The sequence below is a fragment of the Bos indicus x Bos taurus genome, chromosome 17 (assembly GCF_003369695.1).
Source record: "Bos indicus x Bos taurus breed Angus x Brahman F1 hybrid chromosome 17, Bos_hybrid_MaternalHap_v2.0, whole genome shotgun sequence".
In the NCBI taxonomy this organism is placed as follows: domain Eukaryota; kingdom Metazoa; phylum Chordata; class Mammalia; order Artiodactyla; family Bovidae; genus Bos; species Bos indicus x Bos taurus.
The window spans coordinates 21,912,369-21,969,566 of record NC_040092.1 but is presented as its reverse complement, the minus strand read 5'-3'; the positions used below and the strand labels follow the sequence as shown (position 1 = coordinate 21,969,566).

General features: G+C 49.6%; 2 protein-coding genes, 1 long non-coding RNA gene and 6 other non-coding genes across 10 annotated transcripts; 7 read left to right on the top strand and 2 right to left on the bottom strand.

The window, feature by feature from the left end:
- The first annotated feature begins 1,743 nt into the window (after positions 1–1,743).
- Positions 1,744–32,518, top strand: DHX37 (DEAH-box helicase 37). Of its 2 annotated transcripts, none has more exons than XR_003515242.1 (27): positions 1,744–1,960; positions 4,980–5,149; positions 8,112–8,224; positions 9,512–9,854; positions 12,763–12,911; positions 13,753–13,845; positions 15,027–15,123; positions 16,007–16,120; positions 18,922–19,023; positions 19,209–19,323; positions 19,928–20,023; positions 20,228–20,310; positions 21,139–21,286; positions 21,720–21,796; positions 22,122–22,354; positions 24,161–24,272; positions 25,733–25,839; positions 25,930–26,118; positions 26,579–26,703; positions 26,798–26,914; positions 28,172–28,344; positions 29,286–29,400; positions 29,524–29,661; positions 29,845–29,953; positions 30,047–30,120; positions 31,749–31,846; positions 32,002–32,518. XR_003515242.1 is itself a non-coding variant. In XM_027567038.1 (27 exons), the coding sequence occupies exons 1-27, from the start codon at positions 1,855–1,857 to the stop codon at positions 32,085–32,087; spliced, it is 3,468 nt and encodes a 1,155-aa protein (XP_027422839.1). In that variant the 5' UTR covers positions 1,744–1,854; the 3' UTR covers positions 32,088–32,518. The 2 variants fall into 2 exon arrangements, 1 of the variants encoding a protein (XP_027422839.1); XM_027567038.1 differs by having other exon boundaries at positions 29,859–29,953.
- On the bottom strand, positions 18,560–18,632 carry TRNAR-UCU. The gene has a single exon. It is a non-coding gene; the product is annotated as a tRNA-Arg (tRNA).
- A 6,107-nt stretch (positions 32,519–38,625) lies between the features above and the next one.
- Positions 38,626–38,697, bottom strand: TRNAA-UGC. The gene has a single exon. It is a non-coding gene; the product is annotated as a tRNA-Ala (tRNA).
- Positions 38,698–38,956: 259 nt separating this feature from the next.
- On the top strand, positions 38,957–39,028 carry TRNAD-GUC. Its single transcript has one exon. It is a non-coding gene; the product is annotated as a tRNA-Asp (tRNA).
- Positions 39,029–40,593: 1,565 nt separating this feature from the next.
- Positions 40,594–41,665, top strand: LOC113875115. Its single transcript, XR_003506168.1, has 2 exons — positions 40,594–40,957; positions 41,536–41,665. It is a non-coding gene; the product is annotated as an uncharacterized LOC113875115 (long non-coding RNA).
- On the top strand, positions 41,348–41,420 carry TRNAF-GAA. Its single transcript has one exon. It is a non-coding gene; the product is annotated as a tRNA-Phe (tRNA).
- A 260-nt stretch (positions 41,666–41,925) lies between the features above and the next one.
- TRNAD-GUC lies at positions 41,926–41,997 on the top strand. Its single transcript has one exon. It is a non-coding gene; the product is annotated as a tRNA-Asp (tRNA).
- Positions 41,998–45,433: 3,436 nt separating this feature from the next.
- Positions 45,434–45,505, top strand: TRNAA-UGC. The gene has a single exon. It is a non-coding gene; the product is annotated as a tRNA-Ala (tRNA).
- Positions 45,506–51,981: 6,476 nt separating this feature from the next.
- UBC (ubiquitin C) lies at positions 51,982–56,940 on the top strand. The gene is made up of 2 exons (XM_027567036.1): positions 51,982–52,291; positions 53,215–56,940. Exon 2 carries the CDS (start codon positions 53,218–53,220, stop codon positions 56,884–56,886), a length of 3,669 nt encoding a protein of 1,222 aa, XP_027422837.1. The 5' UTR covers positions 51,982–52,291; positions 53,215–53,217; the 3' UTR covers positions 56,887–56,940.
- Positions 56,941–57,198: the final 258 nt, after the last annotated feature.

Sequence of the window (57,198 nt, the reverse complement as noted above, 5' to 3'; positions counted from 1 at the left end):
CCGTTGTGTATTTTCCTTTTACTTTATAGAATGTTCTTTATATCTTCTGGAGGTAATCCTTTGGTATATAATATTTTAGAAGAAAATATAAGAGAATGTACTATTACCTACCTAATAATAACTTTATTTACTTAAATAAGTACATTTAAAGAAACTGTAGACTGCTATTATCCTAAGCAATAAAATCCATGAAAATACAAGTTTGATTTGCTCATTTTAACTCCCCCCCCAAATCCTTTTTAATTAATTAAAAGAATGTTCATATGTATGCTATCAAAATCCTTTCATGCTCCACCTGTGTGTTTGTGGGATTTGTTTTTGCTTTTCTGAAGAAGAAGGGAGCTTGTTCAGATTAATCACAGTTATCATTCATTCTTACCTTCGACAACTGTTACTTACCTACTTGGCAGCCAGCTGCTGTCCTGGGTTATTCAAATGCTTTTCCTGGGGCAATGACTTTAATTCTTGAAAATAACTTTATCCTCTCTAAAATTCTAAAATAACTTCTAGCGCCTTCACTTTTTTTTGATGATATAATTTATTTAGCCTTAACCATTTATGCTTTTAATAGAAAAAAATGGAGACACAAGTTCAGTTCACTAGGTCATGTCTGACTCTTCATGACCCCATGGACTGCATCACGCCAGTCCTCTCTGTCCATCACAAATTCCCGAAGCTTGCTCAAACTCATGTCCATTGAGTCGGTGATTCCATCCAACCATCTCATCCTCTGGCATCCCCTTCTCCTCCTGTCTTCAGTCTTTCTCAGCATCAGGGTCTTTTTCAATGTGTCAATTCTTCGCATCAGGTGGCCAAAGTATTGGAGCTTGAGCTTCAGTATCAGTCCTTCCAATGAATATTCAGGACTGATTTCCTTTAGGATTGACTGGTTTGATCTCCTTGCAGTCCAAGGGATTCTCAAGAGTCTTCTCCTTTCGGCACTCAGCTTTCTTTATGGTCCAACTCTCACATCCATACATGACTACTGGAAAAACCATAGCTTTGACTATATGGACCTCTGTCGGCAAAGTAATGTCTCTGCTTTTTAATATGCTGCCTAGGCTGGTCATAACTTTTCTTCTAAGAAGCAAGCATCTTTTAATTTCGTGACTGCAGTCATCATCTGCAGTGATTTTGGAGCCCAAGAAAATAAAGTCTGTCATTGTTTCCACTGTTTCCCCATCTATTTGCCATGAAGTGATGGGATTGGATGCCATAATCTTAGTTTTTTGAATGTTGAGTTAGTGAAGACACAGTATAGCTGTTCTGTTCACAAAATAATTACAGAATTCAGAAAATACAATATTTCCGAGTGCAATGCAGAAAATTTGATGTGGTCATGAAAATGCAAAGTTGTCTAATTGATGCCTTCTTTTACTTTTTCTGTCTTTGTAATGAAAATATTTAACGCCTTTTTTACTACACAAATAATGTTGCTTGTAAGAATATCAGAAAGTACAGATAAGCCAAAAAAAGAGGGAAGAAGACTGTATTAGGAGTAGGTTATATTTTTAAAGCCGACAAAACACTCTCATTCCCAAATTAATATTAGTAGATAATTCAGTTTAGTGGATACATTCCTGCAAACAGCCCGGGGCTGAAACAGAAGACTCTTGGGCACCTCAGGCCCCGCCGCTCCCTAACTTGGCCCCGCCTCGCTCCGCCCCCAGCGGCCTTAGTTTTTAAGGTGACCCCGCCTCTAGCCCCGCCCGCAGGAGATCTGTTAGTACCAGCTCTCGCGAGAGCGTAGCCCGGAAGTTTTCCGTCCTGAACCTTGGTGGGGGCCCACGTGAGTTGGGCTTAGAAGTGCTCGGGTATTGCTACCCTACCTTCAGGAGCAGGAGTTCGGGCGCCATGGGGAAGCTGCGCCGGAGGTACAACATCAAGGGGCGCCAGCAGACGGCCCCCGGCACCTCTAAAGGCCCTCCCGAGCCGCCCCCCGTGCGGCTGGAACTGGAGGGTAAGAAGGCCCTGGACAGGGGCTGGGTTTCGGGTGAGAGACCAACCAGGGCCTTGAGGCCAGGGCTGGCTAGTGGGGCTGAAGGACGCCCGGACTATGTCCTGCGTCTGCGACTTCGGAACGATCCCGGAGAGAGGCCTCCCATCTCAGATGATCCAAAGAAAGGGGGAATGGTGACAGTTTTCTTTTTAACTGAGTTTGGAACAATACCTGGAGTTTCTTTCCAGTGTGGTCGTAGTATAGCAACGTGGGGAATTTGGACAAGAAAATAAGGTAATTCCATTCATTTTGATGGCATCAATTATATCCTCCCTACCAGCGACTTTTAAGTTTGTATTTTTCAGCCCAGATCTGTCTGTTTAGCTCTAGGCTGCTTGACATTTCTGCTAAGACCCCTCCGTTTTGTTAGGGAAGACTGGTGTGCCAGTCTAGGAGAGTAACAGAAGATGAGATTAAGGCGGAAAAAAATCCCTGTCCTGCACAGTTTATGTGCTTTTGGGAAGAGACAAGTAAAGAAAAACACAGAATATATAGAATATTTTGCATACATTCATACTAAACAGATAAAGTACAAGAGGTGTTTGGTGAGTTGCAGAGTTTCGTGCGATAGAGAGGGAAGACCCCATTGAGAAAGCATTGGATCCTTAAGACCTGAGGGCCATCAGAATGGCTGAGTGGAGATGAAATATTAAGTGGGGCCAGGATGGGTAGGACCTGGTGGGTCATGGTGAGGACAGTGAACCTGCAGGGTTTAGAGCAGAGGAGGAACAAGGCATGGGCTTAGGTTTTAACAGCATAACTCTGGTGCTGTGTTGAGGAAGAGCAGTAGAGGGCAAAGAATCAGGGCGATTGGATAGGAGGCTGCCGAGTACAGTCAGTAGGGCAGAAGTTGATGCTTGGTCCGGGGCGGCAGCAGCCGAGGGTGTGAGAGGTGGTTGAATTCAAGATGTATTTGGAAGATGGAGCTAATAGGATTTGCTGGCTGACTGTGCACAAGAACAAAGGAGATGTCAAGAATGAATCCCAGGTGTGGGGTCCAGTGGCTGGCAGCTGGAGAAGGCGGGGAGGGGCCAGCTTGGGAAGAGGCCAGGAGCTTGGTTTTGGATATGTGTGTTTTGGGGGCCCTGTTATATATCCAAGTAGAGGGATAGTCAGGCAGCTGTTGACTCATGCTTAGAAGAGGCAAGTCCAGGGGAGATAGCAGTTTGGAATCATCACTGTGTATAGATGATATTTATTTAAGTCTGAAGACTGGACCAGCTCTCACTGAGCAGTGAGTTTAGCCCAGTGAGGTGGGAGGAGCCCCTTGGGAGTGTGGTTGTCCAGGGACCATGAAGAAGACCCACCATTTGTGTCATGTTGCTGTGGGGTCAGGGAGGGAGAGAAGGACCCCTGGATGTAACACCAGGGAGGCCATCAGTGGCCTTGATGGGTCCGGTTTCGCAGGAGAGTTGAGGATGAAGTTATTGAGTGAGTTCAGTTGTCTTGCTGGCCCTTGAAATTGAACACACTCCAAAGTTAAACTCATCCGGCTGCTTGTATAGGATCCCCGAAGCTCAAGCTGATTTAGGCATGAGGGAAGAGTGAGCCTAGATTCTGGAGGTGGAGGGAGAGAGAACCAGGCCCGATGGGGAAGCCTACTTCACTTCACCCACTAACCAGCCTCCTCTTCCACACTCTCCTCTTGGACCCTGAAGGAAGTGAAGTTATGGGAAAGATTGTCAAGGTGGGAATCTGGAATCTGAATTCCCTCCTCAGAAGTTGCAGGGATTGGCTGGGAGTTGAAGTAACTCACCTGACATCTCCGTGCCTTAATTTTCTCAGCTGTCACATGGATCCAGCAGTTACATACTTGTTCATGGGGGTGGTAGTTGGGGAGAATATATTTGTAACTGAGAATGCTTTGAAAAGTAAAGACAGGCTGTGTCTTTACTGACTTGTCCTGTGATGGGCACTGTTCATTCTAACAGCAGTGACAGCTCAGGAGGTGAGATAGACTGACAGTGAAGTGAATGCAGAGGAGCCTGAGGTCTTTTAGACCCAAAGATTTGGGAAAAGTTTCTCACCCTAGAACAAGACATCTCCATTTATCCTTGAGACTTTAGGGGCCAGAGGGACCTTATAAGATTATAAAGCAGCTTGCCTTCTGCAAAGAGCCTTCTCTGATCACTGATCCAATGTTGTTACCCTCTTTCTTATTTTTATTTTTAGCATGTCCCCCCTTTTTCCTTCCTATGGCACATTGGTTCTCAAATGTTTTCCTCTAAGGACATTTTTTTAACATTCTTAAACGTTGAAGACCCCAAAGTGCTTTTGTTAGTGTGAGTTCTATCGAAATTTATCATAGTAGAAATTAAAACAGAGATGTAGGGGTTTGGGGTTTTTTTTGTTTTTGACTGATTTTTGGCTTCAGTGGATCTTTACTGTAGCACAGGGGCTCTCTTGTTGCGGCACATGGGCTCAGCAGCTGTAGCACGCGAGCTTAGTTGTGAGGGGGGTTTTAGTTCCTCAACCAGGAATGGATTTGCACCCCTTGTGGTGAAAGCATGGTGTCTTAACCACTGGGCCACCAGGGAATTCCCAAAAACGCCGACATTTAAAAATAAATATAACACAAGCTCAGTACTTAGTTCACTGTACACCCAGAAGAGAGTATCTTTTAGAGTTATTGTAAAAGTGGTTTTGATCTCACAGACTCTCTGAAAGCAGGACCCTACGGGAGGAACGCACTGGTGTAGTTTATTCCCTCCTTGCTCTACCTCCTTCTGTCTTCCCAAAACACAAGGGTGGAGGTACCCGACTCATGGCGGAGGCTGGCCTGTGGCAGGTGCTGGATGGACAGTGTGGTGAAGGTGCGGCGGCCCTACATCCCCATTCCTGTGCAGGTGCTTGGATGGCTCACACAGAGGGCAGAAGGGCCCCCCCAGAGGAAAACAGCATTAAGATAGCATCTTGAGACCCTAGGCATCCTCGCTCTCTAGCCTCCAGGGCTGTGGGTCAGGCGAGCATATCTTTTCAGATAAGGACACGTTGAAAGGAGTCGATGCAAGCAACGCTCTTGTCCTTCCCGGGAAGAAGAAGAAAAAGACCAAAGCCCCTCCCCTGTCCAAGAAGGAGAAGAAGCCGCTGACCAAGAAAGAACGGAAAATGCTGCAGAGAATCTTAGACCAGAAGAAGAAGAAGAGCCAGGTATGCGTTCTGCGTCTGTACTCAGCCCTTCAGACTGGCAAGGGATGGGGATGGAAGGGCTCTGTGTCCCCTGACATGATCTCTTCAATAGGACCATCAGATAGAACTTTCTGGAATGAAGGACAAGTTCTTTGTCTGCAGCATCCAATATGGTGGTCACCAGCCATGTGTGGCTGTTGAGTACTTGAGATGTGGCCAGTCAGACTGAGAGATTGATTTTTTTTTTTTTTTTAATGTATTTATTTGGCTGCACCCAGTCTTAGTTGCAGAATGCGGGATCTTTAGTTGCAGCATGTGGGATCTAGTTCCCTGACCAGGGATCGAACCCAGGCCCCCTGCATTGGGAGCATGTCCAGCCACTGGACCACCAGGGAAGTTGCAGAGGAATTGAATTTTTAATGTGATTTGGTTTTAATTAATTTAAATGCAAATAGCCACATATAACTAATGCCCCTTGTGGGACACGCAGAATCAGAACCTTCCAGCCCTCGAAGGAGGACATGCTTCTGGGGTGTCTGTCGGTCTGGAATGGGTTCAGGTTTGTAGAGACCGTGTTTGTTGAACCAGGAGTCAGTCGATCAACGTGCTCACTGTTTATTCTCCACCCCACATTCATTTTGTTTATTTTTTAAACTTTATCCTAGAGAGTTTTGACCTTTTTTACTTAATATTTTTTAAGGAGAATATTTTATATTGAGAAATTCTAGCATATATAAAAGTAGAGACATTAGGGTCACGAGCTCCCATGTACCTACCAGTCACCAACTTCAACAGTTGTCGAGCCCATGGTCAACCTCAATCATCTCCACGGCCAGTCAGTTTCCTACCCCATAGATCAGAGCCCAGGCAGCCTCAGTCTGTACTGTTTCTTTGGCTATCCTGACAAATGACCACCAGCTGGGTATCTTAAACAACAGAAATGGGTTCTCTTGCTGATCTAGAAGCCAGAAGTCTGAAATCAAAGGGTGGGCAGGGCTGTGCTCCTTCTGAAGGTTCCAGGGGAGAGCAGTACCTGGCTTCTTCCAAACCCTGGTGGCTCCAGGTTTCCTTGGCTTGTGGCCACATCACTGCATTCTCTGCCTGCATCTTCACATGGGCTGCTCCCCTGTGTGTCTCTCCTCTGTGTATCTCTGATAAGGACACTTGTCTTTGAATTTAGGACTCACCTGGTTAATCCAGTGTCTCATCTTGAGATCCTTAATTACCCTTAACTTGAATAAGATCCCATCCTGGGACACGGGCTTCCCAGGTGGCGCTAGTGGTAAAGAACACGCCTGCCAGTGCAGGAAACATAAGAGACTTGCGTGTGATCTCTGAGTTCAGAAGATCCCCTGGAGCAGTGCATGGCAACCCACTCCAGTATTCTTGCCTGGAGAATCTCCACGGACAGAAGAGCCTAGCAGGCTTCAGTCCATGGGATCGCAAAGAGTAGGACATGAATGAAGCAACTTAGCATGCACTGGGACATGGATGTATGTTTTTGAAGGGCCACCATTCAACCCATTATGTAGCATTGTATCCCTGAATATTTCAGTTTGCATCTCGAAAATAAAAGACCATTTCCAATAACTGCAGTGCCTTTAACACGTCCAGATTTTTTTAAAACACCATCAAATAGCCAGTAAATAGTCAAACTTTGCACCATTTCATTGCGCTGTCCACCCCATCTCTTGTCTTTCCCCCTTATCATTTGTTGCAGAGATTGGTTTGTTTGTCTCAAAGACTTTCCCATGGTCTGGATTAAATTTTTTTATCTCTGTAATTTAAAAAGTATTCTTCCACTGTCCAGTTTCCTATAAATTGGTATTCGGGTCCGGGGCAGTGACTCAACAGAGACAGTTTTGCCCCCACTGAGACCATTTGGCCAAGTCTGGAGACTTTTGGAGTTGTAACGATTTGGAGGATGCTACTAGCATTTTGCAGGGTAGAGGCCTGGGATGCTATTAAATAGCCTGCAGTGCCCAGAACATCAAAAAATTATCTGACTCTAAATGCTAGTGTGTGGAGACCAAGAAACTTGATCTAAAGGCTTCAGGAGACTGCCTCCTAACAGTCTTTTGAAATTGGAGTATAATTGCTTTCTAATGCTGTGTTAGTTTCTGCTGTATAACAGCGTGAATCAGTTATACGTATACATATATCCCCTCCCTCCTGAGCCTCTCTCCCATCCCTCCTTAGTCTTTCTGACAGGGTGACCACACAGGGTGCCGTGACCACCAGGGGACACACAGGCCTGCCATTAGCAGCTCTGCCATTAGCAGCTCTGACATCAGTCCCTGGAGCTCTTCATCCAGGGGAGGACTCACTGTCCGTGAGTGTGTGCTGTTTTTAATCCTGCGAGCATCTTTGCTTGCTGTTTTGTATGTTGTTTTTTCTTTTCTCAATTAGGAAATTTGTGCACGCGTGTATATATGTGTGTGCATGTGTGTATATATGTGTGTGTACATATATACACAAATATGAGCACATATTAAAGTATCTGTATAATTTCAAGAATAGTGAAACAAATACTTGTGACTCGTTCACCCAGAGGAAGGAAGCCAACTGGGCCCACGTTTCACTGCTTTATTCCAGATAGCGTGGGGACTACTTGCCATCACACAAAGAGCTATTCCTCCCTTGTAGTAACTGCCGGGGAGTCTTACATTATACAGATGGGCCCTATTTTATTTATTCCATCTCCCTTTGATGGGCATCTGGCTAGTCGATAATCTCTCATGACACACCATGGGGCAAAGAGAACCTTGTTTATCCAACCACAGACTCTGTAAGGGGACGAGAAGCCCAAGCTCACATGTCTGTCAATGTTAAGAACACTGTGATGCCAGGCAATTGAAGTTCAGCCTTTGGTTTAAAAAAGACTGTGGGTGTTAGAGATGCTGTAAATTTATTTAGAGTCTCAACTTCCCTTCTAAAGAGGCTCATGATGCCAAATGTATAACACACTCGTTTCCTTCCCCAGCGAGCTGAGATGCTACAGAAATTGAGTGAAGTCCAGGTTTCAGAAGCTGAGATGAGACTCTTCTACACCACGTCCAAGCTGGGCACTGGAGAACGCATGTACCACACCAAAGAGTAAGTCACCAGGTTCCTCTCGGAAGCCCGTTCCTCCCTCCAGGGCTCCCAGGGCGGGGGAATGTCTTGGGAGTCATGGGGTCTTCTGGGGTTATGAGAAAATACATTTGTAATGACCCATGTGCTAAAATACGTCCAACGGGTAGAGACCTCACATGCCGCTTAATATGCTGGTATCTTTTGCCCACATGTGGGTCTTCTAGAGCTTCAGTAACCAGGCACCACAAACCAGGTACCTTAACACAAGAGGAATTTATTCTCGTGGCTCTGACGGCCAGAAGTCCAAAGTCAAAGTGTCAGTGGGGTTGTTTCCTGCCAGAGGCCGGAGAATCTGTTCCATTCTGTCCCCCAGCTCCTGGTGGTGCCAGCAGTCCTGGGTGCTCCGCAGCCCATGTCACCCCAGTCTGTGTGCCACTGCGGTGTCCTCCGTGTGTCTCTCTGAGTCTTCCATGGCTTTCTTCTGTCTGGGTCTGGGTCCCTGTTTTCTCCTCTTATAAGGACACCAGGCACTGGATTTAGGGCCCACCCTAACTCAGTTTGACCTCATCTTCATGACATCTGCAAACACCCCGTTTGCACATAAGATCACATTTTGAGTATCTGGGTGGCCACGAATTTGGGGAAGACAGATACTTCCACAGTCAATATTTAAGAATTAGGAGATTTCATGTTAAAATCCTTGGTTCCCCTTCCTGCCCTAGTCTTGACCCGTTGAAGGATGTGGCCACACCAGCTGGCATTCCCACAGGGCAGCTTGCCTTAGGTGGGGCCCATGTGTTCCCTCAGCTCAGGCCCCTGCTCCCTGCTCTCTCACACTTGGCCCACTGTGTTCATTTCCAGTACCGTCCCATAAGACTTGTGGCACATTTAATGACTGTTGAATGCAAACTGCATCTCAGGCTCTCCTCTGGGCCCTAGAAATAGAGCAGTACACAAAAATAAAGTTTCTTCCCATAAGGAGCTTACGTTCTGATAGTGGGGAGATGGGCAGTAGTTAGATAAATAGTAGAAAGAGCTTTTTGCTCAGTAGAAAAGAACAGGGCGAAGAGGATGGAGGCAGTGGGAGAGGTGATTGAGGCTGCAGTCAGGCGAAGTCTTCCTGAGAGGCGACCTTTGAGTCAAGTGAGGGAGAAGCTGCCTGCAGGGACCATGGACAGCGGGTACAAAGGCCTTGAGGCAGGAAGGGGCGTGGCTCCTGAGTCCTGCCTCTGATGAGCCTTCAGCAACCCAGAGCTGCCTCAGGTTGGCTGGCCCATCCTAGAGCCTGATTTTGTGCCTTCCCTGCAGGAAACCGGATGATGTGGCAGCCCAGGGTTCAGAGAAGATCAGCAGCCTCAGTGGAGCCCACCGGAAGCGCCGCCGCCAGGAGGCAGAAGAGGAGTCTGAATCCTCAGTGGACTCTGAACCCGAGGAGGCCCCAACAGACAATCGGTCAGAGGCCAGTGCAGGGTCGGCCCCAGCACATGTGCCTCCAGCTCCATCTGGGGCCAGGGGCCAGAACCCAGTGCCCAGCGGCCCAGCTGAGACTCCTGCCCCTCCAGCAGCTACTCCCACGGCAGCCTCTGCCCTGGTCAGGCCCCCATCGAAGCCCGCAGTCTTCATCCCCGTGAACCGCTCCCCCGAAATGCAGGTTGGTCGCTCCAGTGTTTGATGGAGAGCTTAGGGGATCAGGTCAGTACAGTGAGGGGCTGTGGGTGCAGCGAGAAGGCATCTCGGGATCTGAGCAGGTTGCCTCGCCTTCTGTGTCTAGGTTTCATCATCTGGAAAAGGGGGATAGCTGTACCTGCCTTGTCAGGCTGATGAATGAGTACCTGGCATGTGGTGGGGCTCTTGAGATGGGTGTCAGCTGCCTTTCTCATCTTCTGGTCACTGTCCCCTGCAGCCTCTGACCACGGGTCCTGGCCCAAGTGTCCACTCTTCGGGACAAGAGCTTAGGCTATGGAGTCAGTTGGCCTGGAACGGAGTGCTGATCCCTCCACTGCCCAGCTCGTTCCTGGGCCCCGTTTTCTTGATCTGTGGAATGGGAGTACCTGTCTACTCACAAGGGTTCCACCTCTCTGCACTTGGTTTCCTTGTCTGGTAAAGTGACTGTCTTACTGGGTTGTCACAACAACAAGATTAAGGGACAGGAAGCTCAAGGCCCATGGAAGAATAGAATAGAAAATATTAGTACATTGTTCCAATTAAGAATAAGTCATTTAATGAGACTGCTTTGAGGTTGGTGATGCCTCAGGGTTTGGCCCATTGTAGATGGTGGTTACTCCGTCCACCCGCCAGCCCAGGAAGTAGAGCAGTCTACAGCCTCTGGAGCTTTCAGTCCAGCAGACGAGACCAAGATGGACAACACAGTGTCACACAAGGGGAGGGACAAGAGCCACGGAGGGGAAGATCGGGTACCATGAAGGGGCAGTGCAGGAGTACATAGGCTCAATAGGGAAAGTATCTTCTGGGATAAGAGCTCGGTGACCAGCTGAGAACAGGGGGGCCATCCCATACTGAGAACTGCGTGAGCAAAGGCCCTGAGGCAAGAGGGCGCATGGGTCTCAGAGCAGCAGTTTCAAACCACAGATTAGATTGTGGAAACGTGGGCTGTGACCAGCTTTTTTTTTTAATGGAAAAGAATAGAAAATATTAGTCACTGTTCCATACGAAAAGTAGTAGTTTACTGAGAGGGCTTCCCAGGTGGTGCTAGTGGTAAAGAACCCACCTGCCAGTGCAGGAAACGTAAAAGACGCAGGTTTGATCCCTGGATCGGAGAGATCCCCTGGAGGAAGGCACAGCAACCCACTCCAGTATTCTTGCCTGGAGAATCCCTGGACAGAGGAGCCTGGTGGGCTACAATCCATAGGGTCGCAAAGAATTGGACACAACTGAAGCAACTTAACATACACAGTTTAATGAGATTGCAATTCCAGTCACAGGTACATTTGTGTGCTTATATACATTAAGTAGTTAGAATAGGAAAAAGGAGTCCAGAATGGCGGTAGCAAAAAGACAAGGAAGGGAAAAGCCCATGAAAATAGAACAAAGGAAGGTCCGAGGACCAGAGTGAAGACCTCAGGTAAAACAAACGGCACTTCTGGCTAGCCCAGTTTACATAGGGCAGGCCCAGGGGGAGAAGGAAAAAACATATAAAAAGAAGAGCCAAAATTGGGCCGGGGGCCTCTCTTCTCTCCTTGTCTTTTGGGTTGCATGCCCTCACGCCTTGAAGATGTATTTTTCTTTACTTTCTGAATAAAACTGAGCTGTAACACTGGTCCATCCAAGGGCTTTTGACCCTGGTCCATCCAAGGGCTTCAAATTTTTGCTGGAATAAGACAGAATTGAGGAAATTACAAATTCCCTGGACACATATAAAGAATTAGGGTGGGCTCACTGCTATAACAGACCTTGAAGTGCCACTGGCTTCACGCCACAAAGGTTTCCTTGTAGGTGATGTCAGAGCCTGATGCTACCCACTGGCAAGTGGGGGGTATGGGATTCTGGTCCACACACTGATTCAGCGACCCAGGCTCCACCGTCCAGCGTCCCTGGTGCCCCCCGGGGTTCCTCCCTTGGCCTTTCACTGTGGTTTTTCCACAAGTGTATTACTGAGGCTAGGTTTGTAAGTGGCCTTGTATCATATATGTTTTCCTGCACTTTGTTTTTTTGTTAATCAGCATTATGTTCCTGGGATTTACTTACTTGTGAAGATGTATGTCACTGAGGTCCGTTTGGTTTGGTTTCGGTTTTGAAACTGCTATAGAGTATTCCTCTGCTTGAATAGAGCTCGGTTTAAGTAGTCATCTCCGGCTGGACATTTGAAATATTCTTGCTTTTTACTCCCATCTTCTCTGCTGCTTTACATTTTCTTGTCCTTTTCTCGTCATCACAGATACAAAACTTTGGGGGACAGGGTTTGCAAACTGGAGGTCACAGCCATCATGGGGTCATGAGATGGCCAGTGCTGCTTTTTTTAACCAATAGAATAGAAGTAGAGAACAGAATTTTTAAAATTAGGCATGCTTCACACATAATCAGAGCAAGCAGGGGTTCACAAAACCCCTCCCTCACTATGGAATACTTGTGTGTGCATGTATGTGTGTGCATGTGCATACACTCATGTGTGAGTACCTAGCAGAATCACACCTAGGATGTGATGCTGTGTCTCACATCCTGAATTTTGGTAAAATTAGCAGCCAGTTGTTTGCTGAATTGACTCTTCCATAAGTGTGAACTACCCCCAGCAGCAGCGGAGGGTTCTTGTGCCGCACAGGGGCTTCTCTGCACCAGGCTGACCCTTTGGATGCCGGGTGTGACATTCCAAAGGACCCAACCCATGTCTCTGGGCCCCCTCCCCAGCCGTCAAGGCTTCCATCCTCCAGAGTGGCCCTCCTGTTCCCCCTTGACTGGGTGCCAGCTGCTGCCTTTGTAGGAACCACATCACCTGTATAGTCTTGCTTTGAGCAAAGACCCCTCATCCCGTCTGCCCTTCTGCAGCAGCTGCAACCCCCCTCTACCCCTCATTCCCTGAGTTCTGACTTCCTCTCTCTCACCAGGAAGAGCGGCTGAAGCTCCCGATTCTCTCTGAAGAACAAGTGATCATGGAGGCAGTGGCTGAGCACCCTATCGTCATCATATGTGGTGAGACCGGCAGCGGGAAGACCACCCAGGTGCCGCAGTTTCTCTACGAAGCAGGCTACAGCAGGTGAGGGCTGGCTACAGGGTCCCCCGCAGGTCTCTCAGCTGACAGTGGACGTGGTTCCCCAAAGTTGTTAGGAGCACGGGCTCCTGGAGATCTGATTCCAGTTCTGTGGTTGACATGCTGTATGACTTGGGGCAAGCTCCTTAACCTCTCTGGGCCTCAGTTGCCTCAGCTGTGAGATGGGGGCTCATCATTGCCAGCTACTTCATAGGGTTGTTATGTAGATGAAATGACTGGATTTGTGTAAAACACTTAGATCAGTTCCTAGTGGGAGCGGCGGTGTGTCGTCTCCTGTTAGCCCTTTTGACCCGTGTATGTTGAGGTCCCCAAGACCGCCCCCAAGTCAGCAATTTTCTTGGAAGACTCCAGGTCCTACAGTGAAGGACACAATGTTCCATCAGCAAAGGAGGAAGGCACGTGGGGTGAAGTCTGGGGGAACCAGGCGCAGCCTCCCAGAGCCCTCTCCTGGGCGGTCACACAGGACGTGCTTCATTCCCCCAGCAACGAGTTGTGATAACACGTATGAGTGTCCTTTACCAGGATGCCTGTAGACACTCAGCGCCCAGGGTTCTTCGTTGGGGGTTGGTCACGTGGGTACTCTCTGCCTGGTACCTGCCAAATTCTAGACTCCCTGAAGGAAAGCAGTTGTCAGCATGAACCATGTAGTTTGTACAGACAGTCCAGGCCCAGGGAGCCCCTCTTATCCATCAGGGAGAGGTGGGAGCCCCCCTGAAATCCAGGATCCCAGACACCAGCCAGGGACATTTGTAGGGACAGCAGCCTCGGGCCTGCTGGGTCAGCTCCTTCCTGCCTGAAATTCAGCCCTGTGTTCTCCCCCTCACAGCGACAACAGCGTCATTGGCGTCACGGAGCCCCGCCGAGTGGCTGCCGTGGCCATGTCCCAGCGGGTAGCCAAGGAGATGAATCTGTCGCCACGGTGAGTGCTCTGCTTCTTGGAGGAGGGTTGAAGGTGGCCCTCCAGACCCACCGAGCTGAGCCGTGACACACGCCCTCGTTCACCCTGGAGGCTGTTCACAGATGTCCGTATCTTTCCTATGCCATTTCACTGCATATCTTTAAATTTATAGTATACACAAAGCTGCCCCCACTTTCTTTCATCCTCTTTATTTAACTCGTTAGTGTTAAGTTTCCAACCACATGCCACAGTGGAAAGACTAGTATAACGAGCCCCCAGGTACCCGAGACCCGGTTTCAGGAATTGTCACCTCGTGACCAGCTCTGTTTCATCTGTGCCCCATGCTCTCCCTCAGTTCTTGGGGAGCAAGTTTCAGATGTCTTATCATCTCAGCCTCAGTATTTCATCGTGTAGGTCTGAAAGATCAAGACTCTGTTTTGGGGATTTTTGTTTGTTTTTGGCTGCCCCTCGTAGCTTGGGGATCTTAGTTTCCCAACTGAGGACTGAACCTGGGCCCCTGCAGTGGAAGCTCGGAGTCCTAAACACTGGACCACCAGGGTGCCTAGTTGCTCAGTCTTGTCTGACTCTTTGCGACCCCATGGACTATAGCCCACCAGTCTCCTCTGTCCATGGGGATTCTCCAGGCAAGAATACTGGAATGGGTTGCCATGCACTCCTCCAGGGGATCTTCCCAACCCAGGGACTGAACCCGGGTCTCCTGCATTGCAGGTGGACTCTTTACCGTCTGAGCCACCAGGGAAGCCCTAGGACCACCAGGAAATTCCCTGTAACTTTTTTTTTTAAAGACAACTATAAACATAATTGTAGTACTGTAACCATCACTAAAAAGTATGTCCTAACTCCTGAGTGTGTTCCTTCTGTGTTCCCATTTCCTGGATTGCCTCCTAAAAAGTGTTTAGAGTTGATTGTTTACATCAGGCTCCAGCCAAGATCTGTGTGCATGTGTGATTAATATGCTCTGGACTTGTCTGTGAGTTCCCCTCACCCCTCACACTGGAGGCCAGGGTCCTAGAGAGGGAGGCAGAGTGGCCCAGTGTCTGGGCCTTAGTAGGTGAGCTGGTGGGCCCTACCCTTAGCCGCCTGCCTAGAGGGACCAGGCCTGCTCTGCTGGTCGCCTTGGAGTAGCCACCACCCCAAGCAGCCGCAGCTCTAGGGGACTGATCCGTAGCTTGTGCCTGCAGGGTCGTCTCCTACCAGATCCGATATGAAGGAAACGTGACCGAAGAGACCAGAATCAAGTTCATGACTGATGGTGTCTTGCTCAAGGAAATCCAGAAGGTTGGTTGCTTTTCTCATGTCACAGAGCAAGGCTGCTAAGCGTAAGGGTGGGAAGATAGGATGTCACCCAGGGTGTGAGCAGCCAGCGTGACAAATTTTGGCAAAGCACTGCATTTACTGTTGTGTTGCTGTGTCACCTTGAATAAGTTACTTAACCTCTCTGAGCCTTGGTTTCTTGATCTGCAAGCTGGTACTTTCCTCCTAATTGCTTTAAATCATGTGAAGCATGAAGGCACTTTAGCAGAACACCTAATAGGTGTTCATTACATGTGAGCTTGTATGTTTGTTGCAGTTTGGTTCACAGACTTTATGCATTAGCCAAAAGCACACTACTACCCACTGGCTGGCTGAGGTTCCCCTGGGCAGGGGTCTCTGGGGAGGGCAGAGGTGACTCCTGCCTCCTCTGCCTCGAGGCCAGCCAAGATCACTGTGAAGGCGGCTGTGAGTGTGTTTTGGGGTCTGATGGCCCCTGTCTGTGTGGCGTGTGCTGCCCTGGTCCCCGCCCAACATCCCCTGGTCCCTGTTTTCCTGCCTGCCTCCCCACCACCCGCATTGGTAGCTCGGCTCTAATAGATCACAGCTGCCTTTTCTCTAGCAGTTTCTCTGCCAGGCCCCAGGCTCTGTGTTGTCTGCTTTACAAACAGTAATTGTCATCGAAACTTCTCCATGACCTCTTGAGATGGGTCCTCTTGTCCCATTTTACAGATGAAGAAGTAGGCCTGGGGTCATAGGCGACGACCTCCTGCAGGCCAAGTGCTCTTGAATCCGTGCCAGCTACCAAAGGGGTTCATTGAGTGGGTGCTTTGGGAGGCACACTCATCCTGGGGTGCTCCAGCCCAGGTGGCCGTCCTCATCCCTGGACCTCCTCCCCACTCCTCCCTAGGACTTCCTGCTGCTGAAGTACAAGGTGGTGATCATCGACGAGGCCCACGAGAGGAGCGTGTACACTGACATCCTCATCGGCCTCCTGTCCCGCATTGTGTGTCTCCGGGAGAAGGTAGGCGGGAGGTGCCGGGGGACCCCGAGGCCCACTCAGCCCACCCCCATCCACACCCGGACTGCTGCTGTGAGAGGGTCTCCTAGAACAGCCTCCTCCAGGCCAGGAGCCGGGGCTCTGGGTCTTGGTGTAAACAGATTCCAACCCTAGGTTCAGCCTCCTCGTCATCTGTTACTTTTCCCTCTGTCAGAGCAAGAGGCTCAAGCAAAGAGTTCACGGTGGGCCAGGCGACACTGTGGGCTTCCCGGCTGGCTGAGTGGTAAAGAACCCACTTGCCAATGCAGGAGATGCAGGTTTGATCCCTGGGTCAGGATGATCCTTTGGAGAAGGAAATGGCAACCCACTCCAGTATTCAATGGACAGAGGAGCCTGGCGGGCTATAGTCCATGGGGCTACAAAGAGTTGGACATGATTGAGCATGCATGCACTTAGCCAGACCCCACTGCATCTGGCTTTAAGACACCAGCCAGGTCTTTGAAATCCACAGAACTGGTGGGGCCAGCCACCAAGCCCATATACTCCATGTGCTGTGAGACACCCTGCGCCCGGCTTGGGGTCAACTTTTCCCTCCACCTGCCCCCTCCCTCGATTGGGCAGGGATGGTCGTCAAAGGGATGCTGTGCTAGGATGGGGTGCCATGGAACAGTTCCCGCCAGTCCCACTGAGAAGTTGATGCTTTTTCATACCCCCTTCTTAGAAGTGCAGAACCTTTGTCATCAGACATCAGTTCTGTGTGTGCTGTGTGCAGGGCTGTCAGTGAACAAGACAGAAGTTCCTGCCCTCATGGGGTTTCCATTTTAGTGAAGGCAATTGGCAGTAAGCCACTCAGAAGCCTGTGAATTCCCGGTGGACAAAACCAGGAAGAGAGAGCAAAATCAGGCAGAAGGTAGAGGGTTGGTAGTGTGATGAGACTCTCAGAGAGTGTGGCCTTTGAGTGGGGGGGTTGGAGGAAGGGAAGGAATGAGAAGCAGCTGCTGAGAGGAGGAGATTCTAAATGTCAAGAAAAGCAGGCACAAAGGCCCTGGGGCAGGTGTAGGGCTTGTGTCGGGTTTTCATTTTGGGGTTTTTTTTGTTAACTTTATGTAATTGATGCATTTAATGTGTACAATTCAGTGGGTTTTAGCATATTCAGAGTTATATGCCATCACTGCAGTCAACTTTAAAATATTTTCATCACCCTGAAAAGAAACCTGTTAGCTATCTCCATGGTCCTCCCCCACTCTCCCATCTCAAGGTATCCATAGTCTATTTCCCATCTCTGTGGATTTATCTATTCCATATGTTTCACATAAATGAAATCACACAATATGCGTGTTTTTTTAAAAACTTTATTTATTTGGCTCACCAGGTCACAGTTGTGGCATGCAAGATCTCTGCTCTTGGTTGCAGTGTGCAGCGTCCAGTTCCCTGATCAGGGTCCAAACCCAGACCCCTGCATTGGGAGCACAGAGCCTTGGCCACTGGACCACCAGGGCGGTCCCAGCGCGTGGCCTTCTGTGGTTGGCTTCTTTCACTTGGCACATTTTCAGAGTTTATCCCCATTGTCGCGTATGTCAGTGCTTCATTCCTTTTTATGGCCGAATCATCATCCATTGTGTGGCTGGACCACATTTCACATACCCATTCATCTACTGTTGGAGACTTGGGCTCTTCCCACTTTCCATCTCTCGTGAATGTCTGTCCAAGGGCCGTTTTCTTTCTCTTGGGCCTGTCCCAGGAGCAGGGTTGCCAGGTCCCACAGGGGCTCCTCATGTAATCATCTGAGCCGCTCCAGACTGGCTTCTGCAGTGGTCACGCCTCCCGTGTTCTCGCCTACGATGTACAGGCTGCCTTCCACATCCTCACCCACACTTGACATTTTGCATGTTTTTAGTCCTCAGCCATTCTAGCAGCATCTCACTGTGGTCTTGATTTGTGCATTGAGGATGGTCAGGCAGCTGAGGGTGGCAGAGCAGAGCGAGTGAGGTGGGAAGAACAGGAGACGCATGGGGTCATAGAGGTGCATGTGCTGGGGCCACACAGAAGAGGTTGTGTTGGGGAGGAGGCAGAACCTTTGGTCTACACTGTGCCTCTCACCTTGGCTTTTGTTTACCAAAGACACTGAACTTCCAGGGTTTGCAGTTTACAAGCTTCAGAAGACAGCTTCCACAGGCTTGAGAGCAGAGCCCACCACGGGGGGCACAGCAGGTGCTGCTGAGGAGGCTGAAAACCAGGCACACCCACTGCACCCATCCCTGAGTCAGGCTGCACCTCCTTGTCCATTTTGGGGACAGACAGACAGTCATGATGTCGGGCGGGGGCTGACAGCAGCCATACCCACTGTTCCCGTGTGTGGGGTGGACCCCAAGCTAAGCCCTCCTGTCTCGCCTAACGTCATCAGAGCTTACTCGGGAATCTTTTTTTTTAAGCCTTTGTTTTTTCCCATGACACACTGCTTAGTTCCCCGACCAGGGATTGAACCCCGGTCCTCAGCAGTAGAAGTGCTGAGTCCTAACCACTGGACCACCAGGGAAGTCCCTCAGGAGGGATCTTAAGGGCTCCTTTAACAGGCCACTACCATCCACTTCAACTTTTTCTTGGATCTTTGGCATCCAGAAGAGGGGCTGAGGAGCAGGTTTGTGGGGCTGGAGATGAGACCAGGAGGGCAGAAGTCTCCCCCGACCCTGCCGTCAGTTTTCCTGGCCCCAGGTGGCCGTGGGTCCCCAGTCTCTTGTTCCCCAGAGGGCAGAAGTCTCCCCTGACCCTGCCATCAGTGTTCCTGGCCCCGGGTGGCCATGGGTCCCCGGTCTCTCGTTCCCCAGAGGCACCTGCCGCTGAAGCTGCTCATCATGTCGGCCACGCTGCGAGTGGAGGACTTCACCCAGAACCAGCGGCTCTTCACCCAGCCACCCCCGGTCATCAAGGTACCATCCAGGCCAGGGTCTCAGGGCTGCCGGGGGGAGGAGGGCCCCTCTGTCAGCCACAGCAGAGCTTGGGATTGCCTGAGGGTTGGGATGGTAGCAGCCTTCATGGTCAGAGTTCAGGGAAGGGGGAGGGCTCAGGCCTGGCTCAGGTCATCCCCCACCCCTGACCCCGTGCCTCCCGGTAGGTCGAGTCCCGGCAGTTCCCGGTGACAGTGCACTTCAACAAGCGGACGCCACTGGAAGACTACAGCGGGGAGTGCTTCCGGAAGGTCTGCAAGATCCATCGCATGCTGCCCGCAGGTGAGACCCTGGTGGGCTGGGGCGGGGGGTCCTCCCCTTCCAGACCCAGGGGTGCAGGCAGTGGGGGCTCGGGGTAGCACTTGGCCTCTCTGTACCACAGTGTCTGCAATGGTCCCAGGGCACTCACCGCACCTGCCCTGCCTTGTTCTGCCCCAAGGATTGCAAGGCTTCAGGGACTAACCAGACAGTGGGGCTGTGAGTGCCTTTTGTCCCCACAGACACAGAGCAAGTGGACAGGTGTGTTTCACCTGAGTGTCCCTCCTGACCCCCACCCTCACAGTTCTCGCCACATCCCCATGACACATACTCTGATAGTTCCATTTATCCATTTACCAGGTGATGGATACTTGGGTTGCGCCCACTTCCTGGGAGTAGACCTGCTTTCCCAGTGCTCATGTCCAGGAATTCAATGCCTGTTTCCATGGTATAGGTTTAGCTCCTTGTCCCAGCTCATCCTGTTGCTCGTGTGGGCCTCTGCAGCCTTGATTTGACCAGCACTTCCTTGCGCCCCAGCTCTCAGATGAGGGCCTGGCACATGGTCATCACCAAGGCCACGTCTGCCACGTGAACAAGCGGGTCACGGCGGGTCTGGTTCTCCCTGCAGGCGGCATCCTGGTGTTCCTCACGGGGCAGGCGGAGGTGCACGCGCTGTGCCGCAGGCTGAGAAGAGCCTTCCCCCTCACCAGACACAGGCCCCCAGGTAACCCCAAGTGCAAGCCCATCACCCAAGAGGCTGGGGGCAGGCGGCCTGGCCTTCGGAGCCTCCCTAAAGGAGCCAGTCCCTTGCTTGCCCTCCCTTCCCCGTGAATGGTGATCAGTGACCCTGGACAGTGAATGATGGATCCTGCTTACCTGGCATGAGCCTGGAGATATCTTTCTTCCTAATTGGTTCATCTTTTCCCAGAAAAGGACGATCAAAGAGATTCAGTAGAAGAAACAAGGAGGTTTAAGAAGTCACGGGCACGGGCGAAGAAGGCCCAGGCCATGGTACGTAGAGGCCAGAAAAGGCAGCCCAGACTCTGAAGCTGCCTTGTCCGCGTGGTAGGCACCAGCCCTGTGCACCTGCACAGATGTAAAGTTAATTAAAACCACATAAGGGCGTTCCCTGGTGATTCAGTGGTTTGGATTCAGTATTTTAACTACTGAGAGCCTGGGTTCAGTCCCTGGTCAGGAAGCTAAGATCCTGCAAGCCACACAGCATAGCCAGAAGAAAACCCAAATAAAATTAAGATTCAATTCCTTGGTCATTTTAGATACTTTTCAGGTGTCCAGTGGGCCCCCAGGGCTGCTGGTGACCTTGTTGGGCAGCAGGGATCTAGAACCTTCTTGCTGAAGAGAGAGTGGTTGGCTGGTGCCGCTTCAGGGCCTGGAGGGTGGGCTGGGATTTCACATTCCAGGCTCCCTATGCTGGGGGCTGGGAGGAAGCTTCTGGAAGGCCCAGCCCTGGGGCCTTGAGCAGGGCCTGCAGAAATGCCCAGGGTGGGTGGGACAGAGAAAGCGGCCCTTGGGGTTTGCTGGAGAGCTGGGGGTGGGCGAGCCGGGCACTGGGGACTTTCACCCCAGGGCATTTGCAAGACTTCACTATTGCTTCTACACCGTGCTAGGCAGCGGTCTCAGGGCTTCACGTGTGTTAGCTCTGCGTCCTCAGGGCAGCCCTGCAAGCAGTCCTGTGACCACCCCTGACTCCCAGATGACACTGAGGCAGGGGTAGCACGTGACCAGCCTGGGGTCATGTGGCCTCGGACTCTGCTCGTGACACCAGTGTCCACGTAGGGCCACCTGCAGCCCTCCATGCCGACGTCTTGTTTACCATAGACCCTGCCGCAGATCAGCTTGGACAGTTACTCGGTGCTGCCAGCGGGCGAAGGCGATGAGGATAGGGAGGCAGAAATGGACGACGAGGAGGAGGAGGCCCTGGGCTCCGACCTGGACCTGGACTTAGGGGACCACGGAGCGGATGGAGGTGGGACCTGGCAGGGACTCGGCTGGTTCCTGCTGCACGGGCTGGGGTCGAGCAAGGAATCCTCCCTGGGCACGACCCGCAGGGGAGCTGGGGTTTCTGCCTGCTCCACCCTTTGCTGTCTCCTGAGCTCCTGAAACCACGGAGCACAGAGGAGGCCTTCAAATATCTCTTGTGCTGGTTGTCATGGGGGCGACGCTCCCAGGCTCGGCTTTGCAGGCAGTGGGGGGTTAGAGAGGCTGAGATCAAGCCCTTGGGGATCCCCATGCAGGACTAGGGGCTTTCCCGAGGAGAGACTGCAGTGTGCCCACCCTCTCTGCCAGTGCCCGGGGTTGAGCCCTGGCAGTGGAGCTGCAGGGGAGCCTCTCTGGCAGAGCAGGCAGGGGTGCCAGGAGCTAGGGGCACAAGATACAGCCGACCTCTGCTGCCCCTGCAGGTGAGCAGCCCGATGCCTCTCTCCCCCTTCACGTGCTCCCTCTGTACTCGCTGCTGGCCCCGGAGAAGCAGGCGCAGGTAACCGGGTGGGCCCTGGAATGGATGCCCAGCAGGGGTTCCTAGGATGTTGAGATGGGGGCGGGTCAGGCCCTGGGTCACCTCCCCATCAGCTGTTAGATCAACACTCCAGGCTTTTGAAAGGGTCTTGGGGTCTCCTACTTGGAGAGCATGCCCACGTTCAGTTTGGGAGCAGTGGCTGTAGGCAAGGAGAGAACCTATCAACCTCGTCACCTCCGGGCCCTGCCCTGCCTGCTGACTTCCTCTGACCTCAGTCCCATGATTTCTTCCCTGACTGGCGAGACAGTGATCAGTTTTCTTGCTGCCACCCTCCCGTCCATCCTAGGTCTTCCAACCTCCCCCAGAGGGGACACGGCTGTGTGTCGTGGCCACCAACGTAGCCGAGACGTCCCTGACCATCCCGGGCATCAAGTACGTGGTAGACTGTGGAAAGGTCAAGAAGCGGCACTACGACCGTGTCACTGGCGTGTCCTCCTTCCGCGTCACCTGGGTCTCCCAGGCCTCAGCTGATCAGCGGGCGGGCCGCGCGGGCCGGACAGAGCCTGGCCACTGCTACAGGTGGGGCTCCCTGGGGTCCCCCAGTGTCCTTGGGCTACTGTGCACTGGTCACCCACCCTCGTCCGGGGAAAGGGGGTCCCATGTCCCACTGGAGACTGTCCTTCCTTGGGGTCCACACACCCTTTCCTGTTGGCTTTCAGGCACTTCATTATTCATTATTCTGCTACTGATAGCAGGCCCTGTGTTTATTAGCACCTTTGTTTTTATTTTATTAATAGCTTTATTGACATCAGATTCCCATAGCATAAAGCTCACCATTTTGAAATGTGCAGTTCTGTGGATTTTAATATATTCAGAGTTGTACAACCATCACCACTATTTTCTTTTTAAAAAAATGTATTTTTACTTATTTATTTTGCTGTTCCGGGTCTTCGTTGTGGCGTGTCGGATGTAGTTCCCTGACCAGAGAGTGAACCTGGGCCCCCTGTACTGGGCGTGTGGAGCCTTAGGCACTGCACCACCAGAGAAGTCCCACTACTGTTCATTTTCACATATTCTCATCACTGCAAAAGAAACCCAATACCCAGTAATCAGTTTCTCCCCACACCTCCCTACCATCCCCACCCCCCAGGATCTGGCAGCCACTCTCTCCTTCCTGCCTGTATGGATCTGATCATTCCGGACATTTTCTGTAAAGGAAATCAGACGGTATGTCACCTTTTGTATGTGACTTCTTTCACCCCACATCATGTTTTCAAGGTTCATCCACGGCCTGTGTTAGTGCTTCGTTGCTTTTAATGGCAGAACAACATTCTGTTGCACGTTGGATGGACCACATTTCCCATGTCTGTTCATCAGCTGATAGACACTTGGATTGCATCCACATTTTGGCCCTTGTGAATTGTGCCGCTGTGAACACTCATGTACAAGTATTTGAATGTCTGTTTCCATGTCTCTCGGGTAAATACCTAGGGAGTAGAATCTCACAGTTATGTGGTGATGCTGACATTTTGAGGAACACGCCAGACTGTTTCTGCAGCAGGCACCCCATTTTATATTCCCACCAGCAGTGTGTGAAGGTTCTAATTTCTCCACGTCTCTCCAATGCTTGCTATTTTCCACTTCATGAAAATGAAAGTACAAGGTGGTATCTCGCGGTGGTCTTGGTTTCCATTTCTCTAATGACAGTGAGCATCTTTTCACATGCTTATAGGCCATTTGTACATGTTGTTTATTTTTCAGTCCTGTCTATCTTTTGATTGGTGAGTTGTAAGTATTCCCTGATGATCCTGATGTTAGATCCTTGTCAGAGGTATCATTGGCAGATAATTTTCTCCCAGTTTATGTGCTGGTTTTTTTTTTTCCCAATAACTAACTTCACACCATTCTTTTCAACCTTGCTTTAAATTACAAAAAAAAAAAAAGAAAGAAAATTGAGAAACTATGCAAAGAAAAGTAGTAAGAAATAAAGTAGTTGAGTGCCATGTGCCAGGCACAGTTCTAAACACTCTGTGTGACACCTAAAGTATCTTCACTGGGGACTTCCCTAGTGGTTCAGTGGTAAGACACCACACTCCCAGTGCAGGGACCGCAGGTTCGATCCCTGGTCAGGGAACTAGGATCCCACATGTTGCACGCCTCAGCCAAATAAATAAATAATAATTTTAAATAATAAAGTATCTTTCCCAGTCTCGATGGGGTAGCTGCTGTGTTAGCCCATCTCACAGGTAAGGCAAGTGAGGCAGGAAGAGGGTAAATACCTTGCCTAGTAAGGTGGTGGAGTCAAGATTCAATCCCAGGTAGTTTGGCTGAGTCTCTTTTTTTACTTCATTTTTTAAAAAATCTCTGATGCTTCCCTCTGCTCAGACTCTACTCATCTGCGGTTTTCGGTGACTTTGAGAAGTACCCCCCTCCTGAAATCACCCGGAGGCCGGTGGAGGATTTGATCCTTCAGATGAAAGCTCTCAACATCGAAAAGGTCAGTTGTAGCCACAGCCCTGCCCTCGCGCCACTGACCTGCCATTGTCCCAGGGTTCAGGCTGGTGTTCTTGGGCAGCCTGAGCCCCCTCATGGGCTGTTCCTCTTTCCTGGGCTGTTCCCCATTCCCTGTGGCCCTGAGAGCTGAGCCTTGTGGTGCTCACCCAGCCCCTCCCTGGTGGTCTCTTGTGAGACCCCCACCTTCCCAGTACTGTGCCTTCTAAGGAGAGGGCGGTCAGTGACCTTGCGGCTCAAGGGATGTTCTGCCCACTTGGTCCTCTAAGGGAAGGGTCACTCGCCTCTCCCCTGCTCCCAGAGGGGTGGTGTAGGCAGAGAAACCCCCTCCACATCAGCTGTCACTCTCAAGCCTTCCTCCCTTAAGCCCCTGGCAACCATGAGTCTACTTTTTAATCTCTGTGGAATTTACATTTTGGACATTTCATAAAAATAGAATCCTTTGATACTTATTCTTTCTTATCTGACTTCTTTCAGTCAACGTTGTGGATTTTTGTTTGTTTGTTTTAGCCAATTTAAAATTCGTTTATCAATCAGCTTAATTCACAGTAAGATAACATCATAAAAGAGAGGATCATGCTTTTCATTACATTAGTATGTTTGGGTTTTTTTTTCACTGTCAAAGAACCTGTTGATGGACATTTGGATTGTTCTCACCTTTTGGCTCCTACAACTAATGCTGCCATGAACATTTGTGTACAACTATTTATTTGAGCGCTGGTTTTGAGTTGGTCACTCTTTCTAAGCAACCCTCAGGCGATCCCTGAGGCCGGTCACTCTGTGCCCTGATCATCACATTGTCTGGGCACATTTTCTCCCGTGAGACTGTTTATTCACATGTATACTCACTGTTCATCTGGAATGAAAGCTCAGTGGGGCCAGAGCCCTTGTCTTGTTTTTATTATTTTTTTCATTTTGTTTTTATTGGCGTGTAGTTGCTTTACAGTGCTGTGTTTATTTCTGCTGTACAGCAAAGTGAATCAACTATATGTATATGTATCTCCCCTCTTGCTTGGATTTCCTTCCCATTTAGGTCACCACAGAGCACTGAGTAGATTCCCTCTGCTATACAGTAGGTTTTTGTTAGTTAGCTATTTTATGCATAGTATCAGTAGTGTTTCCATGTCAATCCCAATATCCCCGTTCAGCCCTTGTCTTGTTTTATCAACCTCTGTCACCAGGAACAGCCCCTGGTGCACATGAAGTGCTCAGTACATGCTCTTGAGTAAGAGATGATGTGAATGAATGAACAAAGAGGGCCTTTGGGGTTCCCCCGGCACAGGGACTTTGAGTGTGCCCAGGCCCCCATGTCCCATGTTCTGAGCATGAGTGGTGCTTGGAGGGTAGGCAGTGGGAGCCCCATCCCCTTACCAGACCTGCCCTCGCCCCCTCCTCCAGCCCTCCACTGCGTTCACATGTCTCCCACCATGGCTCCCTGTGTCCTAGGTCATCAACTTCCCCTTTCCAACACCCCCCTCCGTGGAGGCCCTCATCGCTGCTGAGGAGCTGCTGATTGCACTGGGTGCCCTGCAGGCTCCCCCAAAAACAGAAAGGTAGGGGAGGGACTTGAGGGAAGAGGGGAGCCCAGCTCCTGCCCCATTCTCGGCTCTGACCCATCTCCGAGCTGACCCTCCATCCTCCAGGGTGAAGCAGCTGCAGAGGTCCCGGCTGAGCTGCCCCATCACCGAGCTGGGCAGGACCATGGCCACGTTCCCTGTGGCGCCACGCTACGCCAAGATGCTGGCTCTGAGCAGGCAACATGGCTGCCTGCCCTACACCATCACCATTGTGGCTGCCATGACCGTCCGGGAGCTCTTCGAGGAGCTGGACAGGTGGGGGGCTGTGGGACGGGCATTCAGGGATCGGGGTGCGTGGGTGGGGGGAGCCCACCATGGGCTGAGCAATGCTGTGAAATCCAGCCTCCTGGGGCATAACTGACTCAGTGAGTGGTCTTATATGAAATCTGCATCCTCCCTGCGCCCTGCCAGTGTTCCAGTCTTTACAGATCTCTGGGTTGGGGGGTAGGGGGGGCGTGGTTTGTTTTTTATTTTTGCCCTGCCACAAGGCTTGTAGGATCTTAGTTGCCTGACCAGGGATCGAACGAACCTGTGCCCCCTGCAGTGGAAACCTAGAGTCATAACCACTGGTCCTCCAGGGAATTCCCAAGACCACGATCATGGTGATCAGAGACCCCACAAGGCATTTTCTGGGCCCTCTCTGAGTAACTGGCAGGTCCCCTGCCCCTGTGGCCCAAGCATCAGGGCAAAAAGCCCAAGTGGCGTGTGCTCATAGGCCAGCTGCCAGTGACGAGGAGCTCGCCAGACTGAAGGGCAAGCGGGCCCGCGTGGCTCAGATGAAGAGGATCTGGGCAGGGCAAGGAGCTTCTCTGAAGCTTGGAGACCTCATGGTACTGCTGGGTGAGTGCCCAACGTGGGCGTGGCCTGGGGGTGGTGGGGAGGGTGGGAGGGTGGGGTGGGGCACCAAGCAAGCGCTCCCCTCCTCTTTGCACAGGCGCCGTGGGAGCCTGCGAGTACGCAGGCTGCTCACCCCAGTTCTGCGAGGCCAACGGACTGCGGTACAAGGCCATGATGGAGATCCGGCGCCTGCGGGGCCAGCTGACCACCGCAGGTACCCCCCACCCTCCGGCCTCCTCCCATCCTTGGGCAACCCCCGGCAGAGAACTTGACCCTGTTGACATTCTGAGCCATGTCATCTACATATAGTCGGTTCTCATTATGCATAGATTCAGTATTTGCGGATTCACATTTTCAGTAAAATTTACTATAGTGTGCGGCACTTCTGTGATCCTCTGAGGACACACACACAAGCAGGGCAGTGATACGTGGACCCTCTCTCATCAGGTTGTCTGTCAATCTCATCTTTTCCTTGATGATGTCCCTCTCATTGCCCTCTGTCCCAGGTCTAGTGTGGACCAGCTGCTGGCTGCACCTCCTGCCCAGTGGCCACATCCAGGGGTCTCTGCTCTCAAGTAGGGTCCATTCCTGGTTTGTTTCTCCAGCAGTGGAAGGGGCCCCTCTTGTTGAAGTTGGGGAGCAGGTGGCGGTTCAGCCCTCCACTTTCCACCCCCCTTTAGTCTGAACGGTGAGGACCAGACCTGTTTGAAGCCACATCAGGGCCTGGCGTGGGTGGCAGATCTTTGTCCAGCCCAGGGATCTGCTTCCTTCCCCTTTTTTCCTTCTTCTTCTTTCTTTTTTAAGTTAAACAACATGGGTTTCACTGAAGGTTTTCTAGAGAAGACAGATTTACATTGCAAACCTCATAACAGAAAGCCCTTGAATTCCCTGGCAGTCCAGCAGTTAGGACTTGGGGCTTCCGCTGCAAGGGGTGCAGGTTCCATCCCTGGTCAGGGAACTAAGATCCACAAGCCCAGTCTTCCCTCCTGCCTTCCTGGTCCTTCTTGTTTTCACCCTTCTGCTCCCTCCCACGCAAACAGCAAGGCCCAAAGCCCCATCTCCTCCCTGCTGCACAGTGGGCTTCAGATCCTTCTTATGTGGAAGGAGGAAGCCTCGCCCTGGGTCTCACGCCAGGGCCTTGCAGCACAGGGCACTCGGGAGAGATGGTCTGTCTCCACATTGTCCTTCTCAGAGAGCATGGCCCGTGCACTGGGTTTCCTGGGTGGGTGTGCTCCCTGCCCCGAGGCCGACAGGGAGGCGGGTGTAGGCTGTCTCAGCATAGTCTGCTGCCCACAAGGAAACTGGGGTTTTGTCCCAAGGAAGGAGCAGACGTGTGAGCAGCTGTTTCTGTCCCACTGGGGGCCTTGTCTCCCGGCAAGCTCTGTGCACAGGGGCCTAGATACACAAGTGGCTGAGGCCAGGCAGAGCCAGCCCCGGGCCCGGCTGCACTGACAACTGGCTCCCCTCTCAGCCAACACCATGTGCCCTGAGGCCGGGCTCTTCGTGGACCCTAAGATGCAGCCGCCTAACGAGGACCAGGTGACCTACCTGCGGCAGATTGTGACAGCCGGCCTGGGTGACCACCTGGCCCGCAAAGTCCAGAGCGAGGACCTGGTGGACGACAAGTGGAAGAATGCCTACAAGGTTTGCCGCTGTCTCGGGAATGGCCAGCAGGGCAGTCGTGCCTAGGGCCCCTGCCCTCCTCATCCTCCCATCTGTCTCGTGTCCTAGCAGCCTGGGCGCTTCTGTCTCGTGTCCTAGCAGCCTGGGCGCTTAAGACACCTGGCCCTGGACAGTGTCAGGATGCCTGTGAGCGGCAGCTGGGGGGACCCTTGGCTCTGGGTGGGCCTCTCGTCCTTGGTCACTGGTCCCACCGTCCCTGGGAAAGTTCCCACCTAGGACCAAGGTGAAATGACAATGCAGCCGCTTCTCCCTTTGGGCATGAGCTTCCCCCCAGCTTCATTGAACAGAGACAGAAAGCACATCCCATACTCGCCACTGTAAAATGTACAATTCAGAGGTTTCTGGTCTATTCACAGAGTTGTGTAACCATTACCGTAGTTAATTTCAAAACATTTTTATCACCCCAAAAAAGACACCCTGCACCCATCACTGTATCACTCCACATTTTCCCTGAATCTCCACACCCCCCCTTTTTTTTTTAATTTAAATTTATTTATTTTAACTGGAGGCTAATTACTTTACAATATTGTATTGGTTTTGCCATATATCAACATGAATCCGCCACGGGTGTATCCACCCCTTGAGTCTGCTTTCCGTCTACATGGATTTGCTTTTCTAATGCGTTTCCCATGAATGGGATCCTGCCCTGTGTAGCCTTTTACACTGGCTTTTTTAGCTCAGTCTCCCATTTTGGGCGGGTCATAACTGTGGCCTGTGTCTGTACCTCTCCCAGCAGGCTGCCCGCTCCATTGGTGGACACACCCTGCTGGTATAGCCATTTGTCTTTTGATGGATGCTGTCCTGCTTTTCTGGCCGAGGATGTAACTGAATTCACAGGGGTCAGCCTCACGCGCTGCTCACGTATCTCCCAGACTCATGCCCACCTACCATCTCTCTTGCAGACCCCTCTCCTCGATGATCCTGTCTTCATCCACCCCAGTTCTGTGCTCTTCAAGGAGCTCCCTGAGTTTGTGGTCTACCAGGAGATCGTGGAGACCACCAAGATGTACATGAAAGGTAGTGCAACTGGCTGGACCCTCACCTGACCCCCTTGCTCTGGTGAGCTGTGTCACCGGACCTGTGTGGGGAGAGCCCACAAGCCCCTCGCTGAGACCCCATCCTTATCTTCTGGGCCCCCAGGTGTATCGACTGTGGACATGCAGTGGATCCCAGTCCTGCTGCCTTCTTACTGCCAGTTTGACAAGCCCCTGGAGGAGCCGCCCCCCGCCTACTGCCCCGAGAAGGGCCGGATGCTGTGTCACCGGGCCAGCGTGTTCTGTGAGTCAGGGTGACTTCCCAGTGGCCTTGGGCTCCAGTGGACACGTGGTTCCCCATCCTGTGTGCCCTGGGAAGTGTCTGCGTCCTGGGCAGTGTCATCCCAGGCTGCAGGATCCTGCAGATGGGTGGGGATGGGACTGAGTGGGGAGCCATGGGGATCCATTGCGGCCCCTCGCTCACCAGCTCCTGTGCTCCAGATCGCGTTGGCTGGCCGCTCCCAGCCGTCCAGGTGGATTTTCCAGAAGGCCTTGACTGCTACAAACACTTTGCCCGGGTTCTGCTGGAGGGGCAGGTAGGCAGCCCAGCAACTCCCTTGGCCTCTTCCTTGGCACCATGGGCAGGATATGAGCCCTGGATTCCCCACCGTCCTGTGATCTCTCCCCAGGTCTTCCCCAAGCTGGCCTCATACAAGGGCTGTTTGCTGTCCAGCCCCAGCACGATGCTGAAGACATGGGCCAGGTATGGGCTTCCCTTGGGAGCATCAGATCAGGCAGGTGGTGGTGGAGGAGCTGTGTCTTGGGGCTGCCGTAACAGATCCCTACCCACTGAGGGGCTTAAAGCAGCAGACGTGTATTCTCTCATAGTCCTGGAGGTTAGAAGTTCAAAGTTGGGGTGTCAGCAGGGCTGTGCTCCCTCTGAAGGCTCCAGAGGAGGATCCTCCTGGCCTCTTCCCACCCCTCGTGGTTCCAGGCACTCCTTGGCCACCACATTCCTCTAGTCTCTCCCTCTCTCTTCCCATGGCTTTCCCTCGCCTCTGTGTCTTCTCAGGTTATCAGATCCAGGGTCCACTCTCTCCCGTTTGACCTTGTCTTAATTACATCTACAAAGACCTTCCTTCCAAATAAGGTTACATACTGAGGTTCTAGGCAGACATGGTCTTTGGGGGAGATACTAGCCAACCTGTTTGCTTCCCAGATGGCTCAGTGGTAAAGAATCTGCCCGCAATGCTGGAGACAATCCCTGGGTCGGGAAGATTTCCTGGAGAGGGAAATGGCTACCCTCTTCAGTAATCTTGCCTGGAGAATCCCATGCGTAGAGGAACCCAGTGGGCTTCAGTTCATGGGGTTGCAGAGAGTCAGACATGACTTAGTGACTAAACAAGTCAGCCTATTATAGAGCTGCCAGGTCTGAGCAGGAGGCACCCTGTACACCTGTGCCCCTGGGGGCTTCTGCCCACTGAGCATGAAGCCACCCCGACCCCACCCACCATCTTACTCCTGCCCTTCCTTCTGGTCTCTGCTTATCCCTGCTCCTCTCTTAAGGCTTCCCTGATGGCTCAGATGATAAAGAATCCGCCTGCAAAGCGGGAAACCTGGGTTAGATCCCTAGGTTGGGAAGATCAGTTGGAGAAGGGAATAGCAACCCACTCCAGCATTCTTGCCTGGAGAATCCCCATGGACAGAGGAACCTGGCCAGCTATAGTACATGGGGTCACAGTCAGATATGACTGAGCGACTAAGCACACACACTCCTGTCTTTTTCTTCTTTCTGCCCATGGAACAGTCCCAAGAAGCTGCCTCCCTCTTCCTGAGGCTGGCACCCCAGACCAGGCAAGGGGCTTGAGGCACACACACCTGCAACCCCCGGGGATTCAGGATGGGGCTGTGGTTCCACGAGCCCCTACCTACCAGGTCATTCACCAGCACTTGGTTTTGAGCATCCACTCTGTGCCAGCGGTGTTCTCGTGCTGGGATCGAGCCACGACCATGTCCTGTGTGATGTTCCAGTGCAGGGAGGTTGAACAACTAGTACAAGGGGCAGGTGGTGGCCCAGCCACGAAGGGACAGAGCAGGACGTGGGGATGAGGCACCAGGCAGGGAAAGAAAAGGAAAGCCTGACTGAGCAGGTTCAGGGGAGGCAGGGCTGTGAGGCAGGCAGAGGTCTGGAGGAAGGTTCTAAATGGGACGAGCAGCAAGTACAGAAGCAGCCTGGGTGGGTGGATCAGAGGCAAGTGGTAGGAGGTGATGGAGTCTAGATCCTTTCATGCACCCGGCACCCCTAGTGAGAGGAGGGGAAGGAGACCTCATGGGCGGGGCTGGCCTGGCAGTGGACTTGAAGAGGCCCCATGTCCTGCATCCCATCCACAGGCTGCAGCCCAGGACAGAGAGCCTCCTGAGAGCCCTTGTTGCCAAGAAAGCCAACTGCCGAGATGCCTTGCTGGTGGCTTGGAGCAAAAACCCCAAATGTAAGCCTGATCAGGGCGGGTGTCCCACAGCAGGAGGGTTGAGGGGAAGATGGGATGGGGCCACCCAGGGGACCTGGGGCTGGTGGGAGGGTCTGCCCTGCAACTGGTAGGCGGGCACACAGCCACTCTGACCGCCCTCCCTCTCTTCTCTGCAGACCTGCTGACCGAGTACCTTGAGTGGCTCCCACAGGCCGTGCACGCTGATGTTGAGAAAGCCTGGCCACCCACCCGTGACCACTGATGCGGCGCCTGCCTGCAGGCCAAGGGGGCCTGGCAGCGATCAGGGTCCACTGTGGCCACCCTGAATCCAGACTGCACCCCGGAAACAGGTGGAGCCCTGGGACACCCTCTTGGCTCAATCCTGGGCACAACTTGCTGCCATCCTGGGAAGTCCAACCCAGGGTGACTTTTTTTTAACTATTTATTACAAAATGGATAATGGTTTTATCTCCCATGCTGGTCCTGTTCTAAACATGCTCTGTGGACTACATTAGTCCCTTGTAGAGCAGCAGGGCCTCCTCTGCTCTTCGTTCCCTGCCGGTATGGTGCAAGCCCCTCCCCTGCCCCAGCCAGGGAGGGCCCCCAGGGCTCCAGCTGGCTCCTGTGGAGCTGGCGGGGTCAGCTCCCCGCCGTCTACATTGCTGTGTAATAAATCCTAACTGACAACAGCTATATACTGAGTCTAGTGAGTTCTTTTGGTGAATCTCCAAATTGGGGGGAGCAGGGGGAGAGGGGCCTGGGAACATCCTGCCTGTGCGTGCACTCAACACATGCACGCACACATGTGGGAACTAGTCTGGGTAAATGCTCACAAACGTCTTAGTGGTGATACAGGGCACAGTGAGCCTATAGAAGTTGATCATTTTTCTTGTACTTAGGTTTTTGCCCTGAATCAACTTGCACTAATAGAAACACATAAATTCGGGAATTTCCTGGTGGTTCAGTGGTTAGCACTGTGCACTTTCTTTTTTTTTGTTTGTTTGTTTTTTTTTTTGGACCCTCCAAACACGGGGAAAGGCTTTCAGCGATTCCTCTCCCTGCACTATCAATGACCAGGGCACAGGCAGTGTGCACTTTCACTACTGGGCCCCAGGTTTGATCCCTGGTCAGGGAACTAAGATCCTACAAGACTTGCAGTGCAGCCAAAAAAATAAACATACATTCCGTAATATATATACATAAGACAAAACAACAAAGATACATGGGGGTTAATATTTCCAAAACTATTCACTTTCTTCACAGCATGGCCCTGCTAAGTCACTTCAGTCGTGTCCGACTCTGTGCGACCCCACAGACAGCAGCCCACCAGGCTGCCCCGTCCCTGGGATTCTCCAGGCAAGAACACTGGAGTGGGTTGCCATTTCCTTCTCCAATGCATTAAAGTGAAAAGTGAAAGTGAAGTCGCTCAGTCATGTCTGACTCTTCGCGACCCCATGGACTGCAGCCTACCAGGCTCCTCCATCCATGGGATTTTCCAGGCAAGAGTACCGGAGTGGGGTGCCACTGCCTTCTCCGAGCACGGCCCTAGTGTTCCCCAACCAGGAGGTCTCCCCTACTCCTCTGCCCACATCTAAGCCATCTGCCAGGTCTGTCTATTGGTTCACTTCCAGGATCTGCCCCTTGCGCTCTCCATTTCTACTACTGGGCCACCCCCACCTCCACTGCCAGGATGCCACCACCAGCTCCCACTTGGGCCGTGGCAGTAGCTTCCTGGCTGGTCTCAGGTCCCCTCTGCCCAACTATGATGAATTTTCCACATGGCAGCCAGAGGGAACCATTTAAAACATATCACATCCTTCCCCTGCAACAGGTCTTCCAGTGTGTTGGAAGAGTCAACCCTCTCCTGTTGTGCTCAGTTGTGTCCAAGTCTCTGTGACCCCATGGACTGCAGCATGCCAGACTTCCCCCTGTCTTCCACCATCTCCTGGAGCTTGTTCAAACTCATGTCTATTTTTTTTTTTTTTTGATCTTGTATGTTTATTTATTTTATTTTATTTTATTTTTCTAATTTTATTTTATTTTTAAACTTTATATAATTGTATTAGTTTTGCCAAATATCAAAATGAATCCGCCACAGGTATACATGTGTTCCCCATCCCAAACCCTCCTCCCTCCTCCCTCCCCATACCATCCCTCTGGGCCGTCCCAGTGCACCAGTCCCAAGCATCCAGCATTGTGCATCGAACCTGGACTGGCAACTCGTTTCCTACATGATATTTTACATGTTTCAATGCCATTCTCCCAAATCTTCCCACCCTCTCCCTCTCCCACAGAGTCCATAAGACTGTTCTATACATCAGTGTCTCTTTTGCTGTCTCGTATACAGAGTTATTGTTACCATCTTTCTAAATTCCATATATATGCATTAGTATACTGTATTTATGTTTTTCCTTCTGGCTTACTTCACTCTGTATAATAGGCTCCAGTTTCATCCACCTCATTAGAACTGATTCAAATGTATTCTTTTTAATGGCTGAGTAATACTCCATTGTGTATATGTACCACTGCTTTCTTATCCATTCATCTGCTGATGGACATCTAGGTTGCTTCCATGTCTTGGCTATTATAAACAGTGCTGCGATGAACATTGGGGTACACGTGTCTCTTTCCCTTCTGGTTTCTTCAGTGTGTATGCCCAGCAGTGGGATTGCTGGATCATAAGGCAGTTCTATTTCCAGTTTTTTAAGGAATCTCCACACTGTTCTCCATAGTGGCTGTACTAGTTTGCATTCCCACCAACAGTGTAACAGGGTTCCCTTTTCTCCACACCCTCTCCAGCATTTATTATTTGTGGACTTTTGGATCGCAGCCATTCTGACTGGTGTGAAATGGTACCTCATAGTGGTTTTGATTTGCATTTCTCTGATAATGAGTGATGTTGAGCATCTTTTCATGTGTTTGTTAGCCATCTGTATGTCTTCTTTGGAGAAATGTCTATTTAGTTCTTTGGCCCATTTTTTGATTGGGTTGTTTATTTTTCTGGAGTTGAGCTGTAGGAGTTGCTTGTATATTTTTGAGATTACAAACTCATGTCTATTGAGTAGGTGATGCCATCAACCATCTCATCCTCTGTCATCCCCTTCTCCTGCCCTCAATCCTTCCCAGCATCAGGGTCTTTTCCAATGAGTCAGTTCTTCGTATCAGGTGGCCAAAGTATTGGGGTTTCAGCTTCAGCATCAGTCCTTCCAAAGAATACTCAGGACTGATTTCCTTTGAAATCAACTGGTTTGATCTTGCAGTCCAAGGGACTCTCAAGAGTCTTCTCCAACACCTCAGTTCGAAAACATCAATTCTTTGGCACTCAGCCTTCTTTATGGTCCAACTTTCACATTCATACATGATTACTGGAAAAACTATAGCTTTGACTATATGGATATCTCTGCTTTGTAATATGCTGTCTAGGTTTGTCATAGCTTTCCTTCCGAGGAACAAGTGTTTTAATTTCATGACTACTGTCACCATTCACGGTGATTTTGGAGCCCAAGAAAATAAAGTCTGTCACTGTTTCCATTGTTTCCACATCTATTTGCCATGAAGTGATGGGACCAGATGCCATGATCTTTGTTTTATTGAATGTTGAGTTTTAAGCCAGCTTTCCACTCTCCTCTTTCACCTTCATCATGAGGCTCTTTATTTCCTCTTTGCTCTCTGTCATAAGGGTGGTGTTATCTACATATCAGGTTATTGATATTTCTCCTGACAGTCTTGATTCCAGCTTGTGCTTTATCCAGCCCAGCATTTCTCATGATGTACTCCGCATACAAGTTAAATAAGCAGGATGACAATATGCAGCCTTGACGTACTCCTTTCCCAATTTGGAACCAGTCTGTTGTTCCGTGTCCAGTTCTAACTGTTGCTTCCTGACCTGCATACAGATTTCTCAAGAGGCAGGTAAAGTGGTCTGGTATTCCCATCTTGAAGAATTTTCCACAGTTTGTTGTGACCCATACAGTCAAAGGGTTTAACATAGTCAATGAAGCAGAAGTAGATGTTTTTCTGGAGTTCTCTTGCTTTCTCTATGATTCAACTGATGTTGGCAATTTGATCTCTGGTTCCTCTGCCTTTACAAGTTCTCTGTTCATATACTGTTGAAGCCTAGCTTGGAGGATTTTGAACATGACCTTGCTAGTATGTGAAATGAGTGCAATTATGCGATAGTTTGAACATTCTTTGGCATTGCCCTTCTTTGGGATCGAAATGAAAAATGACCTTTTCCAGTTCTGTGGCCACTGCTGAGTTTTCCAAATTTGTTGGCATATTGAGTGCAACATTTTAACAGCATCATCTTTTAGGATTTGAAATAGCTCAGCTGGAATTCCATCACCTCCACTAGTTTTGTTTGTAGTGATGCTTCCTAAGGCCCATTTGACTTATCACTCCAGGATGTCTGACTCTAAATGAATGATCATACCATCGTGGTGATCAGGGTCATTAAGATCTTTTTTGTTAAGTTCTGTGTATTCTTGCCACCTCTTCTTAATCTCTTCTGTTTCTACTAGGTCCATACCATTTCTGTCCTCTATTGTGCCTATCTTTGCGTGAAATGTTCCCTTGGTATCTCTAACTTTCTTGTCCTTGGAGAAGGAAATGACAACCCATTCCAGTATTCTCGTCTTTCCCATTCTGTTGTTTTCCTCTATTTCTTTGCATTGTTCACTTAGGAAGGCTTTCTTATCTCTCCTCGCTATTCTTTAAAACTCTGCATTCAGATGGCTATATCTTTTCTTTTCTCCTTTGCCTTTCACTTCTCTTCTTTTCTCAGCTATTTGTAAGGCCCCGTCAGACAGCCAATTTGCCTTTTTGCATTTCTATTTCTTGGGGATTGTTTTGATCACTGCGTCCTGTGCAATGTTATGAACCTCTGTCTATGGTTCTTCAGCCACTCTATCAGATCTAATCCCTTGAAACTATTTGTCAATTCCACTGTGACAAATAGTGGATGATTATTATATCTATTACTGTGGGCAAGGATCCTTAGAAGAAATGAAGTAGGCCTCATAATCAACAAAAGAGTTCAAAATGCAGTTTTTGGTGCAATCTCAAAAACAACAGAACTATCTCGGTTTGTTTTCAAAGCAAACCATTTAATATCACAGTAATCCACGTCTATGCTCCAACTACTAATGCTGAAGAAGCTGCAGTTGAATGGTTCTGTGAAGACCTACAGGATCTTATAGAACTAACACTAAAAAAAGATCCTCTTTTTTGGGGAATGGAATGCAAAAGTAGAAAGTCAAGCGATACCTGGAGTAACCAGCAAGTTTGGCCTTGGAATACAGAATGAAGCAAGACCAAGGCTAGCATAAGGTTTGCCAAGAGAACACACTGGTCAAGAAGAAATACCTTCTTCCAACAACACAAGAGATGACTCTACACATGGACATCACCAGATGGTCAATACCAAAATCAGATTGATTATATTCTTTGCAGCCAAAGATAGAGAAGTTCTATGCATAGTCACTCACTTCAGTCATGTCTGACTCTTTTTTTTTTTGTCTGACTCTTTGCAACCCTATGAATTGTAGCCCACCAGGCTCCTCTGTCCATGGGATTCTCCAGGCAAGAATACAGGAGTGGGTTGCCATGCCCTCCTCCAGGAGATCTTCCTGACCTGGGGACCCATCTCATGTCTGCCTGCTTCTCCTGCATTGCACACAGATGGATTCTTTACCCACAGGAGCCAAGAGAAGCTCTACAAAGTCAAGAAAAACAAGACCGGGATCTGACTGTGGCTCAGATCATGAACTCCTTATTGCAAAATTCAGACTTAAATTGAAGAAAGCAGGGAAAACCACTAGGCCATTCAGATATGACCTAAATCAAATCCCTTACAATTATACAGTGGAAGTGAACTCTCTCCTACTCTCATTCACTGAAGGCAAATTCCATCCCCCACTGCTCTCAACCTCAGGGCCTTTGCATCTGCTATGCCCTCTGTTTCTGCAGACAGTGTCCCGCCACACACTTTATCTATGGCAGCTCCCACATCCTCCCCCTTTTGTCTCCATGTCATCACTATTACTGTCTTAATAAGATTCACTGCTCCTTGCTTATTGCTAGCTTCCTAAACTAGAATACCAAGTCTGGGAGGGGTGTGAAATCTTGCATGCCATATCTGGGGATACAAGGGAGCACACAGTAGGTGCTCAATGTGTCCACTTTTCTTTGCACTAGGTGCTTAGGAGTCCTTGAATGAATGAATGGCCAGTTGCAAAACCCTCCTTAGAAAGTTAGTGTTTTCTAACTGCTTGATGACCCGAATCACTAGGAGTGTTAGTTTAAAATCGCAGGCTCCCTGCTGACCTAAATGGGAATCTTCAGGGGAGGGGACAGGGGCATCTGTGATTGAGACCAGGGGCATTTGACTAGTACTGCCCTCTCCAACGGAGAAGCAATGGCACCCCACTCCAGTACTCTCGCCTGGAAAATCCCATAGACGGAGGAGCCTGGTAGGCTGCAGTCCATGGGGTCGCGAAGAGTCAGACATGACTGAGCGACTTCACTTTCACTTTTCACTTTAATGCATTGGAGAAGGAAATGGCAACCCACTCCAGTGTTCTTGCCTGGAGAATCCCAGGGACTGCGAAGCCTGATGGTCTGCCGTCTATGGTGTCGCACAGAGTCGGACACGACTGAAGCGACTTAGCAGCATCAGCAGCAGCAGCCCTCTCCAATGAAGCCCACTTCTTAAGTCAGATGGTACGGAGAATTTAGGTCCCCTTTCCTGGTTTGCTGTGTGACTGATCCAGAGGAGGTGGCAAAAAAAGAGAAAGAAAATGTGGAGATGCCGGGGATTGAACCCGGGGCCTCATACATGCAAAGCATGCGCTCTACCACTGAGCTACATCCCCTTTCTTAGGATATTTTGTTCTTGGAATGAGGATATAGAAAATCGGATTTTCTCTTTTCCCAAACATTGCGCTCCTTCTGGACACTCAGAATTCAGTCCGTGAGTGCCTTTACCAATTCAAATAGGTCCACATCCCGGGGAGCCCGCTAGCCAGGGACGCCCAGCACTGAGCAGGTGGAGATCGTAGCGCGGAGTAGATGTGGCAGCGGAAGAACGGTGTTTCTTTATGGGTCCGGCTGGAGAACACTGTATAAGTTGCATCCTCGTTAGTATAGTGGTGAGTATCCCCGCCTGTCACGCGGGAGACCGGGGTTCGATTCCCCGACGGGGAGGCCAACAAGACGTTTTAATTCACTACAATCTCCAAAAGGTCTCCTTATAACAGTGTACGACGTACAGGTAAATTAAACGAAAGCATGCTAATCGCATTTGTGACCAGTATGTGTAAATCTCGAAGGATGTCCGTGGCACCAAGAACATAGCGAAAAGGATTTGGTACTCAACCAGAGGTAGTACAAGCTCTCCTTTATGTAAGAATAAATATGCAGTGAGTGTATTCATATTTGTATGTTTAAGAAAATTTATTTTAACACATCATTATGACTATAGTTTAAAATGAAAATTGCTCAAAGAGCAGATTTCACATGCTATCATGACAAAAAAAGAAATGGTTATTGTGTCAGATAATGAAAAACTGTACTGTGGTTAATTTCAGACTATATAAATTTATCTGCAGAAGCGCTTAGTAGGTGTGCACTCATTTAGTCCTCACAGCAAGTCCGGTGGGGGTCAGTTTATGATATTAAACAGATCAAATGCAGGCACAGAGAAAGGGTTCAATAACTGGTCTGCTGCTGCTGCTGCTGCTAAGTCACTTCAGTCGTGTCCGACTCTGTGCGACGCCATGGACTGCAGCCCACCAGGCTTCTCCGTCCATGGGATTCTCCAGGCAAGAACACTGGAGTGGGTTGCCATTTTCTTCTCCAATGCATGAAAGTGGAAAGTGAAAGTGAAGTCGCTCAGTCGTGTCTGACTCTTCGCGACCCCATGGACTGCAGCCTACCAGGCTCCTCCATCCATGGGATTTTCCGGGCAACAGTACTGGAGTGGGGTGCCATTGCTCACATAAATCACAATCTGGTCTAGACACTGGTTACTTCTGGGGAAACTGGGATAAGGTGGGAGTGACTCTGCCTTTCCAAAATTCTGTACTTCCGTGAATTTTTTCACTCTCCTTCCCTTCCTTCCTTCCTTTCTTCCATACTGGATTTTATCAAGTTGATACACTACTATGCTTTCGTGAAAAGCAGCAGGGTCTCCTGCCATATCCCCTCTCTCCTGAAGGAATTCTGGAGATGCTGCTTTGGTGTGTTGTTTATTTTGAGTTGTCAGCATCTCACTGGTCTCCTTGCTGCCACTTGAGTCCCTCCTGCCCATTCTCCACAAGAAAGCCAAGGGAGACTTTAAGACATAAATAATATCACTCTCTCCCCAGAGGCCTTCCCACACAGAAGAAAGTACAAACCCTTTACCATGGCCTTCAAGGTGGGCAAGACCTGGCCTCTGTCCACCTCTTTCTTCTTGCCTCCTACCTTCTGCCCCCTCACCCTCTTTGCCTCTTCCATACCGGCTTCCTTTCCATTCCTACAAATAGCCAGACTCTTTCAGCCCCAGGGCCTTTGCATCAGCTGTTGCCTCTACCCCAGAGGCTTCCTCAGCGGGCTCTTCATTCTCCAAGTCTTCCCAGCATTCCCTTCCTCTTACTGCCCCCATAACCAGGTATTCCACCCCCGCACTACCATTTATTTTGCTTCTTAGCATTCCTATCACAAGGAGCTATTTTGTTACCGTATTTGTGACTGGATCACATAGATATTAAGTGCTTCGCAAACACTTATTAAACGACTTCACATCATGAAGGACCTACCCACTTGCTCAATCTCTCCCAAACAGTACTCCCCACCCACCCATCTCCCAGAGGGCAGGGAAGCAGAGAGAGCCGAACCTGAATGCCGACCTGCTGATTTCTTGGTGTCTTGAAGCTGAGCAGGTGTCACGGGTGAGGTGGCTATGCTTAGAGTCTGGATTTGAGTCACTTACTGCCGCGAGGAAAGCCACAATCTGGCCCATAGGGCATCCCCACGCCGTGGCGTGGTCAGCATCCTTGCTGTGCCTTGGGCTGCTCCGGGAGCTGCACCCAAGGGGAGACCTTACTCTTTTGCTCAGAGAAGAGATCCTGAGAAAGCGGAACTCTGAGAAAGGTAAGATTCAACTAATATTTTTAGGCACCTATTAAGTGCCAGGCACTGTTGTCGGCCTTAAGCGATACAGCAGTGACCGAGGCTGATGACTTCTCTGCCCGTCGTGGATCTGTCATTCTAGCTGGGGAAGGGAGGCCACAGATGATGGACAAGGAAAACAGTACCTAGGCTAACAATAAACAATACAGGGCTGGGGTAGTGGTGGGAGGAGTGATCAGGGGAAGCTTCTCGGAGGCGACGACCTTGAAGGACGAGAGGGGTAGGTGCGGGGCAATCCTGAAATGCGAGCATTCCAGCTGATCCAGGTCCCCCAGCAGGGGATCTCCTGGTCGATGACGCGGGGCCCTTAGATCACGAGGAGGAAAGAAATGCAGCTTAATGCCACCAGTAGCCGAAATAGCTCAGTTGGGAGAGCGTTAGACTGAAGATCTAAAGGTCCCTGGTTCGATCCCGGGTTTCGGCAGCGGCGCTCGTTTTTTCTCTTTTTTCCCCCCCCTTTCCTCTTGTGTCGGAGAAACACAAGACGAAACGATTCTTTCGAATTAATAAAAGGATTTAATTTTCTTTGTTTAAAACAGCTTCGAGTACTATCAAAGGGAAGCCAGACGGTATGGGAACTTCCTCGCACTTCTCCGACTGGAAAAATCCAAGTCCAAGAATTACTTGACTCCATTTCTTTCGTTTCATAAACTACCTCTGTTAAACGTTTGTTGACGTCTGTTGGTTACTTTTTGCGGGTTATTTTTTGCTGCTTATTAATTTCTGTTCTCAGAACCCTCGCGACTAAATCATGAGCCGAGGAGGAAACGGACTCTTTAAGATAGAATTAAATGAAGTGGAACTTTGCCTTTTTGTATTTTGTAAGAAAAGATGAGATATTTAACCGTTTAGAATATGTCACTAATTAAGGAACGCTAAGGAACAGTATACCTTTAAGGGCTGAGCTGAAAAGCTGCTGGCAGAGCTAGTCCTCGTTAGTATAGTGGTGAGTATCCCCGCCTGTCACGCGGGAGACCGGGGTTCGATTCCCCGACGGGGAGGCAACTTATTTTCTATCGCCTATATCTTATTTTCATTTCTCTTTCAAGTGAATTCTTCAACTTTCATAAAAATTCCTTACTCTTCTCTAAAAAAATAAACCTGGCAAGCAAGCGAGATTTGGTCAGGCAGTTGTCTTATTAACTGCTTGGTCACAGTCACCCACGAGCGCCCTCACTTCTTCCCTTGGTTACAAGAAAAAGTTCTCACATTGAAGCGGAATTTTCCATTTCCGGCATGCCACAACGCGGCTATCAACTGTTTGGTTTATATAATGGTTTCCCCAAATAAAACTGTTTCCCTCTAAAACTAGAAGATGCTCTGCCGCTGCTAAGTCGCTTCAGTCGTGTCCGACTCTGTGCGACCCCACAGACAGCAGCCCACCAGGCTCCCCCGTCCCTGGGATTCTCCAGGCAAGAACACTGGAGTGGGTTGCCATTTCCCTCTCCAATGCATGAAAGTGAAAAGTGAAAGTGAAGTCGCTCAGTCGTGTCCGACTCTTAGCGACCCCCTGGACTGCAGCCTACCAGGCTCCTCCGTCCATGGGATTTTCCAGGCAAGAGTACAGGAGTGGGGTGCCATTGCCTTCTCGGAGAAGATGCTCACTCTGCTGCAAATATTTCATCTTCTTAGGTCTTGCGCCAGCCCAGAGGTTGGCCTTCAGAAAATGTTAATGGATTTGAAACAGAGTGACTCTAAACCGAACTGTTTTCTCGTCTTAATTCACTTGCAGACTGAACTTTTTGAATATAGCCATCATTCTCCCCAGGCTCCTAGTCTTCATTCATTTATTTGTCTGTTCTTTTTTTTTTCCCCCACACTAATTCTATGAATATCTACTGAGTAGTTGTCTGTCAGGCACTGTTCATGACACAGAAGTTAGAGCAGAAAGCAAGACAGAGGAGGCTCTGCTCTCATGAACCTACCAAGTCAGGGACACAGACGATAAACAAACAGTGTAAAAACAGGTTCTGAGACCGATATATACTATGAAGAAAAACAAAACAAAGTGAATGCAAAGGATTCATGGGTGCCTTTTTTATTAAAAACCTAAAAAAAAATTTTTTTTGGCCACCAGCACATCAGGTGGCATCTTATTGCCTCGACCAGAGATCGAACTCACCCGCCTGAAGCAGGAGGGTAAAATTTTAAGGACTGGACCGCCAGGGATGTCCCCTCAGATCCTTTCAGAGAGGTAGTCAGGAAGGCCTTTCTGAGGACCCTGACAGTGAGAAAAAGATGATCATGAGTGTATCTGCTTTCCATGCCAAGAGAATGGCAAGTGCAAACGCCCTGAGGTGCAGGAAGTCTGGTCTGCCTGAGGAACAGCAAAGACAGGTGTGTGGCTAGAGTTCTCCTAGAGAGGAGGAGGGGAGTAAGGGAGGGATACTGGCGGGGCAGGGGCCCCCAGATGCCAGATCACAGAGATGCCAGATCACTGAGAGCCTTAAAGGCCGCAGTTAGGAGTATGGTTTTGATTCTAAGTTTTACACAGAGAGGAAACGTGATTGGACTTGTCTGGAGCAGAGCACTCAGGGACACCTACTGAACTGACTGCTGCTGCTGCTAAGTCGCTTCAGTCGTGTCCGACTCTGTGCGACCCCACAGACGGCAGCCCGCCAGGCTCCCCCGTCCCTGGGATTCTCCAGGCAAGAATACTAGAGTGGGTTGCCATTTCCTTCTCCAATGCATGAAAGTGAAAAGTCAAAGTGAAGTCGCTCAGTCGTGTCCGACTCTTAGCAACCTCATGGACTGCAGCCTACCAGGCTCCTCTGTCCATGGGATTTTCCAGGCAAGAGTACTGGAGTGGGGTGCCACTGCCTTCTCCTACAACCCCTCAACTGGCTTCTGAGCCAGGTCCAGAATACCTCCGCCTAAGCCACCATCCTCTTCCATTCTGCAGGTAAGGTCGCTCTTGTGGTTGTCCCCTTGAGCTACGGGAATAAGGTCAGACGATGGCTTTCTACGGAGCCCCATTCCACACCTCACCCCAGTGCCCTCCTGTTCTTTCTCTGTTTCACCAAACAGCATCAGCAAAGCATCAGTCCACACATGGGGTGATTATGCAAAGCAATAGGCCTTTGCTGGAGTTCAAATAACAGCATTTTTAATAACGAGAACTGGCATTTTAGGGTACGGGTCTTGTACCAGGCACTGTTCTAAACCTTCTCTGTGTGAAGGAGACATGTCATTTGACATCCCTTATATGTGGAATATAAAAAGAAATGATACAAGTGAACTTACTCACAGAACAGAAAGAGATTCAAACTTAGAAAATGAACTCATGGTTGCCACAGGGAAGGGATAGTTTAGGGAGTTTGGGAAGGTCATGCACACAGTATATATTTTAAATGGATAACAATCAAAAGCCTATTGTACAGCACATGGAGCTCTCTTCAATGTTATGTGCTGGCCTGGACGGGAGGGAGCTTTGGGGGAGAATGGGTACATGTACGGCGGCCTCCCTTCACTGTTCACCTGAAACTAACACAACATTGTCAATTGGCTATAACCCAATACAAATTGTTTCTGGAGTCAAAATAAAAATGAAAAAATAATTAAAAAGATCAACCTTCTCTGTGTAACTCATTCAATGGTCACAATCACTCTATGAAGTAGTTACTATTCAAATCTCCATTTCACAAAGGAGGCCCGGAGAGGTAAGGTAATGAAATCACAGCTGCTGGCTCCAGTGTCCTGGGTTACCAGTTCATTTGGACTTTACTGTGAAGAGTTTCAGGTATCCACAGACTGGAAGAGAGATGATCAGTTGAGGATTGAGGTAGCAGGGTATTTTCAGGTGTGTTCTGCACATCATTGTAAGTGACTCTTTCTGCCAGGAAATCTCAAGTGCTGGTGGGAAAAGGTGAAGAAGCCTGTTTTCTGCATTCTCCTTGTCTCTCACCTAACCGGTGAATGGCAACTTGTTGACTTGAAGGACACTCCATTTTCATCAAAGTATAGTTAATTTACAGTGCTGTGTTAGTTTTAAGTGTATAGCAAAGTGATTCAGTCATATATATATATATATTCTTTTTCAGTTATACATAGATAAAAATATAAGTCACTGAAAGTTGGAATGATTGTAAAGAACAAGAAACCAGAGATTTCTGGGTGGGGGTACAGTGGGGGCAAGTCCTTATTCGTTGGAAAGAAACTCTATTTTCCTCTCCTTCTTTTCTGATTGTGAGGAGCAACATTCACAAATAGGCCTGTCTCCCTTTGGTTCTTGGTTCTGGTATCAGTTAGAATTTCGGCTGTAGAGCTATAAACCACAGGCCTAGTTCAGAAACATAAAAGTCAAGTCCGGATTTATTTCGGTTTGTTTTTGCTAAACTGGAAACCCATGTAAATATACAAACTTTTATTTGAAAAAAAAAAAAAAATCTAAAGAATAGACTATAGCAGAGAATTTCAGAAACCATATCAAGGAGGGAGGGGGATGTAGCTCAGTGGTAGAGCGCATGCTTTGCATGTATGAGGCCCCGGGTTCGATCCCCGGCATCTCCACTACAGTGTCCTTTATTCTTCTTTGTGATTTCATTTTACTTCAATTTACGCAAGTGTTCACCATACAAACACCTCGGATGTGATTATAACACGTGGTATTACACTCAATCCTAAAGGATCAGCCCTGAATATTCATTTGAAGGACTGATGCTGAAACTCCAATACTTTGGCCACTTGATGTGAAAAATAGACTCATTAGAAAAGACCCTGATGCTGGGAATGACTGAAGGCAGGAGGATAAGGGGATGACAGAGGATGAGATGGTTGGATGGCATCACTGACTCAATGGACATGAGTTTGAGCAAACTGGGAGATGGTGAAGGACAGGGAAGCCTGGCGTCCCGCAGTCCATGGGGTCACAAAGAGTTGGACAGGACTGAGGGACTGAACTGATTACTCCCCCAGTCACTACCTGAAAATGAGATTTTTACAATAGATGTGACCTCCCCTTGCTTAACTCCCTAACACTCCCAAAGTAATTTTGTTAGAAGAGGCAAAAGGAAACAGTTACAAGAAACATGTCAAGGCAAAACCTAAGGTGATGACTGAAACCACGGCAAAAGTGAGAACAATCATTTAGGGAGTTTACCCCCTGCTTCCTGGCATTTGACTGCAGTTAGAGGCCTGGTGACTCATTCCAGGCCGTGAGACGGCAAGCTTGGAAGTCCTTCAAAGGTCTGAGCGACTGTGCTGGCCTTTGCCCTTTTTTCTGCTCTCAGTAACGACCATTTTTCAAAGGCAGCCACCCAAAAGGAAACCAGCAGTTCGAGGAGGTGGCATTTTGCTTCCCGCTTCCTCCCTAACAGGCCACAGATGAATGCATGAATGGCTCTGGTGCACAAACCTTTTCAACCTATATTTGTACACTGTACTTTATCATTAAAAATAAAAGCTATTTTATTAAAAGAAGGGATCCTGTTGCACTCTGTGGGGTTGGCGGTTCTTTGCAGTAATAACGAATTTGTCAGCCATCAAATCCTTTCTCTCATTTGATCTGACCTCATATTTTAAATCATAAGAACAGCTCAGCTTAGAGCTGGCGGGATCTGACTCTGCACAGCCCTCATGTTTTGAGATGAAACTGAAATTCATGAAATGACTCACCAGTTGGGGTGTGAAATACCGGTGACAGCTTCTCTTTGTAAGGAAATTCCATGAAGGTTATTTCTCCCTAAATGTCAACAAGGTTTTAAGAGATTAAAAAAAAAGTTGAGATTAAAGTTATCAGACCTCACACAAAATGAATCATATGCTTCTGTTTTATTGTGTATCTTATGATTAATATTTCTAATGGCACAATGATAAAGAAAAAAACACCATAAGGAAGAAAGAACAAGGCTTGTGTTGGGAAACGGAGCTTTCTAGAAAAGACGTCTTGAATCTTTGGGAAAAAAAATGTTTTCCAATCATTAGATCTGGTTTCACAATTTTAAAAAAATCAAAGCCCTTTTTCTGAGGTACCAAAAGTAGTCACATTCATGGGACTGCCCTTATGGTCCTCTGGGTAAGACTCCATCCTTCCACTGCAGGGGGCAGGGGTTTCATCCCTCACCAGGGAACTAACATCCCTGCATACACTCTGCCAGGAGTTAAAAACAAACAAAAAACCAGTCAGATTCATGGAGACAGAAGGAATGATGGTGGCCAAGGACTGGGCGTGAAGGATTAGCGTTAGTGTTTAATGAGTACAGAGTTTCAGTCTTGCAAGATGAAGAGTGGAGACAGATGGTGGTGATGGTTGCACGTGAACTGAAAATTGAAGGGTAGTAGAATATACCACCCGAAAATATGTTCCTTTGATATTATTTTGAGCCATTGGCACTTGAAAAACAGCAAAGCAAGGTTTTCACTGAACTCCCCTTATCTGCCCAAACACAGATCCTTCAAAAGGAACTCAGTGGTCCTAGATCCTCTTACCAAGAGTTTAACTAACCAGAGAAGATGGCTTTTGACATAGGAGAGACTAAAATGACACTGAACTTTGTCACAAACTATCATATCTCTATCTATTCTTCTGTTCTCCCAGTAAAAATCATTTACTCTCCCTTAAGAGACCTTTCTATATTAAGAGGATGTGCGTGTGTTAGTTGCTTTGGGACCCCATGGACTGTAGCCTCTCAGGCTCCTCTTGCATGGAATTCTCCAGGCAAGGATACTGGAATGGGTTGTCACTGCCTTCTCCAGGTGATCCTCCTGACCCAGGGATCAAACTCCGGTCTCCAGCACTGCTGGCATATTCTTTACCATCTGAGACACCTGGGAAGCCTGTTAAAATGGTATGTAAGCCTAAATTCTAAAGTCTCCTCTCTGAGTGACACATTTTCCCTCTGGAGTATCTCCCTAACATACACGAGGTGTGCATGTTAATAAACTATTGGTTTTTTGTCTGTAATATCTCTTGCTAAATCTTTCATTACAGGTGTTTTGGCTAAGAACTCAGAAGGGTAAAAGGAAAATAATTTTTCCTCCCCTGCAATATACTTAACACTACTGACCTGTACACTTAAAAGTGGTTAAGAGGATATATTCTGTGTGTATTTTGCCACAATCTAAAAACAACAAATTAAAACACAAAACAAAGCAAAGACCCAATGAGTTAACTAACTGCTTAACATTCCTATACTAGGCAAAATTGGGGACTGGAACTTCAGTATGATTTTCTCACTGGTGGGTTATGAAATGGGTTGTTTTGAAGCTGGGCAAGTTCGTGTTCTGCCCACACAATGCAAATGCACACATGTACGCAGGGAAAGGAACAGAGTCTCTAGGGCTTCTTTTTTTCCCCCAAGCAGTAGGTTTCCTTGACTTCCTTTTATAGTTATATAACTGATGACACTGCAAGGCAAAACTTTCCCGTTTAGCTCTCCGATTTCACCCTCTCTCTTGGGAGGAAAATGTTTGTTGGTTATTTTGTGGACATTCTCATGATGCTGAGTTAAGTCCCATACAGTGTTGTGACCTTCAAGGGGGACTGAATCTGTTGGGGGAAGGAGGAAAGGCAGGCAGTCCAATCTCCTGCAGCCCAACACCCAGGCCCTTTGTGAGCTCAGCTCATCACATGCTCGTGCCTGCCTGCCAATTCTGCCTTGTTGCTGGGCCTCTGTCACTCTTCCATTGGTGCCAGCTCTGAAGCAATCCTTTCTGGGGTGCTTGCAAAGGACGGATAAGTGGGTGGAAGAAACTGAAAATGGATCCAGTGACTCATCCTGCTTCTGGCATGTTCTAGCACATTGCTTTCTAGGTCAGGGGATTTTAGGAGCGTGACTTGGATTACTGAATCCAAGTGGGACATTTAAATCTTGGGAGCCCTTCTCAGCAAAAAGAAAAGCAGTTGTAACAACAACAATAATCCTCTGTAGATCAGGGTTTGTCAACACAGTGGATTACTGACATTGGGGGCCAAGTTAATTCTGTATCGTGGGGGAATGTTCACTGCAGATTGTTTAGCAGCATCCCTGGCCTTTCTCACTAGATATCAGTGGCACCCCTCAACCCCAACAGCATAGTGTGACCACCAAAAATGGCTCCTGGGAACTGCCTGGAAGTCCAGTGGTTAGAACTTGTGCTTTCACTGCTGTGGCCTGGTTTCAATCCCTGGTTGGAGAACTGAGATGCTACAAGCCTAGTGCTGGGACAAAAAAAAAAAAAGGTCTCTAGACATTGTCAAATGTCCACCCAGGGGCCAAATCTCCCGTGGTTGAAAACTACCGCTCTGGAGAAATAGCAGCCACCTGTCTTTGGAGAGGTCATTTTTCTCTCCCCTCCCTCTTACCTCAGGGCTAGACCTTGGGCAAATTTTTATTTCTATTTGCTTCAACCAAACCCACAATTAGACTTAAATTAGAGACTGCAAAGGTATTGCAGAGAACTCTTCTGATAGAGACAACATCCGTGTTTTCAGTTCATTAAGAATATAGTTTTCTCTTTGGAGATAACCCCTGGCCTATTCCCGCCTCCCCTCCCCTCCCCCTCCTTTGAGCCTCTCTTCTCTCTCCTCTTTATCCTTCTTTCCTCCCATGTCTCTGAAATCAGGCCTGTTTTTCTCTGTACCTTTTGGATTCTAAAAAAAATTTGTGACTCAAGCTTTAAACAGCATGAATCACAAGGCTTGCAGCAAAGGAACAGCCCAAAGCAAACAGGGTGTGGTTTGAAGCCAGGCCTGGTCATCTGAGAAAGAACCTCACCTTTTTGTTCTTCTGTAAATTTCTTTCTGAAATTTAGGGAGCCTGGCGGGGAGGGAACAAAAACAAAAACTTAGAGCCTCAATGTTTTGTTCCTTTAAATCCCCTTTCCAAAAATTTAGAAATAACTTTCACAGAAATCTGTATTAGAAGTCGTTGTGAAACCACAGAAATGTGGTTTGCAGGGAGAAGGGGCTCCAAGGAGCTCCAGTTCTGTAAGTTTCAGTACAGAAAAAAATTTGGTGAGAGGCAAAGTGATAAATAAAAAGTGATTTATTAGACTAAGATGATTGTAAGGCTTACAAGTGGCTGGGTGAGAGGTGCTGCACGCCAGGTACTTAGTGGGCTACAGTTTTATAATCAAAAGAAAATTGGGGAGGGAGAAAACCATCTTCCTCATTCTCACGTAGACATAAAGCTTCCATCATCAGTTCCTCCTCCACATCGGGCAGTGTAGTTTTCTTATCCCTAAGTGGTCGAGTCAGGATGGTCATGGCATGACAGAGATGAGCAAAAAAAGGTGGTAACATATACTAAAAATGGTAAAACACGTCAGGTTTCAGTATAATGTCACCCTTTCTTTATATTTTTTAGTGTGCCCAGAGGCGCATGTCCTAGGAATCAATGTTATTGAGCTCAGTGGGCAGGATGTCGGTCTCATTCTACCATTGTTTCATTGGTTTGGGGGCCTGCCTAATGCTTCTGTTGCATGGTTTTATTGCTGAGAAAGCCTGCTTGCTTTCGTGGTTAAGTATAGCTGCTTTCTTGAGTGAAAGACCCCTTAATTTATAAGGATCTCCCTTACTCTTTTCTCTTATAACCCCTTAGGGGATTAACTATTTAATCACCAACTTTGTCTCTTAGTCCCTAGGGTCTACTAACATGAAAAATGACATTTTAAATTTTAACTTCCCAGTAATAAACTCATCCTGAAAAATGTTAAAAATTGACAGAGGCTGTTAAGAAAACTGCTTGGATCTTTTTCGTAACTACATATATATGGGTTACCAAAGAAAATATATACCAGTTTTGTTTTTATTCACATTTTATGTATAATCTTTAAATTATGTAATACAGGAATGCAGTCTTTTCCTAATGGCAGAATATTTCTTAGTTGGTTGCCTCTTTTTCTATATACATATATTTTTGAAGGCGTTAGTGGTAAAAACTGAAAAACACTCTCTCTCATTTATAGAAATAGGAAATATTCTAGAAGAGTCCAGAAAGAACAGTAGCTGGGGAATTGCAGACAGGAGGAAGATTTTTCACTGTAAATTTCATGTAAACATGTTAAAAGTGTTTTAAGGTTTCATCATATTCATATGGTTTAAATACGTTTAAAAATCTGCTACAGAAATGACATAGAAATCAACCACAAAATACATTGTCATAAAAAATAAAAAAGACTAACTGGTAATCCTTTTACCCAAATGAAATTTGCCTATAGAATTAAGTTTTATGTTTGGGATATTAATTTCACCCCCAGGAATAAACAGGACTTAGATTCAATTAATATCTTTTTAAAGTCTTGGGCTTAAACAGGTTTGATTTTTGATTTCTGAGCTCAAATAAATATCAACAGGATTCAAATCCTGACGCCTCCCTGTTTACAAATGAAGCACAAACCAGGAAGCCTAAAGAGCAATCTGGAAAGTTCTATCAGCTTCCAGGTCCAGCTCAAAGAGTTTTACACAGCTGTGTGCAATTTGTGCTTTTCTTTTCAAAATTCAATGTACACCCGCCATAGGGATTTCTCCCTTGGAAACTTATTTTTTATTCCTGTTCGGAGGAATTCCTGAGGGTTCTGACGACCTGTCTGAGGCGAGCTTTAGACCGTAGCCCTGATATTTGCCGAGTCATTCACCTTGTCTCGGTGCCCGCCCGGTGGGGGACGGGCTCGGCCGCCATAAATTGGGGGCTGGACCCCCAGGGAGGCCTCGCGACGGGCTGAAGATAAGGGGGTTAGGGAAATACTGTCGTTGTCTAAAGTAGATCCAGAATAAAGACCCCTCTTTATTTGCGAGGTGGGGGGAGGGGCAGGGAGGCGTCCGCGCCTGGGGACCCGGGCCCTGGCTTGGCGTGAGACGCTTGACGGGACCACTGTCCGCCTAGGGCGGGTCTCGCGAACGGCGGGACCCGTCCGGGCTGAGAGGAGGGGGTAACGGGTCCGGTTGGCTGGACAGCCCATTCCGGACGCCCAGATAAATCCGTGCCGGGTTTTCGCGCCTGCCGCTCCCCGCCTCCTTCCGGGCAAGTCGAGGTCCGGCTGCTTCCGTTGTCTTCTGTTCAACGAACGCGCTGATCCCTCCGCTCGGCCGCTCAGGACGGCCGCCCGCTCCCTAGCAGAATCGGTCCCAAAGCCCCAGTCTTCATAAGAGAGCATCTTAAGAGGAGAATGAGTCGATTCTTGGGGACTGCTTTTCTCTTTAGAGGGTGGGAGGCCTGCGAAAAGTAGTCCCTTCCTGGCTTTTTGCGGAAGAATCCATCGGGGTGGGGTTACCCATGACTATATAAGGAAGCCCCGGGTGTGGCGCAGGCAGTTGCGTCCGGACCGGGAGTTCAGTCTTCGTTCTTCTGTGTTCGCTGCTGCCACCACCACTAATTGGTGAGGAGGGGTCCCGGGGGTCTTGCGGCCGCACAGCCGCTGGGGACGCGGGTGGTTCACCGGCCCACCGCGGGCCGAGGGGCATTCGGGGCCTACAATTCCCCCGGGCGCGCGAGCAACAGGGTGGCCCTGAGGGGTAGGAACGCGGCAAAATGGCGGCCGTCCCTGATCCCTCAGTGGGAGAAGGCAGGCTCTGAAGGTGGTTCTGAGGTGGGACGCGAGGATGGGGCTAGGGAGGGGACTGCGAGTGTCAAGTGAACGCGAGAGGCCCGTAATCTCTCCATGGCGGCGGGATTCAGCTTTCTGTGGGACGAGGGTTGAGTGACGTGTGAGGGAGTCGAATATTAGGTCACGGTTTGACAGGTGCGACTACTCGATTTCCCGTCGCAGTGGTGGTGGTGGTGTTCAGTCGCTCAGTCGTGTCTTACTTTGCAAGCCTATGGGATACAGCACGACAAGCTTTCTTGTCTTTCGGGGGCTACTTACTGCAGACGCCACTGAGCCGTCCTACGCCCGCGATGGGGGAGGGGACGCGCTGGCCACCGCAGTTAGGAGACATCAGCCCTTCTGTGGGCTCATAATCTAGGGTGGGGCCATCTCCCGGCGTGTATGTGGGGAGGTGTTTACTCGTCTTGGGACACAGGGTTTGGGCCTGGGGTGGACGCTGCAGTGTTGACAAAGGACAGACATCCAGTGAGGGGGGAGGATAAGTGAGGCCCATTAATTGATTTGGGTCAGGCTTCCCTGCTTCTCTCTCTCAAGTACCTGAAACTGTTTTTGAGCTTGTTAAGCTTGTGAGTTGTTGGGCAAGTTAGTTGTTTGGCTGGTACGTAGTGAAGTTTTTAACATTAGGCGTTGGTTGAGCCGTGAATTAACTGCTAAATGGTGGGGCTCTTTTTTGTGTTACTTTTTTGTTCCAACAGACAATGCAGATCTTTGTGAAGACCCTCACTGGTAAAACCATCACTCTGGAGGTGGAGCCCAGTGACACCATCGAGAACGTCAAGGGGAAGATACAAGAAAAAGAAGGCATCCCCCCAGACCAGCAGAGGCTGATCTTTGCCGGGAAACAGCTGGAAGATGGCCGCACCCTGTCTGACTACAACATCCAGAAAGAGTCCACTCTGCACCTGGTCCTCCGCCTCAGAGGTGGGATGCAGATCTTCGTGAAGACCTTGACCGGCAAGACCATCACCCTGGAGGTGGAGCCCAGTGACACCATCGAGAACGTCAAGGCCAAGATCCAAGACAAAGAGGGCATCCCCCCAGACCAGCAGAGGCTGATCTTTGCCGGGAAACAGCTGGAAGATGGCCGCACCCTGTCTGACTACAACATCCAGAAGGAGTCCACTCTGCACCTGGTCCTCCGCCTCAGAGGTGGGATGCAGATCTTCGTGAAGACCTTGACCGGCAAGACCATCACCCTGGAGGTGGAGCCCAGTGACACCATCGAGAACGTCAAGGCCAAGATCCAAGACAAAGAGGGCATCCCCCCAGACCAGCAGAGGCTGATCTTTGCCGGGAAACAGCTGGAAGATGGCCGTACCCTGTCTGACTACAACATCCAGAAAGAGTCCACTCTGCACCTGGTCCTCCGCCTCAGAGGTGGGATGCAGATCTTCGTGAAGACCTTGACCGGCAAGACCATCACCCTGGAGGTGGAGCCCAGTGACACCATCGAGAACGTCAAGGCCAAGATCCAAGACAAAGAGGGCATCCCCCCAGACCAGCAGAGGCTGATCTTTGCCGGGAAACAGCTGGAAGATGGGCGCACCCTGTCTGACTACAACATCCAGAAAGAGTCCACTCTGCACCTGGTCCTCCGCCTCAGAGGTGGGATGCAGATCTTCGTGAAGACCTTGACCGGCAAGACCATCACCCTGGAGGTGGAGCCCAGTGACACCATCGAGAACGTCAAGGCCAAGATCCAAGACAAAGAGGGCATCCCCCCAGACCAGCAGAGGCTGATCTTTGCCGGGAAACAGCTGGAAGATGGCCGTACCCTGTCTGACTACAACATCCAGAAAGAGTCCACTCTGCACCTGGTCCTCCGCCTCAGAGGTGGGATGCAGATCTTCGTGAAGACCTTGACCGGCAAGACCATCACCCTGGAGGTGGAGCCCAGTGACACCATCGAGAACGTCAAGGCCAAGATCCAAGACAAAGAGGGCATCCCCCCAGACCAGCAGAGGCTGATCTTTGCCGGGAAACAGCTGGAAGATGGCCGCACCCTGTCTGACTACAACATCCAGAAAGAGTCCACTCTGCACCTGGTCCTCCGCCTCAGAGGTGGGATGCAGATCTTCGTGAAGACCTTGACCGGCAAGACCATCACCCTGGAGGTGGAGCCCAGTGACACCATCGAGAACGTCAAGGCCAAGATCCAAGACAAAGAGGGCATCCCCCCAGACCAGCAGAGGCTGATCTTTGCCGGAAAACAGCTGGAAGATGGCCGTACCCTGTCTGACTACAACATCCAGAAAGAGTCCACTCTGCACCTGGTCCTCCGCCTCAGAGGTGGGATGCAGATCTTCGTGAAGACCTTGACCGGCAAGACCATCACCCTGGAGGTGGAGCCCAGTGACACCATCGAGAACGTCAAGGCCAAGATCCAAGACAAAGAGGGCATCCCCCCAGACCAGCAGAGGCTGATCTTTGCCGGGAAACAGCTGGAAGATGGCCGCACCCTGTCTGACTACAACATCCAGAAAGAGTCCACTCTGCACCTGGTCCTCCGCCTCAGAGGTGGGATGCAGATCTTCGTGAAGACCTTGACCGGCAAGACCATCACCCTGGAGGTGGAGCCCAGTGACACCATCGAGAACGTCAAGGCCAAGATCCAAGACAAAGAGGGCATCCCCCCAGACCAGCAGAGGCTGATCTTTGCCGGGAAACAGCTGGAAGATGGCCGCACCCTGTCTGACTACAACATCCAGAAGGAGTCCACTCTGCACCTGGTCCTCCGCCTCAGAGGTGGGATGCAGATCTTCGTGAAGACCTTGACCGGCAAGACCATCACCCTGGAGGTGGAGCCCAGTGACACCATCGAGAACGTCAAGGCCAAGATCCAAGACAAAGAGGGCATCCCCCCAGACCAGCAGAGGCTGATCTTTGCCGGGAAACAGCTGGAAGATGGCCGCACCCTGTCTGACTACAACATCCAGAAAGAGTCCACTCTGCACCTGGTCCTCCGCCTCAGAGGTGGGATGCAGATCTTCGTGAAGACCTTGACCGGCAAGACCATCACCCTGGAGGTGGAGCCCAGTGACACCATCGAGAACGTCAAGGCCAAGATCCAAGACAAAGAGGGCATCCCCCCAGACCAGCAGAGGCTGATCTTTGCCGGAAAACAGCTGGAAGATGGCCGTACCCTGTCTGACTACAACATCCAGAAAGAGTCCACTCTGCACCTGGTCCTCCGCCTCAGAGGTGGGATGCAGATCTTCGTGAAGACCTTGACCGGCAAGACCATCACCCTGGAGGTGGAGCCCAGTGACACCATCGAGAACGTCAAGGCCAAGATCCAAGACAAAGAGGGCATCCCCCCAGACCAGCAGAGGCTGATCTTTGCCGGGAAACAGCTGGAAGATGGCCGCACCCTGTCTGACTACAACATCCAGAAAGAGTCCACTCTGCACCTGGTCCTCCGCCTCAGAGGTGGGATGCAGATCTTCGTGAAGACCTTGACCGGCAAGACCATCACCCTGGAGGTGGAGCCCAGTGACACCATCGAGAACGTCAAGGCCAAGATCCAAGACAAAGAGGGCATCCCCCCAGACCAGCAGAGGCTGATCTTTGCCGGGAAACAGCTGGAAGATGGCCGCACCCTGTCTGACTACAACATCCAGAAGGAGTCCACTCTGCACCTGGTCCTCCGCCTCAGAGGTGGGATGCAGATCTTCGTGAAGACCTTGACCGGCAAGACCATCACCCTGGAGGTGGAGCCCAGTGACACCATCGAGAACGTCAAGGCCAAGATCCAAGACAAAGAGGGCATCCCCCCAGACCAGCAGAGGCTGATCTTTGCTGGGAAACAGCTGGAAGATGGGCGCACCCTGTCTGACTACAACATCCAGAAGGAGTCCACTCTGCACCTGGTCCTCCGCCTCAGAGGTGGGATGCAGATCTTCGTGAAGACCTTGACCGGCAAGACCATCACCCTGGAGGTGGAGCCCAGTGACACCATCGAGAACGTCAAGGCCAAGATCCAAGACAAAGAAGGCATCCCCCCAGACCAGCAGAGGCTGATCTTTGCCGGGAAACAGCTGGAAGATGGCCGTACCCTGTCTGACTACAACATCCAGAAAGAGTCCACTCTGCACCTGGTCCTCCGCCTCAGAGGTGGGATGCAGATCTTCGTGAAGACCTTGACCGGCAAGACCATCACCCTGGAGGTGGAGCCCAGTGACACCATCGAGAACGTCAAGGCCAAGATCCAAGACAAAGAGGGCATCCCCCCAGACCAGCAGAGGCTGATCTTTGCCGGGAAACAGCTGGAAGATGGGCGCACCCTGTCTGACTACAACATCCAGAAAGAGTCCACTCTGCACTTGGTCCTGCGCTTAAGGGGAGGTGTTTTAAGTTCTCCCTTTTAAGCTTTCGATAAGTTACATTGCACTTTTCTTTCAATAAAGTTGTTGCATTCCAAATAGTGTAATTTATTTATTTAGTTAGGGGTGGGTTAGAGTTCAAGGTTTTTGTTCTACCAGATGTTTTAGTAGTAATCTGGAGGTAAGAAATGTCAAGAAAACATGGCCTTAATTAGAACTGTAGTGGGTGAGTATAAATAAAAAATTTGGAGGTTGTAGTTAGAATTCTCCATATGTACACTCATATGTAGATCTACTTATAAGCTACTGATTTTTAAAAGCACACGTTTGGGAGTTGTGCTTAAGAGTGGGAAAGTT

Coding starts and splice junctions, on each gene's coding strand:
- DHX37 (XM_027567038.1), top strand. CDS start 1,855: ATGGGGAAGCTGCGCCGGAGGTACAACATCAAGGGGCGCCAGCAGACG. Junction 9,855..12,762: donor ACCGCTCCCCCGAAATGCAG/GTTGGTCGCTCC, acceptor CTCTCTCACCAG/GAAGAGCGGCTGAAGCTCCC. Junction 20,024..20,227: donor CACCAGACACAGGCCCCCAG/GTAACCCCAAGT, acceptor ATCTTTTCCCAG/AAAAGGACGATCAAAGAGAT.
- UBC (XM_027567036.1), top strand. CDS start 53,218: ATGCAGATCTTTGTGAAGACCCTCACTGGTAAAACCATCACTCTGGAG.